The sequence below is a fragment of the Quercus lobata genome, chromosome 3 (genome assembly GCF_001633185.2).
Source record: "Quercus lobata isolate SW786 chromosome 3, ValleyOak3.0 Primary Assembly, whole genome shotgun sequence".
In the NCBI taxonomy this organism is placed as follows: domain Eukaryota; kingdom Viridiplantae; phylum Streptophyta; class Magnoliopsida; order Fagales; family Fagaceae; genus Quercus; species Quercus lobata.
Genome location: NC_044906.1, coordinates 12,621,128 through 12,693,216, shown reverse-complemented (window position 1 = coordinate 12,693,216; position 72,089 = coordinate 12,621,128). Strand labels below are relative to the sequence as shown.

Sequence of the window (72,089 nt, the reverse complement as noted above, 5' to 3'; positions counted from 1 at the left end):
GATCCGAGGAGGCTAGGGTTAGGGCTTCTGAAGACGACGAAGATGAAGAGGAGGAAGCTAGGGTTTTTGATGAGAGAAATGAGAAAGGTAAGGCCTTTGAGTACAATTCATTGTTATCCGAATTCGACGAGTACGTAGCAAATGAGAAGAGTGGGGTTTCAGGAATGTCAAGGGCACTGAGTTTTGGGTTTGAAGTCGGTGACATGGTTTGGGGGAAAGTGAAATCCCACCCATGGTGGCCTGGGCATATATTCAATGAAGCTTTCGCTTCGCCTTCCGTGCGTCGAAGTCGTAGAGAAGGCTACGTATTGGTGGCATTCTTCGGTGATAGTAGTTATGGGTGGTTCGACCCGGCTGAACTCATCCCATTTGATCAATACTTCGCTGAGAAATCGCGGCAAACGAATTCGAGGAACTTCATTAAGGCCGTGGAGGAGGCTGTGGATGAGATGAGTAGACGGCGTGGTCTTGGTGTGGTTTGTAAATGTAGGAGCGCGTTTAATTTCCGGGGCACGGAAGTTCAAGGTTATTTTGAGGTGGATGTGCCGGATTATGAGCCCCGGGGGGTTTATTCGGTGAATCAGATTAAGAAGGCGAGAGATGGTTTTAAGCCGAGCGAGTTTCTTGCCTTTGTAAAGCAGTTAGCTTTGATGCCGAGAGGAGGTGACCCGAAAAACATTATTTTTGTCAAGAATAAGGCTACTGTATTCGCATTGCGGAAGGCTCTGTTTGAGGAGTTTGATGAGACCTATGCTCAGGCATTTGGGGTCCCGGCAGGAGGTGCAGGACGCCCACCCCGTGAACCGGTTAATTTAGACCGGCCTCGAGGTATAAATTTCATGCGTTTTCCCTCATACTTGGTAGTTATTTTGATTATTCGTTGCACCCACATTGCATGCTCTTATATCAAAATCTGTTTATTTTAACATCAATCAGTTTGGTAGAATGTATTACAAAAATAATTTCGAAGTTGCTATCTTTTTTGTTCCTGATAGTTTCTCTCAGTATGCAGTGCTCATTGGATGATGGTAGCTAGTTCAAATATTTTAATTATTAATGATGATTTTTAAACGTCATGTCACATGATTCTCGTTCATCCAACCACTCCAAAAAGATAGAAAATTTAAGATTTACAAAAAGGTGAAACCTTAAATGAATTAGTGATTGAGATAGTGGGCTCTCGTTTTTCTGGTATTTTTGTTAGACTTCACTTATTGCAAATGAATTAGTAAAAAATAAAAAAAATAAAAAAATTGTACGATTAGAGATTGGAAAAAATGAAATTCACAATGGATTTCCTAAGAACAACAGGCAGTTGAATTCCTACAGGAGAAGGAACCAATCCCCCTTTCTTTTGTTTCAGAATTGATAATATGGGTTGTAATGGATTCTTAAGAGCCCAACAAAGTACCGTCTCATAGATGTCATATTTAAATTGGCTTCTTAATGAGTCAATGTGACTACACTGAAAGTTGGAAACAAAACCTTTTTGAATTTCAATCTTGATGGCTTGGAGCAATTGGGTCGCAATTTCCAATTTCCAAGAAGCTGATGAAGGAAAATAACATACACATTGTACTGAATCAGTTTGATAGTACACTGGTATTCCAAGCAGTGTTGGGCATGTGTGAGATCCTTTTTAATAAATAAACTCTCATAAGTTTGACGTGGTAATATATTGACATTCTGTGTTAGTTTGACCCATGCATTGGAGCAAAGCGCTCCTTTTAAAGATTGAGGAGTTGATTTTGGGATTTATTCAAATCATCCATGAGAGCTATTGCTTAATGATTGAGGGTGGTAACTGATTATAAATTTGTTTGAAATTTGGAATGGAGGTTGATTTGGACTACGGATGGTCTTTTTGCAAATAATTACGTAGAAAGCTTTGGTTGCTTTATTAGAATTTCTAAGTCTATGTTAGGTGTCTTCTGTTATTTTTGTGGCATTCAATTGGTGCCTTATGATCTATTTGCTGCTGAAAATGTTAGGTTATGTTTGGTAACAGTTTTTGTTTTCTATTTTCAAAAACTTGTAGTGCCCATGTGCTTTTATTTCATAGAAATGTATGATGGATCACTTTGTAATCTTAGTTTGTTCCCCCTCACTATTCTGTTGTATACTTCTAATTTATGAGAATAGTGTTTTAAAGAATTTTACATTATCCAAAATAAAAAAGAAAATATTAAAAAAGAAATCTTACTGTACAAAGCAAATACTGCAGGTCTTTTTACTTCTGTACTTTTAGCAAATCCCTCATATCAAATTTCCCAATATAATTTTACCCTATTTTTCTTCCAAAATTAGGCCACTGATTCTGATATTTGGTCCATTATGTGTTTAATAACCAAGCATTTTCACTTAATTTGGTTTCCGTTTATACCATTATACATTAATAAAGAATTGATGAGGCCTTTCTGACTTTCTCTTGGCATACCAATTTTACTTGCCAAACTTGTAGATTGTATCCTCATGTTTCTCAAGCCCCTCCCTGTGATTGGCATTCATTTTGCATGAGAGTAATGTCCAATTGCATCCCTGCCATACAAATTAATCACTTCATATGAGCACTTTACATTATTTGTTTTCTGATTGGTTTGTTGCCTTCTCCAGCGCCTTTGAGCGGTCCACTGGTGATTGCTGAAGCTCTTGGTGGTGGGAAGAGCTCTGCAAAAGCTATGAAAATCAAGGACCAGTCAAAGAAAGACAGATACCTTTTCAAGCGGAGAGATGAATCCATTAGCTTGAAGACCCATCCAATTACCCCAGGACAGGCAAGTTCCTCTGCCCCATCTGTTTACATGGATGGTTCTGTAAAGACTGCAGCTGGGGATTTTGTCTTGCAAAAGAGGGTTCCAGCAGTCCCTGTAAAGCAGATTCCTGCAAAAGATGAAGAGGTAGCATTTACCAGCAAGGATGGTGTAACCCCAAGTTTAGATGGACCTGGAAAAGAAGTTGTATCTGTAGACCTGGCTGCAGCATACAGCAGTACTCTTGGCCAGCAAAATATTTCTTTTGATACGAAGCCCGCTCTTGATAAGGGGAAGGGTTCTCTGCAGGAGATGAAAGAGAGGTCAGGACCAGGTGAATCTGCGGGTCCCACAAGCACGGGCTGGTCTGATTTGTCAGGGGAGGGGGCATCCCCACATGTAAAAGATGGTGCATTGCTATCTCTTCATCAGGAAGGTGAGGCAAAAATGTCAAAACCATACGAAAGTTCTCAACCATCTGAGATGACCTTTCCAGCGAGACCCGAAGAGGACCATGGATTGGATCAAGTTAATGATGGTCGTAGTGTTGTAGATTCTGTATCAATTGATGCGAAGCGTTCAAGTGGCATGAGTACTGATGGTGGAGTCAAGAAGAAGGCAAAAATTATTAAAAGAACTACTGGGGACTTAAACTCTGAGAACTCTGTTATGGGGGAGAAGAAGAAGAAAAAGAGGAAAGATGCTGGTACAGAAATGAGCTCTGAACATCAACAGAAACGTTTGGCTACTGGAAAAGTGGGGACCTCAGTGGGGAAATTAGCAGGAAAATCCACCCAGATTGGTTTGGCTCTGAGGGATGATGTTCGGGTAGAACAACAGAAGAAAAATGCTGGTGGAAGTAACTCCTCATTGGAATCTGTTGGGACTCTTCCAACAGTTGGAATGGGAAATGCTGAAATTGAACTTCCACAACTATTGAGTGATCTGCAGGCCCTTGCGCTTGATCCTTTTCATGCTGTGGAAAGAAACAGCCCTGCAATTGTACGACAGTTCTTTTTGAGATTCCGGTCCCTTGTTTACCAGAAAAGCTTGGCAATGTCACCACCAACAGAGACTGAATCTGTTGAAGTTCGTCCCACGAAATATTCATCTGGTGCTGGTGCCTCTGACAATTCTACTGGTGAGCATGTCAGGGATTTGCCATCCTCAAAGCCAGTAAAATCTATAGTCAGACCTGATGATCCAACAAGAGCTGGGCGGAAACGTGGCCCTTCTGATCGTCAAGAAGAAATTGCAGCAAAAAGGGTAAAGAAGATCAATGCTTTGAAATCATTGGCTGCTGAAAAGAAGGCGGGTCAAAAAATGCCTGAAAGTCAGCGGGGAGAGGGAAGAGAATCAGTGGCGCCAGCCCCACCAAAGTCTTCCAGACCAGATCCTGTGAAGAAAGTGGAACCTCCAGCTAAGACAGTTGACCCCACCATGCTGGTGATGAAGTTCCCTCCCTTTACATCCCTTCCATCTGTTGCAGAGTTGAAGGCAAGGTTTGCTCGTTTTGGGCCGATAGATCAGTCAGGTCTCCGTGTCTTTTGGAAGTCCTCCACATGCCGTGTTGTGTTCCTGCACAAGCTTGATGCTGAAGCAGCCTACAAATATGCGGTTGCAAACAATTCCTTATTTGGCAATGTGAATGTGAGGTGCCACATTCGGGAATTGGGAGGTGGCGCACCTGAAGGTACTGAATCTGGCAAGGTCCGAGGAGATGACAATTCCAATGAGACCCCACGGGTGAAGGATCCTGCAGCAGCTGTACAAAGACCAGTATCAGCGCTTGTAAACCAGTCTCCTCTAAAGCCGGCAGTCCAGCTCAAATCATGTTTGAAGAAGGTGTCCGGTGACGAGTCAGGGCAGGTAACTGGTGGTGTTGGTGGTGGTAGTAGTAAAGGTACCCCGCGTGTAAAATTCATGTTGGGTGGGGAAGAAAGTAGTAGGGCAGAGCAATTGATGGTTGGTAATAGAAACAACTTCAACAACAATGCTAGTAATGCAGATGGTGGTGCACCTTCTTCTTCTGTTGCAATGGATTTTAATAGTAAGAACTTTCAAAAGGTCATTCCTCCATCTCCATCGCCTATTCTTCCTCTTCCTCCTCCTCCTCCTCAATATGCTAAAGTCCCACATAATAATATGCATCATTCAGAAACAGCAGCAGCACCACCCAGAAATAGTCACAATCTTATTATTAACACTCCCACTGCACCACCCAATGCAAACACAGTTGACATCTCACAACAGTTCCTTAGCCTTTTGACGAGGTGCAATGACGTTGTCACCAATGTGACGGGCTTGTTAGGCTATGTGCCTTACCACCCTCTTTGATGAAACTGGTATAAAAATATCCCATCATCATCAAAAAATGGATAACATGGATTATAGCATGAAATATGCGGGCAAAAATTTCACGTTGAGAGGGCTGCATTATTACACTCCAAAAGCTACTTACATTATTGATCGCTCATGGCCATGGGAGAGTGCAGCAATTGGTACCAAAAGAAACGTGGGGTCTTATTGAAGAGGCCAAATTCAAGAGCGTATCTTGGGCTTATAGATGATGTAATTCGAATAGTGGATACCCCAAATGTACTGATATTGATAGTGGCATCTTTGTGTTGTCTTTTTTTTTTTTTTCCCCCTTTTTTTTTTCCATATTTATTGTTGACATATGAGGTGTGGGCCTTAGAATATCTGCTCACGGCATTTCAGTTTTTTTTTTTTATTAGCTTTGTTTTAAACTCAAATAGTGATGGAAATTTGCTCATACATTTTGCATGGTGGGCATTGCCTTAACATGGTGCAACAACACTTGCATCTACCTTGCGTTGGGGTTCTGCGAGCAAGCTTTTGAACTTTTTCTTCGTGCCCGTGAGATTTTAGTGCATTATTGGTATAGTAATTGAGGTCATTTCGGAATTTGCACCCAATTGTAGCTCTGAAGATATTGGGTTTTGGAAATCAAATTTGTTTTTCTAAAGAATGAATATTTAATTCTCAAAAAAAAAAAAAAAAGAATGAATATTTTTAAGACAATAAATGCCTACCCACATGTTGGAACTAAGCTTCAATATAGGCTTCACGAGCCCAGTTAAACAAGCCTACTTAGAAAATCACTGACAAAGTTTGGACCCGTAGTTGATACGTAGTGGAATTCTTCCCAAAAAGTATGTTCCAATTTCTAAAGTCTGCCACTGTGTGTCTGTCTATCAATCGCTTTCGCATGTTCTTGGGAGGAATATGTGCGTCAATTCGTCGTCATTATACGTTAAAACTCAACGGCTGAATCAGAGTCCACTGTAACTCCTCGACATTCCATTCCATGAAAGTCCCTTTCCAAAAGCCACTGAAAAAAAATGTCTAATGCTCATTAGCCATGACTTGTTAGTTGAAAACCTAAATGCCTTTTTCCTATACCAACTAGCCCCACGTAACTAACGTTAGATACCACGCTGAATGAGACGTCACATGATTTTTACCTTGACACTCATATAAAAGAGTATACATGAAGCAATGACTTTTTTTTTTTTTTTTTTTGGGGAAAAAATGAAGCAATGACTTTTTAATAGTAAATAATAGTGGAGTGGTGTCTAATTAAACTTTTCCAATCTTTATTTATGAGACATTCGAAAATATATTCTTAAAAACTCTTATGGATCAATAATGTAATAGATTTAACTTAAAATTTCTAGATTTATTTTGCTCCAACCAATGAGCTCACCATCCAAATATTCCTATGAGAGTAAAATAGCAATGTTAATAATACACAATTCTTCATAACTTGATAAATTTTGATTTGAGTAATATCATTTTGCACGAGTTTATTATAAACACATCATGCCAACAATTATTGAAAAAAGATTATGAAATTTAGGTTACATTTTTCAAGGTTTTGCTAAATTTCTACACTATAAGCAAAATAAAATGATTAAAATAAGTTCATCTAAACCCAAACAAAGAACTAAAAAAATGTCTTTTTAACCTCTAATTACTTTAAAAGAAAAAATAAGGGGAAAAGGAGAAGAAGAAAGGGTTTCTATTTACCCACTTAACTTGCACAATGCATATTGTTTTCTTTTAATGATTTTATAGATAATTATTGTGCTTTTTTCAAATATATAATTATTCAATAATGGAGAGATAGAGGTTGAATGATGCCAACTAATTAAATTACACACAAGGCTGTCAACATGGTAAGTGGTAAAAGAAAAAGAATTTTCTTTATTATACATTTATACTGTACAAAAATGCTAAGATTCAAAAGTAAAAGTTAACATTTTTTTTTTTTTTTGGTGGAGAAAAGTAAAATTTAACATTTTACCTAAACCGCTGAGATAAGAAAAGTTATAAATGGTAATGTATCAGGTCAATTTTATGATTTTACTATAGTATATAACTTCCAACGAAATAAAAGGGCCAGTAACACGCAAAAAACACGTCTTCTAACATACACGGCAATAAAGATTACCTCACACCCTAAGGAAAGGAAACATCCCAAAAAGAAAGGGAAAATAATAATAAATAAAAATCATCTTTTCCCACCCCCTAGAAATATCAAGATTTTTCATGAAAAAGAAATCTTTTAAAGCATTAACCAAAAACTCAAATATTTATTGCGACTTAACTCCTAATTCCTTAATAACTCTATCTATAAGTGTCGAAATTGATCCAAACCTCCCGTCTTCCAAATACTATTACACAACTTAATTCAAAACGCGTATATTAAAAAAAGAAGAAGCTAAGATCACAATTCTTTACCCAATTTTTACCTAAATTTATTACGTGACTCATTATAAGTAGTCGAGAAAAAATAATAAATTCATATAAATCCACGACAACACCAATCATAACTCACCACTTAACAAGAATTGCAGTAAAAATTGCCTAAATAGTTGTGGTATTAATATTTTTTTTCACAATTTAATTTTATATATATTATTTAAATTTGGATTCTTATCTAGAACAGAAGAGTAACAGTCTTGTCGTCACCTCCATAAATACCTCTATTCGGTTTTCACACGGTCACGATACCTCCCGAAATTTCACATCTCTTTCCTCACTCGTCTCTCTCTCACCATATATAGCCAATTCTCATACAACCAACAACAACAATTTCTTTATTTTCTTTCGTCACAACAAAAAAAACACTCCTTTTATATTTTTTCATATCCAAATTTTCTTTGTTCTTCATTGATCTGAGAAACTTCAAGAATGGAGTGCAGGCCTTTGGATATCACGTTGAATTCGGCCAAGGACTTGAAGGACTTGAATCTTTTCTCCAAGATGGACCTGTACGCCGTCGTTTCGATCCACGGCGACTACTTCAACAACAATACCAGTCAGCAGAAAACGCACATCGACAAGGACTGCGGCCCGAACCCCAAGTGGAATTTCCCAATGAAATTCACAATAGACATCAACGCGGCGGAGCAAAACCGCCTCGCCCTCGTGGTGAAGATCAAGGCGGAGAAGAAACTCGCCGGCGACAAAGAAGTCGGCGAAGTCCACGTGCCCATCAAAGAGCTCCTCGAGAGCTACGGCGAGGAATCGAAAGACGAGAGGCGCGCGAGCTACAGCGTCAGAACCCCATCTGGAAAAGCCAAAGGGGTGTTGGATTTCACGTACAAGTTTGGCGAGAAGTTCACCGCGACTCAACAGAAGGCAAAGAACGCGGACACGGACACGCCTGTGACAGCGTATCCGGTAGGTTACGGGGCGGCTGGGCCTAGCGGTGGCCCTGCTCCCGCGTACCCTCCGCCGGGAATGCTGGCTGCTGGCACGGTGGCGGCTGCTTATCCGTACGCGCACCAGCCGCCGCCGCACGGTGGGTACCCACCACAAGGCGGGTATCCCCCACCGCCTATGTATGGTGGGTACCCACCTCAACCGGCTTATAACGGTGGTTACCCGCAGTATCCTCATCAACCGGCACCGTATCCGCAAGCCGGGTACGGCGGGTATGGCGCCAAGCCGCCTAAGAAGAGTGGCGGCAGCGGTGGGAAGATGGCGTTGGGACTAGGAGCTGGATTGCTTGGTGGGTTGCTGGTCGGAGATATGATCTCTGATGTGTCTGAGATGGGCGCTTATGATTCTGGATATGATGCTGGGTTTGATGATGCTGGTGGTGATTTCTAAATTCTTAGGGTGGTTTCTTGGGGTTTGATTTTGATTCTTGATTTTTGATGTTTTTTGGGTTCAGTTTCGTTTAGGTAGATATGCTGGCTGTGAAATGTAAATGGCAGTATGAGGATTTGATATCGTACTAAATAAATTGCCGGATTTAAATCTGTATTTTGTTTTTTAGATGATTTGGTTATTGTACATAGATTTTTTTTTTTTCCTTAAATCATGTGTTGCCTATTGAATCCCTGATCTGATTTGTGAAGGGGAACATTATTATCTAGTTCTCACCCTAAATTGTTAACAAATTCATGAAAAACTATTGGAATTTGTAGGGTTTATGATAGTTATTTGAATTTCTCTCAAGCTTTGATGGGGAATATTTAGAGTTTTTTTTTCTCAAATTTAGATTTTAGTTGGATTGGTTTTGCTTTTGCACACTATTCATTCATGTTGCAAATTTTAATGCTTTTTTTTTAATTTAGTGTTTGCTATTGAATCCTTGATCTGGGAAGCATGATTATCTAGTTTCTCACCCTATAAAATGGTAAAAACCTCATGGAGGGGATATTGGATTTTGTTGGTTTTATCATTAATATTGGGTATTTGTTTCTCTTTTCTGGGTGTGATGTGAATTGGGGGTGAGTTGGGGGTTGGGAAACGAAAGGCTTTATCTCAGGACAATTCTATTCAAATTCCGTCACCTTTGCCAATTCAATTCAAGTAGGCATGGCTAATTCTGAATCTTCCTTGTGTTCTGTATCCATAGTCAAGTTTTGATGTGGGAATATCATGAGTTTTTTTTTTTTTTTTTTACCAAATTCCTTGAGTTCTTTTGTCTACTTGAATTCATTCCATGAGTTCTTTTGTCTACTTGAATTCTTGATTGCTTAGGGGTGATTGTCAACTCATTGTGTTTGGAATATTTACTGGCATGCAAAATGGGGAAAGGAGGGGACCTTAAAATTGGTTTTAGAATATCACTCTGGTTGGAGTTGGTGCTAACAATTAGTATTACTATTAAAGGAGTGATTTAGATTTTCACTAAAATTTTTTTAGAAATAAAAAATTGAAGGTATAAAGTATAAACTCCTAATCCTAATAGTACTGTAGTAATTATCAAAAATATTTAAAAAAAAAAAAAGATATGATAGGATTTGAAGGATATACCCATGATGGATAGTTATGGTAGCTAGGGGTGTTCGCGGTGCAGTGCGGTACGGTTTTGGGACATTTTTAGCACCACACTTTGCAGTACGATTTAGCTAAAACCATAACTGCACCGTACCTTGTTTTTGCAGTCACATGTGTAGTGTGGTTTAGAGTTTATCCAAAACCATAACCGTACCGCACCTCATTTCTACCGTCACAGGTGCGATACTATGTATAAGATGCGGTTTGAAGTCAGTATATTTTTCACATTTTGGGCTTTTCCTACTTAACCCAAAACTAATTTTTCCTTTTTTTTGGGCCAAGTTTTTAATTATTGAGCTAGTTTTTCTTTATTTGGGGTTGGCTTTTTAGGTCAACACTTGCTAGGGTTATTAAACTTTTTTTTTTGGGAAAACTAAGGTTATTAAACTATTAATAATATATTTAATATTAAAAATAAATAAATATATTAATATATAGAGAGGATGCGGTGCGGTGTGGTGCGGTTTTCTTATTATAAAACCGCAAACCGCACTGCACCATGCGGTGTGGTGCGGTGCGGAGCACTATTACTAGCGGTGCGGTTATGCCGTTTTACGGGTGGTTTTGGTGCGGTTTTTGCGGTTTATGCGATTTGGTGAACACCCCTAATGATAGCAGTATTTGCGGATCAGGATTGCATTTTTTTTTCTTTTCAAATATATTCAGTTTGTTATTTTCAATTTGTATTCATTTTCAATTTGTATTCAAATCTAGACAGGAGTTGGGTCCTATGTTTTAGGATTAGATTGTGATGAGAATATCTCATCTTAGAATTGGCTATTTATGTACTCAAGAAAAGAGCAATGACGCTAAGCACAGATAATTCCAACTCTGAATTTGCCTCTCAATTCTAGGAGGAGAATGGCCTCCCTTCCACATTACTGCATATTCAGCCCCTCAATTGCTTTAACACCAAATCCACCCACACATCCTAGTTCATAACAATCATATTATAGCCATTAAACCAAGAAAGGGTTGGACAAAGGTGAAAGTCCTCACTACCAATAGTGGATCTTGTTGCCTATATTCCTCAACTGAAGAGTCACCAGTCACCACCATTAGTGGATGTCGCTGCCTATTCCTCTTTTGATCATTTAGGTGTAATGATGCTTAGACAGAACTTTAAGGCTGGTGTGGAGAGCATTTATTCGATTTGGGGTTGTATTTTTATGTGTTTGGCATCCCTTGATGATTGTGTAAACTTCAAATTCGGTTCCACTCTCCACTAAATCATGAAAGATAAAAAGAAAGAGGTAAAATTATTAAGGGTATAGTGTGTGTATTTGTCTTCCTTTATATAAGAGTATACTTTATCTGTGAGTCTAGTATACGAGATACTTTCATTAAAATAAAATAAAATAAAAAAAGTATACGAGACACATTCATATATGAGAGAGAAATGCAACACACTTGGAGTACGGAACCAATAGAAACTTTCAAATTTAAAAAGGAATGATGTTTTAAATCCATTTCCTTTTGACGTTTATCTTTGTGTAAATATTGAAATTTAGCATGGCTACTTGTACATTCCTTCTATTTGAAGATGGATGAATTGCAAACATGAAGGAATGGCATGTTTTCGTAACTTCTTAATTTTTTATTTTTTGATAAATTTGATAATTACTTCTTGAATATTGAATTTAATTAAAAAAAAAAAAAAGAAGGTGCCAAGATTTTCATTCCACACTTCCTAAGTTTGAGCATAATTTGGATGTAAAAATATGCAATAATAAATAAAATCAATTAAAAAGGATAGGAAAATTTTAGGAAGAAAAAGTAACTAGTAATTGTCGTGCTGAGTGATTCATAGTCGACAATTCAAAAGTACTAATATTTTACTTTTACTTTGATGGTCCACAGATGATTCTTGCACAACGGCCATGATTATTTGAGATAGATTTGGTATCATTTGCAAATTACAACTTTTTGCATTAGACTTGGCCGACTTTAGAAAGTTTTGTCTTTGAATTGCTTTTTTCTAGAGCATGCTAGCAATGAGAATCCTCTTTGAAATCTTATTCTCTAGGTAAAATATCATAGTTTAAAAGAAAATGATTGAGAATCATCTTTTAGAGATTATTCTACTGAAATTGAATTTCACTATCGCATTGATATTTATATAAAATTTTACGCGTCATAGAAGAAGGATGAAAAATAGATACTGTAAGTATTCATATGAGTATTTCAAAGGAATCAATATATTAGAATAAAATAACACTATTCATCTGTTTGGTGATGAGTTGACAACGTTTTGATAACATTATAAAACTTTAAAGACTAATCATATTTTAGTCAAATTTTTCTAAAATGTCCTTATTTATAATTTATATCTATACTTTTTTGTGAGTCAAGCTTAGCATCCTATTATATACGTAATTTATATGGAATATAAAAAATTATACCATCTTCTATGAACATTTTCTTTATACGATTTTTATGAACATAAAGTCTAAATTTACCTACATGAATATCATGATGTCATACAAAACGAATTTGAAATTAAAAAAATATATATGTTTTTTTTTTTTTTGGTAGACTAGGTAGAACTAAACTACATTATTTAAAAGGGTTTTTGAAATTAAAACAATCATTGAAACCTATTTTAAGTAAGAAAATCATATGGAATTATTGAAAATAGGAAGAAAAAGTTATCTGTGGAATCCAAAGAAACACTTCTAAGAAAAACACAATCAAACAATATAATAACTATTCATTAGGAATCAAACACAATCAAGTAACAGTTTTGAGAGTTTTTAATCTTTGAAATTTTGAAAGAATCCTTTTAATTCCTAAAGCAGTCAAGTTTTCACTATATTAAGAATTATCGTAACTCTTTTAATATATAGATAAATTTTTTTATTGGGTTTTACGAACCTAACCACTTTTAATAGTGTGAATAAGCATCTTTTTTACTTCACCTTAATTTCATTGATTTTGCGCAACTCAATATCATAAAAAGGGGATTTATCTAATCTACAAGCCCATGTCTTAGCCCAATGGGCAGCTCTTTTGCATTGGACTGGGCATCCAAACTTTTTAAAAGGGATGGACCCAGCAGGCTCCTTCCGTCACGTAACTCATCTTCAACAAAGTGATACGTGTGCATGTGTTCTTTTCTCTAGGAAGAAAAGAAAAATACATTAACTCCAACGAATAGTAATACAATTACAAGATACAAATATTATTTCCCAAAACTAAGTGAAATGAATTTACGAAAAATTAGGGACGGTCTGGTTTTAAAAAGTGTTGCATTCAGTTTTTATATTCTTTAGTGTGCGTTTGGATAAGAATGAAAAATTAAAATTATTTCACTATTCAGTTTATTTTTGTTACTATTCATAAGTTCCACTTCACTTTTTGACACTATTCATGGACCCCACTGTACTATTTCAACTAATTTTTACCTTTATGTACAGTACTTTCAGTAATAATTTGTTAGTTTTAGCAAAATAAGCGGTATCCAAACACACTCTTATTTTATATTCAAATCCTAAATCTGAATAAAAAAAAAAAAAAAACACTTATTTTTATATTTGGTAGTGTTTGGTAAGTTGTTTTGAATATATATTTTGGATATAAAATACATTATACCCGTGTTTGGTCATTGTTTTATGCTAGCATTATGCCCGTGCGATGCACGGCTTAATCAAAATTCATATGTAAATAGTTTTTATTTAATAATTTACTTAAAATTAGATAATAGAGTAGATAATGAAAATAAATGAGTATTTGACTTTTAAGATAATTAATGAATACAAATTGTGTAAATTAAGGTATTATAAAATGTGTGTGTGTGTATTTATTGGGCTTTAAGGCTCAATTAATCACCAATGTATATTTAAATAGAAAAACCTTGAATTTAATAATTAAAAACTATCAAAAACAATAATTGAAATCATATTTAAGTGGAAACCTCAATTCAGTAATTAAGAACAATCTAAAATAATGACAAATTTTGCAAAAAAATGATGGGTATTAATACTGTTGCAATTTAAGATGCATTAGACATTTTTTTTTAGTGTAGTATACGGTTACTGCAATTTAAGATGTATTAGACTCTTTTTTTTTTTTTTTAAGTGTAGTATACGGTTGCTGCAATTTAAGATACATTAGACCATTTTTTTTAGTGGAGTAATTAAAAAATAAGAATAATTAGATTACACTACATTTACATTGCTGCAATTTAAGATGCATTAGATTTTTTAATGTAAATTTTTTCTTTTTAAGATCTAAAAATCTAAAAATATTTCTTCAATTTGGTGCAGCTATTCGGCGTAACTATGGTGTCTAAGCTCAACGCATTCTAAAAGCAAACATATTTATTGCATTCCTTTAATAAGTTATTACTTTTATATATATATATATATATATATAAGTGTCAAAATTGTCGTAGCTCAATTTTCTTCGAAATTTTGAAGGAATCTTTTTAATTCCTAAAGCCCTCAAGTTTTCGCTATATTAAAAATTATCGTAACTCTTTTAATATATAGATAAATTTTTTTATTGGATTTTACGAAACCAGACCACTTTTAATCGTGTGAATAAGCAAAGTAGCAGCTCCTAACTTACGTTTTCTATACGTGAGATCTAAACCTCTCCAATCAATTCACTTTTGATTGTAGTAGGGGACTTTCTCTCCTTATCTTTTCTTCTACATTCTTCTTCTTTTTTTTTTCTTTCTAAATTTAATCCTTCACTGTGTTGATATGGATGCGGAAATGGAGGAACTTTGAAAGAAGTTTAATCTTTCTATAAGATGGATATCAAAAGTTGGGGCATCAGAAGAGCTTTGTATAGAAAGTGGTTTTGCACTTACATAACAGGGATTTCCTTTAATCTTTGACTTTCAAAGCACTATACAAACAACTGAAAGGGAGCAGAGGAATCATGGGAGGATTGCCTAAAATTGCTCAAGTGGATGAACCCAATTCTTCAAATTTTCAGGTATGAGTAATCCCAATTCTTTCTTTTCTTTGGGTCTTTCTACTAAAAGGCATTTGCATTTATATATAAGGAAATAAACCCAGCAGGAAAGGGCACATGCTACTAGTACCACTGCTCTCATATGCAAAAGCAATTGAATCATCGAAAAAGTCCCAATGTTGTACTTTTGCTTGTTTAAAAACTCTTGGGCTCTGAAATTGTGCAAATAGTCAACAACTGGGTTGGTACCTTCTTTTTCCTTTATTTTCTTCTCTCATAAAATTTTTCCTGAAAGTGTTGTACATAAACCTATCTTTTGCTTCTTCATCCAGATAATATCGATTGTATGTCATAAATAAGTTGTTAAGGTGATATACTTGGCTTATTGATTTAGGTGCATAAACAGATTGAAAAGTTCTGATATTGGAGTGATATGTTTTTGAAGATCAACTTAGATAACTAATCCAGTACCAGTATTTAGTTGCTGAAATTTATTTTTATGTATAAGTTTACCATGCCATGTTTTGCTCAAATTTTAAGATATTTTAACACAGAGATCTCTATTCTTTCTTGAATTATTGTTGTGCTACTTGTGTAGTGAGATTGGATTAAAAGCATAGCTTAAAATTTGGAGCGTAGAAATGCACTAGATTTCAAATAGATTCTACTTTATGCATTTTGTTACCCCAAAAAAAAAAATGAATGAAGTGAAATTCTAAATCTTGAATGATTTATTTTTGAAATTGGAGGCCAAAACGCAAGTGATTCAAACAAATAAACAGAAGTTTGTTTGTTTTGTTTTTTTTTTTTTTTCCTGTAAGCCAGCATAAAACATAGTGTTAAAAACTTTCTTGTATTTTCTTCTCCTTACTTGTCAGCTTGATGCTAGGTGGAAAAGGTGGGAACTACTCCAACAATGCTCAATTATCCTTGAGATTGGAATTTAGTTTTGAAGGATCAGACAATCCTCTATTTCTAAAGGTTCATAATCATAAATCTCCTTCAAGATTCAGTCCTTTTTTGTTAATCAAATACCCTGCTTTCTCCTGTTTTCTTTTGTTTAATTTTAGTTAAGGTCCTCAATTATTTGATTCTGTATGCAGGTGTGAGAGAAGGTTGGAATTCTAAACCAGCTAGAGTTGGTTTTTCCTCAAAAAAGGTTGGTACTACTTATGCATCTACAAGCAAAAACTTGATTCTTAATTATCTCATTTTTTATCATGTAATAGCTTTCGTAAAAGTCAGGATTAGGGATCCCTATCTTGTTTTCTTTCCATTGGTAGATTTAGTTAATAAAAATACAAATTTTTTTGAAGATAGCTTCAGTTTTTGGCAACTGCTACTTGGGATGTTCTACCACTACCTAATGGAGCATCAGGTTTTTTATTAAAATCAAAATATTACATAGGTAATCGCTTCAATTTTTCCTCCTTATATTTGTTTTGCTAGTGAAAACTGTGAAACGGGTTGCCTATTTGATGCCTAAGAAAATAACAATATTCATAAAGCTTTTTGAAATTTCCTGTCTTCTCAAGGTGTGATAAGGAATTCCCCTTATTTGATGAAGGATTCATAGGCCCTAGATTGCAAACCATGGTAATGCTGTCAAAAATCACATTTCTGTTTGTTGTCACTGAAAATATTTCCCAAAAAAATAATGATAAGAGTGGAAGTTGATTATCAACTTGTGTATGTGAATTAGTTCTATTCAATACAGAGAATTGGATTTTGAAGAATTTTGTGTGGCTGCCATAAGTTTGCATCAGCTAGAAGGAATGGAGAGCTGGGAACAACATGCAAGGCATGCTTATGAGCTGTTTGAGATGGATGTCTACAAGCCAATTATGTTTGAAGGAACTTGCCTTCGTATTCTCATCAGTTTCAAATGGTAAATTTTGATTCAATTGTTTAGGCACGCATTCACTATTAACTAATAATGGTTCTATGGTTCTACATTCCTCATGGCATATCATGATGACTTGGTTGATATAATAGTTTTTGGAAATTCTTTTGCTAGGATTTTGGGTTAGTCTCCAATTGAGATAGTTGGAAGTACTTTTAGTTTTCCTGGCTTCAAGTAATATGAACAAAAACAAAGGATCTTTTGTGATGTCACTATGTTAGTATAATAAGCGAATTGTGATAACTGTGTCATACCCACTAATCGCAAGATGGTAAAGTTGGCTTGTTGCACTGATTTTTTTTTTTTTTTTTGGGGGGGGGGGGGCAAATTTGTGTCTTTAAAAAAAAGTCCCTTTGTGTATCATGAGTCTCCAGCTAGTTAAGCATAGTCCCAAATCTGCCATAGAAATGATATTTTAATCAGAAATTAATTGTTAAAGTACACAACTCTCTCCTGTATTGTTGAAGTGTTAACCATATAGTGTAAATATTTCCATTCCCTTAAGCATCTTTTTTTTTCCATTTGCTTTTTAATGTCTGAACTCTAAAGATAAATCTTTAACAATAGGTAAGCATTTAAACATAAATTATTTTCAAATTATTGGTATCTGCATTTGAATTCATAGTATCTGGTCAGTCACACACTCGAAATACAAATTCAACATAGACCCACCAAAAGAAGGGTTTGTCTTCTTTAAATCTATCCTGCACTGTCACACTTCAACAATCCCATACATTGACAAACTCCATCTGCCTATACTAATTTATGCAGAACTTCAACTTCTCAATTCTATTATATTCCCTAAATGGAAAAAAGCCTCCTTTCATCTCTGTCAACTGCCCTCCTTAAATTTCTAATCATCACTGCACATAATGTATCTCAAAATCAACTTGGTAAAGTGATATACTTGGTATGTTTATTGATTTAGGTACTTAAACAGTCCGGAAAGTCTCACTTGCTGATATTGGAGTAACCCTGTGTTGTGAGATCATTTAAAAAGTAATCAGGTAATTCATTGGTAAATTATTATTATTTTTATTTATTTACATATATTTTTTGTATGAGTATCTACCATGTTTTGCTTGGTTTGTATCAACTTTCTTGAATGATTGCTCTGTAGCTTCCCTGGATTAAAAGAACAGCTTGAAAAATTGAGTTTAGAAAAGCACTTGATTTTAGATGGATTACACAGTATGCATATAATTATATAAAATGGATGAATTGAAATGTATACTTTTAAATAACTGGAATTGTAGATACCAAAATTAATGAGTTTTTTTTTTTTTTTTTTTTTTTTTTTTTTTTTTTTTTTTTTCTATAAACCTCCTTATAACATGGCATTGGAAACTTTGTAGTTTGTTCAGTTCCTTACTCTTTAACATGATGCCAGGTAGAAATAGGTTGGGGCTGCTCTAATCCTTGAGATTTGAATTGATTTTTGAAGGATCAAACGGTCCAGGATTTTGAAAGGTTCATACAACTCCTTTAAGATTCAACCCTTTTCTATTGAGAAAATACACAACTTTCTCTTGTTTTCTTTTGCTTAAATTTGGTTAAGTTTCTCAATGATTTGATTTTGTATGCAGAAATGAGACAAGGTCAGAATTCTAAATCAGACAAAAGCGATGTTTCTTCAGGAAAAAAAAAAAATCTGGTACTACTTATGCATCTACAAGGAAAAAATTGACTTAATTCTCTCAATCCTTATATTGTCAGATTAAGAATCCTTTTTGTTCTTTCTCCATTGGCAGATTTTGTTTATTACAAGAAATATTCAATTTGCATGCAAGAATATGCTACGAATGGAACAAGTTTCATCATCTTCCAGTACCTTTTTGAGGATATATAAAAAGCTTTTTTTTTTCTTTTTTGAGAATGAAAAAAGAAAAAGCTTTTTAGAAATTTCTAAAAAGCTTAGTGGTTAATTTTTCAAAGATGTTTATCAGTTTTTTTTTTTTTTTGGAGAATATGTTTGAATATTTGATTTTGATATATAAATTGATACATATTATGTGTGGTTATTTATTTCCTTGAAACTATGGTACATACCTTTTGTAAGGACACGATTTGTAACGAACCGTAACAGTGTTGGGTTCGCACGTAAAAAGGCCCAAACAATATGATTTGTAGAGCGTGGGTGTAAAGAACTAGGTTAACTGTGGTCTCTCTTAAGAAGATTCACTCTCAAGTACGCTAAGGGTTTAAAGTTGGTACAACGAACGTTTTCTTTAGCGATCAGTGCAATTCTTTTTCTTTGCTCTTGCTTTCTTCTTTTTTGTTTATGTCTTTTTTCTCTCTTCTTTTTCTCTTCCGATCTCCCTCCCTAATGCTCTTCTTTTAGTTTATATACCCCCCTTTGTCTTCCATCCTCACCGCACACTTGTAGGTTGGGTCCGGAGAATTTCTTTCTGTCCCATCTAGCATCTTCTGGAACTTCCCATGGGCAGCTGTAAGGCTGCTTCCTTACTGTTCAGGTATCACCTACACATTAATGCGGCCAGAGAGTTGGTTGAAAGGTCATTAATGCGGAGGCAGCTGTAGATATAGATATTTGTTTGTCTTATCTCTTTCATCCTTGGTCGGTTATTCTATCTTTGGCGGTGACCTAATTCTGAGATCTAGTCGCAATAAGACCACGTCCCGATCGTCCTCGGACGCATACTGCCGAGGAGTATGGTGTCCTCGGACGGATACAGAACCCTTCTCTCGTGAGGTTGACTACCATCCCCTTCAGTAACTGCCTTATGTCTTGACTTGACTTCCTCGGATGGATACACATCCTCGGATGGGCCCCGGGCCCAATAATCCTGAATCAGTTCTGAATTCTATGGGCCTATTAATCGAACGGTCCCCACAATAGTCCCTCAAAATCCTACTTTTCGACTCCTCGGGAGAGAAGGTGGATTTTGACGTCATAAGCCTGCACCTGTGCGCATTTTGGGGCATGCCCCTGACGCTTCAGCACCCCGATTTTGGCAGCATTAAATTTTGACAACTCCCTTGTCTCCCACGTTCGACGGTGAGATCTAAATCAAACGACCAGGGGCTTCCCTTGTTTTGTGAGCGGGAATTTCACCGCTCACAACCCTCACATGACTATAAAGGCGCTCCCTAATTAAACCTGTACCTTACCTTTGATGATTACGTGGTTCGAGAGCTTATACATTGAATCTGCCTTCTTCTAGTCTTCGTTACTCTCCTGGCGACTACAAATAATCGTACGTTGTCCGAGGTCCTTCCTTTGAACCTGTAAGTCCTCTTGAAGTTTTTACCACTTTTGTTTCAAGCCAAAAAGTCTTTTCTACTAAGTTTTTAGAAAAATGGGGAAACAGAAGTATCCATTTCGATATCTCGTTGAATCCGAGGAGGGTATTAGAAACTTTCGCTCTAAGTACAAGATCCCCCCAACGGTAGGGATGAGGTACGCAGCCCAAGGGGAGTGGGTTGATGCCAGGCAAACTGGGGAAGTAGTCATCCCCATGATCGCCTTTATTGAGGGTGGGATGACCATCCCCATGGGTAGTATCACTAGGAGTTACCTCAACTTCTTTAGGCTATCCCCCACCCAGTGCGCTCCCAATATGTTTAGGGTTTTGGGATGCATAGACGCTCTGAATAAGAGAATGGATCTAAAGCTAACCCATCATGACGTGAATTGGGTGTACAACCTTCACCGCCTAGCTGACCAGGGCTATTATCTCAAGTCGAGATATCCTGAAGTAAGACTAATTCAGTGCCTCCCCAGTTCAAATAAGAATCTAAAAGAGGATTTCCTTATTTTTTCTGGGGAATGGCATGATGGTCAACCTTGCCCGACAGTAGAGGGAACACCAGGTGGGTGCGAAGTTATAGACCTATACTATTTAACTCGTGAACATATTTTACTCACCTTTATTATTTTTGTGTCCTACAACTTTAACTTTAGAATCAATGGTTTTGCAGATAGGCGCTACACGAAGCCCAATCTCAGATTAGTCAATAAGGCGAGCCTAGACAGGTTACTGAAAGCTGAAATATACATGAACGAGGCTGATGGTCAGCTCCGGGCAGCACATTTAATTCTTGGCTATACCTCCCTTTCCTTTGGCTTTCAGGCGCCGAAGTGCGTGATTAGAGCACGTGATCCTCGGCTTCACCGTATCAGTGTTGCCTACGAAGGATTTATCGTTCCAAAGGGTATTCCACTTCCTCAATACACACCTCGCACAGAGCCTCTTTTCGTGGCCAGCGTCTCGGCGGGACCTTCTTCACCCTTACCTTCCTTCAAGAAAAAGGGAACCAAGAGGAGAAGGAAAAAGGGAAAAGACGAGGAAACCGTTGTAACAGTATCTGAATCCTCAGACGATTTCGGGATTTTTGATCAGCCCACAAGCCCCAAAGAAAACCCTGACGAGATGGGGATACAAAGGAAACCCCAGAAAAGCTTGCTGGAGCTGATGGAAGGTCAGCCGGAAAAGTCTGCACCTGCCAAAACAATACCATCCCAGGCCTCATCTCTTTCAGCCAGGTCTCCTCCTTCAGCTCCTCGCCACCCTCCTTGATCATCTCCACAACCAACGCTGCCCAGCGCTGCCAAGTAGAAAAAACGCAGGGAACAAAAGGGCAAGGAGGTGGCAGATGCGAGCAAGTCTCGTCCCACTCGAGAGGAGGATGTCCAGCGAGCTGCAAAGCAACAGAAAACTATGCACCCCGCTACGCAGGGCCAAGAGAAATCTGATTCCTCACATCCTCAGCCACAAGCGTGGCTTCCAGCTCCTATGCTCAGTGGAGAGTCCCTGCGAGACGATGCCTCTATAAGGGACTTTAACGACGGCATTGGTTGTCATGTAGCCTCAGCCATAGAGGAGGCCTTATTGCTCCCAAAAGATATGGCTGAGATAAAGAATATGAGGAAGAATCAAATCATCCTTGACAACAAACGATACTTGGGCATGGTGAGAAGCTGTCTTTTACACTGTCTCGTTATATGACTGTTACTCACTAATACGCACTTTTCATTGACTATAATGTTAACTCCCCCCCCCCCCATTTTTTACAGATCATCCAAAATACTTTCAAGCTAGATAAGATGCTCAATGCTTGTTCCAATCAGTTAGATGGTGAAAGGAAAAAAAGGGTAATGGCTGTACAGACCTTATCCAAGTCTGAACAGGATTTAGTCGACGTAAGGAAAAAACTACAGGTCGAAGAAGAAACTCGCAAGAGTGCTGAATCGACATCAGAAGGCTACCAGAAGCAGGCCGAGGAACAAGCAAGGCTTCTGCGCGAGGCGAATGCCGAGCTGAAGAAGACTCAAGAGCAAGTTCTTGTTCTTAAGAAGCATCTAGAGGAAACTCAGAAGCTAAGGGAGCAAGCTGAAAAGCTCAAAGAATAAGCCGAGAAAGCAAGAATTAACTCCGAACAGGCAATGAATGAAGCCGAGCAGAGGGGCTACGAAATTGGGATAACTGAAACTGAGAAGGCTTTAAGAGCCGAGGTTCCAGAGGTGTGCCGCATCTACTGCGCGAGAACCTAGAGCGAGGCTCTTAACCGTGCTGGGGTTGAAGCCTTATCTGAGCTACGTAGGCCGGAGAACGTATATTACCCCGAAGCGATACGCCCCTCAGCTCCTCAACCCTATCAGGCTGATACTCCTTCTCTAGTTATTAACCTTAACGAGGAGGTTTTGCCTCGCAATTCCCCCCCTCGCGGCCAACCAGGATCGACTGAGACGGGGCTAGCCCTTCCAGGAGCTTCCCCAGACAAACCCGCCACTGCTTCGGAGGCAGAGACGGCCTCACAGGGTTTCCAACAGGAATTGGACTCCACAGTTCAATCAACTGGGGGCATTGCCAAAGCCAAAGATGGAATCGCAACCTCGAAGGCTGACTTACCCACCAGCCAGACCCCGCAGATCCAATTGAAAGTAAAAAAGTAGACACTGTTTTGTGACTTTAAATAGACACTTAATAGAGGACTTTTTCGCTCACTTTCTTATCGTTCTAACGGCTCCATGTTATCTTTGCACTCATTTACTTTGTCGTCGTAATTTTGTATGGGTTCATTTTAACCACCTTTTTCATTGTACGCCAATCTTGCGTCCGAAGCTCCCTCTTTCTGACTCCTTAATGAATGTTCATAGGGCATTATTTTCGTCAAGTTTATGATTTAGAAAGCTTATCACAACTCTATTATCATTTAATAATTCAATACACAACCTAGAAGGTCAATTTCTACCGAGTTTGCGATCCAAAGACCTGGCATAACTTAACTTCTGTTTAACAATTCAGCATGAATGATAGGATGTTAATTTCCACTAAGTTTGCGATCCGAGAACCTGGCATAACTTAGTTTCTGTTTAACAATTCAGCATGAATGATAGGATGTTAATTTCCACTAAGTTTGCGATCCGAGGACCTGGCATAACTTAGTTTCTGTTTAACAATTCAGCATGAATGATAGGATGTTAATTTCCACTAAGTTTGCGATCCGAGGACCTGACATAACTTAGTTTCTGTTTAACAATTCAGTATGAATGATAGGATGTTAATTTCCACTAAGTTTGCGATCCGAGGACCTGGCATAACTTAGTTTCTGTTTAACAATTCAGTATGAATGATAGGATGCAAGATTTACAGGATGCATAATTGACGGAAGTTAAAAGAGAATATTTGAATTGAAACTCCTTTACTAATAATAATACCTCTTGAGATTATTTACATTCCAAGGATGAAGTACAGGTTTTTCATCTAAGTCCTCTAGATAGTAAACTCCTATTCCTGCTATAGAGGTAATCCGATATGGCCCTTCCCAATTAGGTCCAAATTTTCCCCAATTTGGATTCTTAGTGGCCCCCAGGACTTTCCTCAGCACCAGATCTCCTATGACTAACGGCCTCATCCTCACATTACTATCGTAGCCCTGCTTGAGTTTATGCTGGTAATAAGCTAATCGAACCATCGCGCTCTCCCTTCGTTCTTCAATCAGGTCTAAACTTTTTTCCAATACCGCATCATTGTTAACCGAAGAGAATGTATTGGTCCTTAACGTTGGGAATCCAGTTTCCAGGGGAATGACGGCTTCAGCCCCATAGGTCATGGAGAAAGGAGTTTCTCCCGTCGAACGTCGGGGTGTTGTTCGATACGTCCAAAGCACATGTGGCAATTCTTCCACCCATTTTCCTTTAGCATCATCCAGTCTCTTCTTAAGCCTATTGACTATTACTTTGTTAACAGCTTCAGCCTGCCCGTTGCCTTGTGGATAAGCTAGAGTGGAATATCTGTTTCTTATTCCCAGCTCCGAACAATATTCCCTAAAGGCATTGCTATCGAATTGGAGTCCGTTATCCGAGACAAGAGTTCGGGGAATTCCAAATCGGGTAACGATGTTCCTCCAGACAAACCTCTTCACGTCCACGTCTCTAATGTTAGCCAAAGGCTCAGCTTCAACCCATTTTGTGAAGTAGTCCGTGCCGACCAGCAGATATTTCTTGTTTCCTATGGCTTTAGGAAAAGGGCCGACAATGTCCAGCCCCCATTGCGCAAAAGGCCACGGGCTTGAGAGAGGGTTAAGAACTCCTCCTGGTTGGTGGATATTCGGGGCATACCTCTGACACTGATCGTATTTCTTAACATACTCCTGCGCTTCTCTCTGCATATTGGGCCACCAATAACCTTGCGTGAGGGCTCGGCAGGATAGAGACCTTCCTCCTGTATGGCTTCCACAAATGCCCTCATGCAGTTCTTCCAAGATTGATTATGCCGTCTCAGGAGGCACACAGAGCAAGTATGGCCCAGATAAGGATCGTCTGTATAACTTTTTATCCTCGGATAACCAGTACCGAGGAGCTCTCCTTCGTATTTTCTCAGCTTCCAGCTTATCTTCGGGCAACGAGTCACTTTCAAGAAATTTTATTATGGGATCCATCCAGCTTGTCGACGAACTAACTTGATGGATGTGGCAAACCTCCGTTTCTGGTGAAGTGGGAGTACATAAGTCTTCGACAATAATCACCCGAGGGAAATTTCGTACCAAGGAGGTGGCAAGGGTCGCCAAGGAATCAGCGTGGGTATTTTCACCACGTGGAATATGTAATACATCGAAGGACTCGAACTCCATTCGCATACGCCTAACCCGATCCAGATACCCTTGCATCCTTGGTTCTCTGGCCTCCAGCTCTCCGGTCACCTGGCCAACTACCAACCTCGAGTCTGAGAAATAGTTTCACTGCCTTTCCGCCCATCTTATGGACCATGCTCATTCCCATTATCAAGGTTTCGTACTCTGATTCATTGTTAATAGCCGAGAACCCTAGTCTTAACGATTTCTCGATGATGACCTCTTCGGGGGATATCAGTACCAACCCCAATCCAGCTCCCCGTTGGTTCGCGGCCCCATCCACATACACTTTCCACATAGACTCCCCTTGTGCGGATATCTGGCTAACCGATTTTTCATCCATGTGATCTTGATTCCTACTAATTTCCTCAGGGCACTCAGCGAATTCAGCTACCAGATCGGCGAGAACTTGACATTTTACAGAAGTGCGGGGCATGTATTTGATGTCAAAAGCACCCAGAATCGTGCCCCACTTGGCAATTCTACCGGTGTAGTCAGCGCTTCTGAGTATGGACTTAAGAGGCAGTTGGGTAAAAATAACCACAGTGTGAGCTTGAAAATAATGCGGAAGTTTACGTGTTGCATGGACTACCACCTGTATGGCCTTTTCTAATGACAGGTACCTCACCTCGGCTTCATGGAGGGATTTACTTACATAGTAAACTGGCCTTTGGATGCCATTGTCTTCTCGTATCAAGACGAAACTAACTGCGTGGGGAGCTATCGCCAAATAGGCATACAACACCTCATCCATTTCAGGGCTAGACATAATAGGTGGCCTGGATAAGTAATCTTTCAACTGCTGGAACGCTTCAGCACACTCCTCTGTCCATTCGAATCCTCGCCACTTATGTAACAAGCGGAAAAAAGGACGACACCTCTCAGCCGACCTGGAGATGAACCGGTTCAATGCAGCAGTCATCCCAGTCAGTTTTTGCACTTCTTTTGGGTTTCGAGGTGCTTGCAAGTCGTTAATGGCGCTAATCTAGTCTAGATTCACCTCAATTCCTCTATGGGTCACCATGTACCCCAAGAACTTCCCGGAACCTACACCAAAGGAGCACTTCGAAGCATTCAAGCGCAACTTATGTTCTCTCAGTATCCCGAAGATACTAGTGAGGTCCTTCACATGTTCGGACACTACTTTACTTTTTACAACCATATCATCAATATAAACTTCAATATTTCTGCCCAGTTGTGGCTCAAACATTTTCGTCATCATGCGTTGGTAGGTAGATCCAGCGTTTTTCAAACCGAAAGACATCACCTTGTAATGGTAGTTTTCAATCGGGGTCACGAAAGCAGTCTTTTCTTGATCGTCGGCGGCCAACGGTATTTGGTGATACCCTTGAAAGGCATCCAAGAAACTCATCCTAGGGTGACCCACGGTCGCATCCACCAACTGGTCAATCTTCGGCATAGGAAATGGATCCTTGGGGCAGGCCTTATTAAGATCCGTGAAGTCCACGCACACCCGTCATTTACCAGTCTTCTTTTTCACTACCACCGTATTGGCCAACCATTGAGGGTAAAAAATTTCCTTGATAGCCCCAGCCTGTTTGAGCTTGGCAACTTCGCTTCTAACTGCCTCGGCATGCTCCTTTGATGGTCGCCGAGGAGGTTGCCTCTTTGGGACAACGACAGGGTTCACGTTGAGTCGGTGACAAATGAAATTCGGGTCCACCCCTGGGGCCTCGTATGGGTCCCATGCAAAAACGTCCACATTGGCTCGGAGGAACTTCAACAAATTCGCTTTCTCTTGTGAAGGCAACTTGGCCCCAACCCGAAAGAATTTTTCTGGATCATCGGCGATAACTGCCTTTTCCAGATCTTCACACTCTACCCCATTGCTTGGCACTTCTAAGCCTGATGCTGGGAGCTTTAATTGCTATAACTCATTGTCGGCGGTAGCCGAGGTTTCTGCTTCTGGCCGATGCTGTATAGCCGCTACTTGGCATTGCCGAGCAGCCGCCTGGCTCCCTACGATCTCCAGCACTTGGTCCTCGAATGGGTACTTCACATTCTGATGTAGGGTGGACGAAACCGCTTTAAGGGTGTGAAGCTAAGGTCTACCCACAATAGCCGTGTAGGGAGAAAAAACATCTACAACAATAAAATCCACCTCCACCACATCCGTGCCTGTCTGCACGGGCAGTCTGATTAGCCCCATAAGAGTGACCAATCTTCCCTCAAAACTCACTAGAGGGGAGTTGTAAGTTGTTAAGTCCTCTGGTTTCAAACCTAGCCCTTTGTACAAATCTGGATACATCACATCCACAGCGCTTCCCTGATCAACCATCACTCTTCGGACATCGTATCCGCTAATCCTCAATGTTACCACCAAGGCATCCTCATGGGGCTGTATGGTCCCAATCAGGTCCTCATCTGAAAAACCCAAAATCAAGGGGACGCACCTCTTGGCTCTCTTCAACACCTGAAAATGATCCTCGGCCGGGGATCGGGACACCGACAATACTCTCGAGGGGCAAGATCCAGTCCTTCCCGGGGCCGCAAAGATGACGTTAATCGTACCTAGGGGGAGCCTTGATGAAGCATCCCCACGCACCTCAGAGCCTGCTTGGCTCGCCCTTCCGCTGGAGGGATGCAAGAGTTGCTTTAATTTCCCTTCACGGACCAACTGCTTCAAGTGGTCCCATAAATTCCTACAGTTGTCTGTCGTGTGCCCATGGTCCTGATGGTAATGGCAATACAAATTCGGGTTGCGTTTTCTAGGCTCTCCCGCCATCTTGTTCGGCCACTTGAAGAATGGCTCGTTCTTTATCTTCTCCAAAACCTGCTGAATAGGCTCCCGAAAGACTGCGTTAACAACCTGGGCGTCCGCCGAGCCCGACTGCCCAGCAAAGTCCCTCCTCGGTCGGCTGGTATTATGACGATCCGACCTGAAATCCCTCCTCTCCTGAGGGATCATCTTGGCCTTTCCTTTCCCCTGAAGTTGATTTTCCTCTACCCTTTTGTACTTCTCTATTCTGTCCATCAGCTGGCGCACACTGGTGACAGGTTTATCCGTCAAGGATTTCCTCAAGTCGTGATCAGCTGGGAGACCGGCTTTGAAAGTGGTTATAGCCACAGAATCATTCTTCCCCTCTATCTCGTTAAACATTTCCCAGTACCTATCTGAATAGCTCTTAAGAGTCTCGCCCTCTCGTATAGACAATGTCAACAAGGATCCCAAAGGCATGGGAGTCCGGTTGCATGTAATAAAGCGAGCACCGAAAGCCTGAGTCAGTGCTTTGAAAGATCCAACAGAATTGGCCCTTAAACCATTGAACCACCTCATCGCCGTTGGGCCCAAACTCGATGGAAAAATCTTGCACATCAAAGCGTCATTCCTAGAGTGAATAGCCATCTTCTAGCTGTAATAGCTCACATGTTCCACCGGATCTGAATGGGCATCATACAGAGAGAACGCAGGTTGGTGGAACCGCCGAGGATAGGTAGCATCGTCTATTTTTCTTGTAAAGGGTGACTTGGAAATTTGACTCAGGGCTTTGTTCATAGCATCGTTTCCCAAGCCCCTGCTAGTCGGACTTCTACGCCTACGCCTATGGCGATGTTCCTCTTCATAGGAGAAAGTCTCGCTTTGCGGAGTTCTCGACCTCCGCCTGTAGCTAGTTCCATCCGACTCCCTAGATGATAGTTCAGAGCAAGGTGGGGAACGTTCCCGCTGTGCATGGCGCAACTCTCTCTTCAAGTCTGCGATTTCACGTTGCAGATTCCCACCATGCTTCGCGTGGGAGACGTGACTCTTCCCGCGTGAATGGCTTCTGGTGGTATGAGTTGTATGTACACTCCCCTCCCGGAATTCCCTCCGTTCGGGACTCCTTCGAGGACCACCATGCTGAGAGCCCCTTAACTCCGCCTGATGCAGGTTGACATCATCCTGATGCAGTCCCGCTGCGGGATGAGGTAATTCCACTCCTTCCATCGGAAACGTTGTACCAGAAGTTGTACAAGCTAACACAAGCTCTTCCCACAGACGGCGCCAATTGTAAGGACACGATTTGTAACGAACCGTAACAGTGTTGGGTTCGCACGTAAAAAGGCCCAAACAAAATGATTTGTAGAGCGTGGGTGTAAAGAACTAGGTTAACTGTGGTCTCTCTTAAGAAGATTCACTCTCAAGTATGCTAAGGGTTTAAAGTTGGTACAACGAACGTTTTCTTTAGCGATCAATGCAATTCTTTTTCTTTGCTCTTGCTTTCTTCTTTTTTGTTTATGTCTTTTTTCTCTCTTCTTTTTCTCTTCCGATCTCCCTCCCTCATGCTCTTCTTTTAGTTTATATACCCCCATTTGTCTTCCATCCTCACCGCACACGTGTAGGTTGGGTCTGGAGGATTTCTTTCTGTCCCATCTAGCATCTTCTGGAACTTCCCATGGGCAGCTGTAAGGCTGCTTCCATACTGTTCAGGTATCACCTCCACATTAATGCGGCCAGAGAGTTGGTTGAGAGGTCATTAATGCGGAGGCAGCTGTAAATATAGATATTTGTTTGCCTTATCTCTTTCATCTTTGGTCGGTTATTCTATATTTGATGGTGACCTAATTTTAAGATCTGGTCACAATAAGACCACGTCCCGATCGTCCTCGGACGCATACTGCCGAGGAGTATGGTGTCCTCGGACGGATACAGAACCCTTCTCTCGTGAGGTTGACTACCATCCCCTTCAGTAACTGCCTTATGTCTTGACTTGACTTCCTCGGATGGATACACATCCTCGGATGGGCCCCGGACCCAACAATCCTGAATCAGTTCTGAACTCTATGGGCCTATTGATCGAATGGTCCCCACGCCTTTCCTAGCTACTGAAACTTTCAAAGTGCACACATATTCTCTAAAAACTTGAACCCTGGTTTGTATATGGTAGTCTTGTCATTAAAATTTTTTAATGTAGAAAGAAAATGAATTACAATTAGTGGCGGAGCCGATAATTTTTTCTAGGAGAGTGAACTAGATATATAAAAAAATTCTTAAGTAAAAAACTCCCTCAGCCAAAAAAAAAAAAAAAAAAAAAAAAACCTTTATTTCACAAATTAACTTTCATAATTCTAAGGAAGTAATATTTATTTCTTTATGTTTATATCTTTTTTCAAAATTTGAAAAAAAAAAATTGAGGAGTAGTCTTGAACATTTTGTGTCTTAAAATATTTACCAATTGTGAATAGTTTCCGTATAAATTACTAACACACTTTGAAAGTGAATTTTTCTTATCCCAATACCTACATGCTAGTACTATAAAATATAATAAATAATATTTAAAGATTACTTAATTTTTGTCAAATATAAATGAGAAAGCGTAGGGACATTACTTTTGTACCATAATTTTTGTTCAAAATTCTAACATAGTTAACAGTGGGTGTTAGCGATAAAAAAGTAGGGTTTCAACTTCAACATGACAAAAATTGTAAAGGTTGAAGAACTTAATATAAATATCAAATAAATAAAACAAATAAGGAATCACTGTTTTCAAAACTAATTAATAAATATAAAATAAAATAATAAAGATTAAATTTAAAGATGAAACTTTTTAAGCAAATATCATTTTACACAATATTTACTAAAGCAAAATAAACAACAGTGATACATCCTACACATAAAATGCAAGCTGTGCAACACTATACACACTTATCAAAACATTACACAGTTTAGTCCTTTATTTTTGTTTCACATATACCCAGACCCACAAGTAGCCATAGCCCATGGCCCATAGGCTTATTCACAAAACAAACTTGTAATCTCAAACACTATAAACAGTTTCTCAAAAAAAAAAAAAAACACTATAAATAGAGAGAGCGAGAGAGATATTAGTAAATGTCTGGCTACGGCTTGGGCAACAATTTGGATATTTCAGCGGGGTAAAAGGCAGAGATTTGTGTCACTGCAAACTGTAAAGTACTCGAGGGTTTGGATACTTCAGCGATGTAAGGGAATTTTTTTTTTTTTTTCACATTTGAGTTTTTTGTGTAGTAAACGGCAGAGATTTGTGCTCTTTTTATTTTTAATTTTTTTTATTTTAATGAAAAAATGGATATTACTCATTTGAGGATTTGTTAAGTCTAGTTTGGTTATTTGTATTTAGAGGAATTATGGGCTTAGGAATGAACCAAAGTTGTTTTGTTCTTCTGTTAATTTTTTTTTTTTGGGCTTTAATGAATGAACTCTAAAATTTGAGGAGGCCCAAATAAGAGAGGATTAACAAATTTTTCAATGGATTTTACGGTACCTTCAATATAGGGATAAGCATCTCTTATTTTTAAAGTATAATAAATACATTTGTATCTTTCTTTTAATTGATGTTGCTCAACTTAATATCATAAAGGAGATGATTAGACAGTTCTATTAACCTAAACTATAACTAAAATAACCAAAAATATTATAGCTCAACTGATTATTGCCCTAAGTTGCTCCATTTATCAATTTCATCTTGGCAAACCTAGGCTTCTTAGCATGTGATAAAAATATTTGATTACAGAATTTGTCCATATCATCTAAACAATTAATGAGGCTCTGCTAGCCACTCAATGTATCCAACATATGGGAAGAACAGAAAGATTTTAAAAGAAAATTTCTTAGTCCTTGGCCATTAGCAAACTTTGCTATTGGGGGTAAATAATTCAATTCTAAGCAAAATTGAATCCTTAAAATGATTCTTGGGAATTGAAATAATTTTTTTTGCCATAGGTGATTCTTTGAAGCAACAAAAAGGAACAAAGCAAAGTCACTCATAGTAGTTTTATCTAAATCTGATTCGTAACCGCAACTTCTATTCTAGTTGATCAATGCCAATGGTAGGCAGGCAGCATTCCAGAATTACTTCTATTCCAGCCTTTTTCACTTTTGGGTGTTTTATGATCAACCTTTGTTAGCAAAAAATAAACTGAGTGATGTGGAAGTTGATACATAAATCTTATTTGTATCATATACTATTTTCATGGCTCAGATATCTGTATCTTCATTCTATTTGATCCATCAGTGTAACAAGCTTTTAAACGCTAATCCTCACTGATCTGACAGTATTGATTGTTTTAAGCATGTGAATGTGGAGGTCAGCATTTGGGGGTTGGATTGGTTATCTTTTGGTTCGGTTTTGAACACGTTGTACGGAGCAGTTCTTCCAGCTCTTTTTAATGGTCGGTGAGATATAATCCATATGATAACATTCCAAGTTTTAAGTTTGTTTTCACTATCCATTTAGAGAGACCAGAGAAAAAAGAAAATGAAAGTGAAAAAGAAATGTATTTCCTCACTCTTTTCTATTTCCTTTTTTCCCATTTAGCTGAACTGATGAGTATTTGACTTGAAACTTTTCATCGAAAGTTCTCTCCTTAACTAGGCAATAGGTTTTTATTTACTTGAAAATAGAATGGCAAAATAGCAATTCTTACTTTCTTAGTGTTGATTGGAATAATATTTCATCAACGTTGTGCTAACATTTGTACAGGGAAAGAGGAGCTAAAGTAAACCTAAGAATGGCAATTTTTAGGTGGAGATGGAGAGAAAACAATCAAAGCATGTCCTGTAAGCTGTTTGAGAGAAATGGGAACAAAACTGATTATTATAAGATCTTGCCTTGATTTATATTCTCATCACTTTCAAATGCAAATTTTGATGCCATTTCTTGGGTGGGCATCCACAATTAAGTAATGGCGGTTCAGTGATTATTTGTTATTAGATTTACATCCTATAAAGTATGGTAGCATATGGTTACATCATCTGCACCATGATTTTCTGCAATTCTAAATGTTTCATTATGAGAAAAGGTTGAATCTCTATATCATCACCTCATTCCTTTCCAAACATATCCTGATTGGATTGATTTTGAACTTGTGTGGATTATTTATGAGATTGCAGGAAATTACATATCAGATTATAGGATTCAAGTCGAATTTCATTCTTCCCAACCAATGAATTTTTTTTTTTTTTTTTTTTGCTAAACTACCATTGAATTTTCTTAGCAACACAGACCCCCTTCCATTCCAGATTTTTTTTTTAAAAGTAAAAAAACAAAACCAAGAAAAGACAATGGAAGAAATAAAACTTTATGTCAACATTTCACATGCATATGTCGCTGAAAGTGTGGACATGTTCTTTATAGTCTTCACGCGGAATCTAATTATTGCAGCCGGGAAGCTTTTTCTCAAGTGGAATCATTATTGATCAGTGGGGGGCCCTTTTTCCAACTTTGGTAAAGCCCAACCTCCTTTCGGAGCTTTATCAACAAATGCATTTTTGAAAGCAACAAATATTTTCAAGGACATGTTCTATTCCATTGTTTGAGCCTCACAAACATGATTGATTATTAAGTTGTACTTGTACATACCAAAATTTTGAAATTTCGAGAATGGGAGTACCAAAATAACCCATAAAAGTAATAAATCAGAAACACGCTATCATAGACCTATTTGAGAAGTAGACACTGTATCCAAAACTTGGACCAAAGTTTTATCAGCAGATTAACGAGAAGAATTGGGTCTTAGCTCGAAGAAAGAGCACCAATGGGAAAGAAAAAGAGTCTCACACATCTTACTGGCAGTGATATATTCAAGGCACTAAAAACATGGCTTTTTAATCTATCAAATTGGCAGGTCTTAGTGCAACAACATGGAAGTTTAAGGGTAATGTGCAATTTTGCTCATTCTCTTTATTTGTTAATGCAGGAACGGAATCTGGATTGTTATTTATTAGGGGCCCAAACTAAAAAAATAACAATAATAAACACTAAAATTAAAAAATTAAGTTAATATAAATAAAAAATAAAACTAGCATTTATTTAATATTGACAAAATACCTATCAAATTTATATATATATATATATATATTGACAAAATATAAGCAAAAGAATATATATAAAATAATTGTTTCTTAACATATTTCTACTCAATCATTTGTGATCTATTAAAATGTAAATTGCTACAATCATCTATAATTAATTCATTCCGTAATTTTCCATTTTATGTATAAAATTAAAAAATTCATTATAAAATCATATTTTATTTTTTTGCAATGTCTAGTCTTTGATTTTTGACACTATTAATTATTGAAAATATTTTTTTTGTAATTACAATAAAAATTATAAAAGTAAATAGAAGTAAATATATATATATTTATATATATATTGTGGGGGTAAAATTCGCCAATCAACGGTGGGCCATGGTACTCGTACGAAGCCCAACCATAATAGGAAGCAAAGACACGGGCAGAGGACCCCCCAGCCCAATCATGTTGGGCCGGGCTTGCTTGGGGGCGTCCGAGGAGGAGTGCCTCCTCGGACGCACCAAACGGGAGTCCGATTCACACCCTTTACATGGTAAAAGGTCATCCAAAATCAAAGGAAAATGCTAGACGTTCAGGGGCCAACCACAACTGCCGCATTAAATGCAAGAAAGCTACTTTTCCAGCTGCATTAATGTGGAGAGGACAGGAGAACAGTATTATCTTGGCCAGTGCAACTCACAGAAAAGGAGGAGGATGTCATATGGGACAGGCACTCAAGTAGAGGCCCAGATGATTAACAAGTGTAGGGTCATTATCATTCGAAGGATGCTATATAAGAGAAGAAAACCCCCATGACCAAGGGGGTGGAAGAAGGAAGGAGAAAAGAAAAAAGGAAGAGAGAGAGAGAGAGAGAGAGAGAGAGAGAGAGAGAGAGAGAGAGAGAGAGAGAGAGAAGAAAGAAAGGAATTCTGTAAACATAACATTAGATAAGGCGCCAAGAACTGTTATCCCAGGAAATTCAATGAAGTATCCCCACGTTCAAGTGGTTGCATGGCCTACTAACAATTCCGTTTACTCTGTCAAGACCTAGTTCTACGTCACACTCTCTACAAATTCATTGCTGAGGGTCTTTTGGGCCAGAATCGCCTGCTTATTGGGCCTGGGCCCCAAAATTCGCCCTTACAATTGGCGTCGTCCGTGGGAAGAATTGGTGTCTCGACAAGCGAACAATAAGAAATGGAAGGATCAGGCCCGCGCCAAACCGGACGTGCAGATTCTCAACGGCAGGACAATTTTTTAAATATCGAACATGGGAAAGACCAAGATAATCAGCGAGAGGGAAACGCGAACACCTTTTACACGAGTAAAAAACGTTCAAAGGGGAAGGACCATGCATCCTATGAGCGAAACGATCGAAAGGCTTTACGGTAAGAAATTGATGATTTGAAGAAAAAGCTGCGCCGAGCACAGCAGAAACATCCTTCACCCAGCTCGAGCTCTAGCAGTGACGAGGATAATGAATACCGGCGCAGATCAAGGACCCCTCCAAGCGAGACCTTTTCCTACGAGGAAGAAAGGCCTCGTAAATGCAGCCACAAAAGCCCATCTTACCAAGGCCTGGCCAACGATGCCATGAGTAAGGCCCTGGATCGCATCTCCCAATCACCGTTTACACGTAGAATAGAGAGGGCAGCGCTCCCTCGGCGGTTCCATCAACCAACGTTTGCTATATACAATGGTCGAACAGACCCAGTGGAGCACGTGAGCCAATTCAATCAGAGGATGGCCGTCCACACCAGGGATGAGGCGTTAATGTGTAGGATATTCCCATCTAGCTTGGGACCCATGGCGATAAGATGGTTCGATTCCCTCCAGTCAAATTCCATAGATTCCTTTAAACAGCTGATGCAGGCTTTTGGTTCCCGTTTCATCACCAGCACTAGAGTCCCTCGGCCTGTCGATTCCCTCTTATCCTTGTCCATGCGGGAATGAGAGACGCTGAAGGCCTACTCGGACAGATACTGGAAAATGTATAACGAGATAGAAGGGAAATATGATGACGTCGCCATCAGTACGTTCAAGAGGGGCTTGCCAGCAGAACATGGCTTAAGAAAGTCCCTCACTGGAAAGCCAGTCACCAGCGTGTGCCAACTCATGGACCGAATTGACAAGTACAAAAGGGTCGAAGAAGACCAGCAGATGGGGAAGGGTAAAGCGAAGGTCGTCCCTCAGGAGAGGAGGGACTTCAGGTCGGAACGGTTTAACAACAGTGGCAGACCGAGAAGAGACTATACGGAGCAGCCCGGATCCACTGGGGCTCAGGCAGTTTGTGCTGTATTCCGAGAACCGCTTCACAAAATCCTTGTGAAGGTGAAATATGAACCTTTCTTTCAGTGGCCGAACAAGATGGCTAGCGATCCTTCGAAGCGCAATCAGAACCTGTATTGCGCATACCATCAGGAGCCAGGTCACACCACTGATGAGTGCAGGAACTTAAAGAACTATCTAGATCGGCTCGTCCGAGAAGGGAAGCTGAGACACCTGCTGCATCGCCCTGAAGGATCGCAGGAACCGTCGAACAATGAAACCAGGCAAAATACGTTGAGGCCACCCATTGGCACAATTAATGTCATTCTCGCCGCACCTGGGAGGACAGGCTCTGTCCCCTTCAGAGTAATGTCAGTGAGCAGTTTCCCAATTGAGCCAGACGGCTATAACCCCTAAGAGGCAGGCTCCTCGACGACCGTCGAAAGAACATACCGATGCCGTAAGAGAAGAGGTCGCAAGATTGAAGAAAGCTGGGGCTATCAAAGAGGTCTTCTATCCCGAGTGGTTAGCCAACACGGTAGTGGTCAAGAAGAAGAGCGGGAAATGGCGGGTCTGCGTAGACTTCACAGACCTAAACAAGGCGTGTCCAAAAGATCCCTTCCCAATGCCCAGAATAGACCGGTTGGTAGATTCAACTGTCGGACACCCAAGGATGAGTTTTCTAGACGCCTTTCAGGGCTACCACCAGATATCCTTAGCCGCCGGAGACCAGGAGAAGACGGCTTTTGTCACCCCAGTTGGAAATTATCATTATAAGGTGATGCCCTTTGGCCTGAAAAATGCCGGCTCAACCTATCAAAGGATGATAACCAAGATGTTTGAACAGGAGATCGGTAAAAGCGTTGAAGTGTACATAGACGACATGGTGGTTAAAAGCAAAGTAGTTCCCGACCATCTTGCAGACCTCGACAATGTTTTTCAAATACTGAGAAAGTACAAGTTACGACTGAACGCAGCCAAGTGTTCGTTTGGAGTGGGATCAGGAAAATTCCTAGGTTATATGGTGACTCACAGAGGTATAGAAGTTAACCCTGACCAGATAAAAGCCATCCATAGCTTGCAGCCTCCTCGGAACCCTAAAGAGGTCCAGAAGCTTACTAGCATGATAGCTACTTAAACTGCTTCATCTCGCGTTCAGCAGACAGATGCAGGCCATTTTTTCTCCTATTACATAAGTGGAAGGGATTTTAGTGGAATGAAGATTGCGCTGTAGCTTTCCAACAGTTAAAGGAGTACCTCGCCCGACCGCCAATTATGTCCAGTCCAGATTCCGACGAGGTTTTGTTTGCCTACATCGCGGTAGCCCCACATGCAGTAAGCTTGGTGCTAATCCGAGAAGACAACGGCACACAGCGACCAGTCTATTACGTTAGCAAATCACTGTAGGAGGCAAAAACCTGCTATCTTCCCCTCGAAAAGGCTATCTTGGCCGTCCTGCAGGCCACGCGAAAGCTTCCCCACTACTTTCAAGCCCACACTGTGGTGGTGCTAACACAACTCCTCATAAAGTCTGTCCTACGCAGCGCCGATTACACAAGTAGAATTGTAAAGTGGGGAACGATCCTGGGTGCTTTCGATATTAGGTACATGCCTCGTACCGCTGTAAAGGGCCAGGTCCTTGCCGACCTAATAGCAGAGTTTGCGGAGCCCATGCTAGAAGAACAAAAGATGGCGGGATCACTAGGGGCTGATGAGAAGATGATCAGCGCAGTCTCTCAGCATGAAAACACTTAGTGGAAAGCGCACGTCGATGGCGCAGCGAATCAAAGGGGCTCGGGGGTAGGGCTCGTTCTGCTCTCACCCGAAGGGATAACCATAGAAAAGTCACTGAGACTCGGGTTTTCAGCCACGAATAATGAAGCTGAGTACGAGGCGTTATTGGAGGGAATGTCGATGATTCGGAAAATGGGTGGGAAATCCGTAGACGTGTTCTCGGACTCAAGACTCGTTGTGGGACAAGTAAACGGAGTCTTGGAGGCTAAAGACGAAAGAATGCAAGGGTATTTGGTTCGGGCAAAGCACCTACAGACCCATTTCCACCACTTCCGCTTGACGCACGTACCCAGGAGTGGGAACACTCACGCTAATTCTCTCGCGACTCTGGCCACCTCCTCGGCTCAGCCCCTTCCTCGGGTTATTTTGGTAAAAGATCTCATCCGTCCATTAACGGACAAGGCCAACGGGATTCGAGCACATAATATCAGGACGGGACCGAGCTGGATGGACCCTATCATGCTGTACTTAAAGCACGACACCTTGCCAGATGATAAGATTGAGGCTGGCAAAATTAGGAGAAAAGCTACTCGATTCTGGTTGTCGGATGATTCCAAGCTTTACAGACACTCGTTCTCGGGGCCGTATTTGCTGTGTGTGCACCCAGAGGCTACTGAACTCATTCTGGAAGAGTTACACGAAGGAATTTGCGGAAGTCACACGGGGGGTAGATCTTTATCTCACAGAGCCTTAACGCTGGGTTATTGGTGGCCGAGCATGCATAAAGAAGCCCTGGATTATGTGAAGAAATGCGACCAATGCCAGAGATTCGCTCCGAGCATACACCAGCCTGGTAGTGAGCTAAACCCAATGTCCAGTTCATGGCCATTTGCACAATGGGGCCTAGATATACTTGGTCCATTCCCCAAGGCAACAGGGAACAGGAAATTTCTTCTCGTCGGCACTGACTACTTCACCAAATGGGTAGAGGCTGAGGCGCTGGCAAACATTAGAGACGTTGATGTCAAGAAGTTTCTCTGGAAAAATATAGTCACCAGGTTCGGCACCCCGCACACCCTGGTGTCGGACAACGAGCTCCAGTTTGACAGCAAAGCCTTCAGAAGGTACTGCAGTGAGCTAGGAATTGTTAACCGGTACTCCACGCCAGCTTACCCCCAGAGTAATGGACAAGCAGAAGCCGTCAATAAAACCATAATGAACGGACTGAAAAAGAGACTAGATGATGCGAAAGGAAGATGGGTAGAGGAGCTAGCCCATGTCTTGTGGACATACCATACTAAGCCTCGTAGGTCCACAGGGGAGACCCCTTTTTCAATGACCTATGGGGCCGAGGCTGTCATTCCACTGGAGGTGAACTTCTCAACCCAGAGGACTACCACCTTCTGCCCCGTTACCAATAACAAACTTCTGGAAAGAAACTTGGACCTCATCGACGAAAGAAGGGAAGCCGCGATGGTCCACCTAGCTAACTATCAGCAGAAGCTCAAGCAAGGTTACGATGCCAAGGTGAAGTCCAGACCATTGGCGCCTGGGGATCTAGTACTGAGGAAGGTCTTAGGCACTACGAGGAACCCCGCATGGGGAAAGCTCGGACCAAACTGGGAGGGACCGTACCGCATCACTTCCGTAGCCGACGTAGGAGCTTACTTTTTGGAAGACTTGGACGAGCGTGTAGTGCCACGCCCTTGGAATGTAAACAACCTGAAAATGTACCATTATTAATGAAGGATATAATCTTTGATGCCGTATTGCTGTGTAGTTACCTATTTAAGTATTAAACAGAACCCAAGTCCTGTATGGCTCCTCAACCACAGACTTGGGGGAAATTAACCACGATACGAATCTTTGTAAGTGTTAAACAGAATCCAAGTCTTGCATGGCTCCTCAGCCATAGTCTTGGGGGAAATTAACCACGATACGATTCTTTGTAAGTGTTAAACAGAACTCAAGTCCTGCATGGCTCCTCAACCACAGACTTGGGGGAAATTAACCACGATACGAATCTTTGTAAGTGTTAAACAGAACCCAAATCTTGCATGGCTCCTCAACCACAGACTTGGGGGAAATTAACCACGATATGAATCTTTGTAAGTGTTAAACAGAACCCAAGTCCTGCATGGCTCCTCGGCCACAGACTTTGGGGAAATTAACTGCGACACGATTCTTTCTAAGTGTTAAACAGAACCCAAGTCCTGCATGGCTCCTCGGCCACAGTCTTGGGGGAAATTAACCATTAAGCCGTTCTCCCTAAATGTTAAATAGAACCCAAGTCCTGGCTGGCTCTTCGGACCAAGGACTTGGGGAAGATTGGGTTCGCAACCATTTCACCTAATTATTGACTACCGTTCTTTTCACGTATTCATTCACTTACGCTTTGTTTCTCAACAAGTTAGTAACGGAATAGACGTCCATTCATGATGAAAACAAAAGAGAAGAAAACAATGATATTTGAAGGGAAATAACCTTTATCATTAAAAACCAAAAGCAGTTCTGTTTACAAACACTAACAAGACAAAACAAAACAAAATACAAAAGATAAGACGAATAAATTCTACACTAGTCTCCTAAGAACCCTGAGCAGGAGCGTGCTGATCATCAGCTGCTTGGGTCCCCGGGGCAACCTCCTTGGCCTGTGCAACGATCTCGTTGATGGAAAGGCTGTCCTCGGGTAACTTGCCCTGCGCGGCCTGCTCATTGCCCCCAGCCTCGGCCAGGGAGGAGTCCGTTGGAAGAGGCTCTGCAGAGGCAACTTCGTCAGGAATTTCACGCACGTCCTCCGGGAAAAAGATGTTTTCAGTCTTCCTAAGATCGGAGTCCGCCGGGACAGCAGCGCAATCCATGGCTACACCCCAAGACGTGGTGATATACTCCCTGCAGACGGTGGCCACTTCCTCGGCCAGCCTGACCTCAGTATCGTTGACCCCACGATCATACGAGGCCGCCACAGCCTTCTCGGCAGCCTTCCTGGCCAAGCGGGCCTCCTCTCTGGTTCTTGCAAGCTCAGCCCTGAGCGTTGAAATCGCCTGCTGCTCAGCTGTGAGTTTCTCCTCAGATTTGCGGAGCTGTATGCGCAGATCGTTAGCCTGCTTTGTGGCATTATTAAGGCCAGCTTTCGCGCTTGCGTGAGCTTTCTTCACCTCCTTCATTTCATTATTCAGGCGATTAAAGTCCTGTTTGAGATCGCCAGCCATCTTCTCGACAGCAGAGCGGGATTAGGCCTCCCTGTGCAAGTCCTCACGAGCCTTCTTGGCTCATTCCTCGGCAACAAAAATCTGTTGAGTGACCTGCGCCCAGAAGGAAATAAAGACCCTGTTAGAACCTGGCCAGAAAAGGGTACCTAATATGAGAACGAGATAGGAGATTTCCCCTTACCATGGCCACGTCCCTCCTCAAGGACATGAAAAGGTCTGGTTGCCGAGTCCTTCTGAGGCCCTCCATGTCACGAGGCAAGAGCAAAGGCTGCTGCAGGGCTTCAGCCAGGAACGATGCCTGCCCTCGTTGAGATTCCCACAGGGTCGCGTCCCGTGGGATCGGAGCGCCGTCTAATTCGATCCGAGGCGACCATGTTCGCTGATCCCTCCGAATGGCCGCCTCATCTCGGCTATCGACAGACCTAGTTCTTTTCTCTCGGGGCTCTTTCGTCTTCTTGCCCTTCTTCTGAGGCCTGGCCTTTTCACGGCCAATCTCTCCCTCCTCCGTTTCTTCTACAGGCCTTTTTCGCCTTAAGTTAGGCATAGGCTGCATCGCCGCGTCCGACGTGGGGGGGAGAGGAGGAGCAGGATCCTTAGGAGCAGTTTGTTCCTTCGAGACGTCCTTAGAGGACTGCCCCTTGCCCCTGTTAGATAGAAGGCCCCTGAGGCCAGCCCTTGGCTTCAAATCCATTCCTTCTTCTTCAGTCTCTTCGCTGATATCAACTTGTGCGATGACTAAGCCAGTATCAGGAGCCGCTGAGGCACGGTCTAAATCGTCGTCGGAGTCCAAGAGCTCTACTGCCCTGGCCGACACCTCTCCTTCCTCGGTAAATTGGAACTGGTCTATTTGTTCCTCTAAGGATGAATGCGAAGAGCCAGCCTCCTCTTCCGGGATAACCACTGCGAGAAAGGCGCCTTGGGGAGGCAGCTGAATAGGAGGTAAGTCTGCTGAAGCAATGAACCGTGGTACGGATACGTCAATACGTGCCAATCTTGGACTTCCAGCCCTTATAGCCTGGCCAGCGTCTACCAAGGATCATGTGAGGGGAACATAGTCCAAAATCAAAGGAGCCGACCGTAATTGTCCGTCCTCACTTACGAAAATCTCAGATCTCAGCAGGTAATTTAGAACTGGGACGTTGACTAAGCTCAGCCGAGGGGATGTTAGCTCCTTGTCTGCAAAGGCCGTTAAAGGGTTTACGTTAGTCCGAGGAGGCATGCAACCAAACCAACAAGTTTAAAATAAGAAGAAAAAGAAAGAAAGAAAGAAAAAAGGGGGGGAGAGCTCAAAACTAAGGTCCTCCCCACGGAATCTAGTTCTATGACACCCCACCTGGCGTTCCCGCCCTAGTCGGACAGTGAATGCCATCATGCCATGGTCTGGAGACGATCAAATGGTCGTCCTTCAAGCCTTTGCTGGACTTGGGAAGGCAGGATATCAACCTCACTTCGTCAGACCTGGACTTTAGGTAGTATGAGTCGCCGAGCTTATGGCATTCATAAAGATGAACCACGTCGTGCCATGTAAGGCCGAGGTTCATCTGGTCGTTTAAGGCGTCGGCGCACCCCAGGATCTGGAACAGGTTCGCGGTGCACTGGTAGGGGGCCAATCTATGACCACATAGGTAGTCCCTAGTTATTCTCCCTATTGGAATCGTCATTCCTCCTTCCACGAAGGCTATCATTGGAATTGCGACTTCCCCCGTTCTTCTTTTGAACAAAATTTCCTCCTGGTGGCAATACTATAAACCTACCTCCGGTGGAATACAATACTTCGCCCTGAAGCCCGCCATACCGGCCGGAGAGTCTACCATTTTTTCAAGCCTACCCATCCCCTCTAATCCTAGACAACGTGAAGGCAGTTCGTCTAATGAAGAATAACGAAGAAGAAGCGCGCACTTATGGGTAAAAAACTCGATGGAATTTTCAAGAGAATGGCGGCGAAGGTAAGAACAGGCTGAAGGAGAAGGCTCTGAGATGTTCTGAATACTGGAGTTTTCATCAAAATTGAGGAATGAACGCCTTCAAAACCTTATATACTCAGAGGGAGTTGGACAGAAACACTCCCGCCTAGAGCAAATGAAACGTTGTCCACCGTTGATCCGATCTCCAACCGTTGGATCGAAAGAGCGTAAAACTCCAGAAAGCTGCAATCACTTTCCCCAGGGTCATTAAACGCCTTCAGCATTAATGAGGCGCGTGAGGGCACGCCCCCGCACGTGTGAAGCAGGAATCCACAACGAACTGTCCAGTGGGCATCAAAATCCCGCCTTTCCTCCTCGGACCAAGAAGGAAGAGCCGGAGTTTTGAAGGGCTATTGTGGGGGTAAAATTCGCCAGTCAACGGTGGGCCATGGTATTCGTACGAAGCCCAACCATAATAGGAAGCGAAGACACGGGCAGAGGACCCCCCAGCCCAATCATGTTGGGCCGGGCTTGCTTGGGGGCGTCCGAGGAGGAGTACCTCCTCGGACGCACCAAACGGGAGTCCGATTCACACCCTTTACATGGTAAAAGATCATCCAAAATTAAAGGAAAATGCTAGACGTTCAGGGGGCAACCACAACTGCCGCATTAAATGCAAGGAAGCTACTTTTTCAGCCGCATTAATGTGGAGAGGACAGGAGAACAGTATTATCTTGGCCAGTGCAACTCACAGAAAAAGAGGAGGATGTCCTATGGGACAGGCACTCAAGTAGAGGCCCAGATGATTAACAAGTGTAGGGTCATTATCATTCGAAGGATACTATATAAGAGAAGAAAACCCCCATGACCAAGGGGGTGGAAGAAGGAAGGAGAAAAGAAAAAAGAAAGAAAAGAGAGAGAGAGAGAGAGAGAGAGAGAGAGAGAGAGAGAGAGAGAGAGAGAGAGAGAAAGAGGAATTCTGTAAACATAACATTAGATAAGGCGCCAAGAACTGTTATCCCAGGAAATTCAATGAAGTATCCCCACGTTCAAGTGGTTGCATGGCCTACTAACAATTCCGTTTACTCTGTCAAGACCTAGTTCTACGTCCCACTCTCTACAAATTCATTGCTGAGGGTCTTTTGGGCCAGAATCATCTGCTTGTTGGGCCTGGACCCCAAAATTCGCCCTTACATATATATATATATATATAGATATTCAATATAATTATATATCCTATATTATTCTTATTAAGAATATTATTCTTGTATGGAGCGATTCTTCCAGCTCTTTTTAATGGTCAATGAGATATAATCCATTTAGAGAGAACGGAGAAAAAAAAAATGAAAATGGAAAAGGAATGAATTCCCTCAATTTTTTTTTTTTTTCATTTAGCTGAGCTGATGAGTATTTGACTTGAAACTTTTCGCCGAAAGTTCTCTCCTTAACTAGGCAATAGGTTTATTTATTTATATATTTATTTGAAAATAGAACAGCAAAATAGCAATTCTTAGTGTTGATTGGAATATTATTTCATCAAGTTACTTAGGTTTAGTTTAGCTCCTCATACCCTGTACAAATGTTAGCACAAAGTTACATCATTTGCAATCCTAATTCCTAAACGTGTTGTATATAGTTATGTTTCTTCCTTTATTCTTAAAATATATTCTTATATTTCAAATTCTGGAAACAAAAGGTTCAAACCTCTGATATTCACATTATTCTTTTCCAAGATATTTTGACTGCATTGACTTAAAGCAATGCAATTTTTTTAATTAGGTCACAATAAATTATATATCAGATGATAGGAACCTTATAAGGACCATAGGATTTTAGCATATTCTAAAAAAGATTCCCATCACTTTTCTCATGGTTTGATTTTCCCTTCTTAAACTCTCTTTTCTTTTGCTTGTCATTCTCAATCTCTCTTCTAATATCTTTTTGAGTGGATGAGTTTCTTGTTTCATGATGATTTATCAAGATTAACCTAGAATGAGCTTGCCAGCATATAAAAAGTAAGTATTATTTGATTGGTAGGCCCAACCAATTAATTTTCTGAGCAGTACAGACCCCTTAATTCCCATTCAATTTGTTTTTAAAAAAGATAATGAAGAAAAAAAAATCTCTTGAGAATTCCTAGCAAAATAGAATAAATTTAAGAAATCGAAGTTTTTTTTAATAGGTAAGAGAAGAAAGTAAAATTGAGTAGAAATCATCTAGAATTTGTCATTAAATTCTAATACTTAACTTTATTAGAGCCGTGAATAGAGTTATTATTTGTTTATACAATATCCTTGATCTGAAACATTGGATATAATGGGAGGAATAAACATGTGATTTTGTGCCATCGTGATAGGCTTTTGCAAAGATATTAATTGTAGCTCAGTTAAGTGTCTCTGCAGGAACAATTCACACTATTAAGGCCTAGCATGAGTGATTTCACCTCTTTATTACAAACCTTTAAGATGTTCAGATGTTTTTCTAATCTTGTCTTCTCTTATTTTAATACTCTTGAGCCATTAGTAATAGTGGTAGATATAGCAGCAGGCTGTGATAAAGAACTCTAACAATGCAATGAATGATTCACAGGATCTAGATTATGCCAACATGGTAATACTGTCAAAATTTGTATCTCTGTTTGTTAAAACTGATTGCCTTAATAAAAATTTACTTCCTAAAATAACACTATAATGACAAGAGTGGCTGCTGATTGTCTACTTGTGTATGTTGCATATTAGTTCTATTCAATACAGAATATTGGATTTTGAACAATTTTGTGTGGCGGCCATAAGTCACCTGATGGAAGGAAATGGAGAATTGGGAACAACATTCAAGGCATGGCCTATAAGCTGTTTGAGAGAAATGGGAACAAAACTGATTATTACAGAGGAACATGCCTTGATATTCTCATCACTTTCAAATGAAATTTTTGATGCCATATCTTAGGTAGGCATCCACAATTAACTAATGATGATTCTGTGATTATAAAGTATGGTAGCGTCTGGTTACATCATCTGCCGCATGATTTTCTGCAATTCTAAATGTTTCATTATGAGAAAAAGTTGAATCTATATCATCTCCTCATTCCTTTCCAAACATATCCCGATTGGATTGATTTTTGAACCTGTGTGGATTATTTATGAGATTGCCGGAAATTACATATCAGATTATAGGATGCAAGTCGAATTTCATTCTTCCCAACCAATGAATTTTCTTAGCAACACAGAACCCCCTCCCATTCCAGATTTTTTTTTTTTTAAGTAAAAAACAAAACCAAGAAAAGACAATGGAAAAAATAAAACTTTATGTCAACGTTTCACATGCATATGTCGCTGAATGTGTGGACATGTTCTTTATAGTCTTCACGCGGAGTCAAATTATTGCAGCTGTGAAGCTTTTTTCTCAAGTGGAATCATTATTGATCAGTGGGGGGCCCTTTTTCAACTTTGGTACAGCCCAGCCTTCTTTCGGAGCAACTTCAGATTATAACTAAACAACAATTTAACATATTTCTACTCAAATCATTGTTTCTATTAAAAGAATATATATAAAATAATTGTTTCTTAACCTATTTCTACCCAATCATTTGAGATCGATCTATTAAAATGTAACTAAACAATAATTTAAATTGCTACAATCATCTATAATTAATTCTGTAATTTTTCATTTTATGTATAAAATTAAAAATATCATTATAAAATCATATTTTATTTTGTTGCAATGTCTAGTCTTTGAATTTTGACACTATTAATTATTGAAAATATTTGTTTTGTAATTACAGTAAAAATTAGAAAAGTAAATAGAAGTAAAAAAATATATAGATATTCAATATAATTATATATCCAATATTATTCTTATTAAAATAAATAAATTAGTGTCGATTAAATAATTTTTAAAACTGTTAGGAACCATAATTTGATCCCTTTCAATTACTCTAAAAATAAACTTGTGAGGTATGATGTTAAGAAAGTGTGTTTTCCTGTAACTAATTGATTTTTACATAGAAGGACACAACTTACGGTGGAGATGCTATCAGAGTCAATTTCAACAATCTTAAAAAAAAAAAAAAAAAAATACACAGACAGAAAAGTAAAATGAACTTGAACAAAATGACAAGAAGGAAAAAGTGACACTGCCACGTTCACGCGGAGTTGAATGGTGAAGCTTTTTCTCAGCTAGAATCATTATTAAGCTTTGTAGTGGGGTCCCTTTTATGAATATTTGTGAACCTGAGCAACTTCAAACCTTTTATTCCTTCTCACACATTTGGTATTTCAACTTCAACCACTACTGCTTTCTGCTCTCTTGTGATCTAATCTATCTTTCACTGTTTTCTCTCGCTTACCAAGAAGAAATGGCCGAAGCAATCCTGTATGGCGTTGCGCAGACGATCATTGAAAATTTGGGCTCTATGGTCTTCGCAGAGATTGGATCCATGTTGGGTGTCGAAGATGAGTTCGAAAAATTGAAGGATACTGTTTCCGCTGTTCAAGCTGTACTTCTGGATGCTGAGGAGCAGCAGGTCAAGAACCGTCTAGTCAAGCACTGGCTCATGAGGCTCAGGGACGCAGTCTATGATGCGGATGACTTGCTGACCGAATTCTACACTGAAGATATGCGTCAAAGGGTGATGGGTGGTGATCAAATGGCAAAGAGGGTACGTACTTCTCTTACTACTTTCTTTTCGAGTTCAAACCAACTTGCTTTTCGTGATACTATGGCTAAAAAAATAACATCGATGAGGGAGAGATTTGATGCAATAGCAAATGATATGAATAAGTTTCAGTTTGTAGTACATCCATCAGAAACAAGGGTTGTGACTAGGGTGAGGGATCAAACTTACTCATTTGTATGTGAAGAAGAAGTTATAGGGAGAGAAGAGGATAAGAAGGCCATTATAGATCTATTATTGGCCTATGATGTGCAAGAGAATGTTTCGTTTATATCCATAGTGGGGATTGGGGGGCTGGGGAAGACCACACTTGCTCAATATGTATACAACGATGAGAAAGTGAAGAATTATTTTGAGTTGCGCATGTGGGTGTGTGTCTCTGATGTCTTTGACGTAAAAACAATTGCTGAAAAGATAATTAGATGTGCAGATGTTTCGAAACATGAAAACCTTGACATGGAGCAAGTACAAAATAAACTTCGCGAAACACTCAACCAAAAGAAGTATTTACTTGTGTTGGATGATGTGTGGAATGAGGATGAGGAAAGGTGGTATAACTTGAAAAGACTTTTGATAGGTGGCTCAAAGGGAAGTAAGGTAGTGATAACAACACGGACTAAATTGGTTGCAGAGATTACTAGCACAATCTCACCGTATCATCTAAAAGGCCTCTCGGAAAACCAATCTTGGTCTCTATTTAAGCAAATGGCGTTTAGAAAAGTGCAAGAGATGATTAATCCTAATCTTGAAGCAATTGGAAGGGATATTGTACAAAAATGTTGTGGAGTGCCTCTTGCTATTAAGGCAATAGGCAGAATATTATTCTTCAAAAAGACAGAGGATGAATGGTTATATATCAAGAATAAAGAACTTACAAATGTAACTCAAGAAGAAAATAATAGTGGTATTTTACCGATTCTAAAATTGAGTTATGATCATCTCCCATCACATTTAAAGTGTTGTTTCGCTTATTGTTCATTATTTCCTAAAGATCATGAGATTTCAAAGTTGTCATTGATAAATCTATGGATAGCACAAGGATTTATCCAATCATCAAACGAAGAGCTACGTATGGAGGATGTTGCTAATGATTACTGTATGGATCTACTTTGGAGGTCCTTCTTCCAAGAAGCTACAGAAGATAGTTTTGGGAATGTAATTAGTTTTAAAATGCATGATTTAATCCATGATCTTGCACAATCAATCTCAAGAGTTGAGTGCACATATATTGATTCAAATATAGAAAATGTCGAAAAGAATGTTCGTCACCTATCAACTGCATCTCACAATGTGCTTAAGAAGGATTTAAGCTCATTATTCAAAGCAAAGAAGATACGTACGTTGATTTTAATAACTGGTCCTGTGGCTTTTAACATGTATCAAGCTAGAGATCAAGGTGAGGGAGAATCAAGTTGTCAAAAACCACCTCTTGAAATACTTTTTTCTAGTTTAAGATGCTTGCGTGCATTAAGCCTACGTCGCTCAGATATTATTAACGTGCCAAATTCCATAGAAGAGTTGACATATTTAAAGTACCTTGATCTTTCTAGGAATAAAATTGAAGTTCTCCCTATTTCTATTACTAGATTGTTGAATTTGCAAACATTAAACCTTAGTTATTGTGATAAGCTTAAAGAACTACCGGGAAACATTCAAAATTTGTTCAACCTCCGGAATCTTGAGTTAGAAGGTTGTGACAGTTTGACTTACATGCCACCTGGATTAGGGCAGTTGACTTCTCTTCAAGTATTACCGTTGTTTATTGTAAACGAGGGACTTACTTGTGGTGGTCTTCCGGAATTGAACAAGCTAAATAGCTTGAGAGGAGAACTAAGAATAGAAATTAAGGTACGGGTGAAAGATGCCACCTCTAAAGCCAAGGCTGCGAATTTGAAGGGAAAGCAGCATCTTAGAAAATTGGAATTAATATGGCGGGGTAAGCTGGGTAACGATGTCGCAGGTGTTTGTGAAGATGAAAATTTAATGGAAGGCCTCCAGCCACACCGGAATTTAAAAAAGTTGAAGGTGGAAGGGTACCAGGGTGTGAGATTTCCGAGTTGGCTTCCTTCTCTGACTGGTCTTGTGATGTTAGAAATATCAAAATCGATGTGCCAACATCTATCGCCAATGTATCAACTCCCAAATCTCCGAAATCTATCTCTAGAATATATGTATGGTCTGGAATACATATCAGACCGGGAAATCACTGAAGAGATCTCTGCTTCATCAACATTTTTCCCATCCCTAGAGTCACTCAAATTGCAGAATTGCCCTAATCTAAAGGGATGGTGGAGGAGGGCTACAGTGGGTGTGGCAACATCAAGTCAACAATACCAGCCGCATGTATCTTTTCCTCGTCTTTTACAGTTGGAAATTAGGGGTTGCAAAAACCTGACTTGCATGCCGTTGTTTCCAAATCTTGAAAAACGGCTACGACTGAGAGAATGCAGTTGCAATCCATTGCAACAAACAATGAATATGAAAGCAATCTCTTCGGTTCCCTCTGATTCGAACTCCTCCCCTCCTCTCTCCAAATTAAAGTCTCTATCTTTGTCTTGGAGTGAGGATTTAGAGTTTCTGCCAGAGCAATGGTTGCAAAACCTGGCTTCTCTCGAGGAGCTAGAGATAGAAGGATGCAATAGACTAAAATCTCTATCTCTGTCTCTATTTATGCAACATCTCACCTCCCTCAATACGCTGTTTATTATCGAGTGCAAGGAGGTTGATCTATTCTGTGATGAAGACACACAATCTGTTGGTGTCAGTCCTCAAATTACAGTTCTTGAAAACCTTAAAATTTTTAGTTGCTTCAATCTCGTATCACTCCCCGAAGGGATTGGCAACCTTACTGCACTTCAGAATCTGTATATTTCCAATTTGCCCTGTCTGGTATCACTCCCCGAAGGGATTGGCAACCTTACTGCACTTCAGAATCTGTATATTTACAATTTTCCCTGTCTGGTATCACTCCCCGAAGGGATTGGCAACCTTACTGCACTTCAGAATCTTGAAATTTCAGATTTGCCCTGTCCGGTATCACTCCCCGAAGGGATTGGCAACCTTACTGCACTTCAGAATCTTGAAATTTCAGATTTACCCTGTCTGGTATCACTCCCCGAAGGGATTGGCAACCTTACTGCACTTCAGAATCTTAAAATTTCAGATTTGCCCTGTCTGGTATCACTCCCCGAAGGATTGGCAACCTTACTGCACTTCAGAATCTTGAAATTTCAGATTTGCCCTGTCCGGTGATCTTACACTTCAGAATCTTGGAATTTCCAATTTGCCCTGTCTGATATCACTCCCCGAAGGGATTGGCAACCTTACTGCACTTCAGAATCTTTTTGCATCACTCCCCGAAGGATTGGCAACCTTACTGCACTTCTTCAGATTTGCCCTGTCTGGTATCACTCCCCGAAGGGATTGGCAACCTTACTGCACTTCAGAATCTTGAAATTTCAATTTGAGCCGAAGGGAGGCAACTTACTGCACTTCAGAATCCAATTTGCCCTGTCTGGTATCACTCCCCGAAGGGATTGGCAACCTTACTGCACTTCAGAATCTTGAAATTTCAGATTTGCCCTGTCGGTATCACTCCCCGAAGGGATTGGCAACCTTACTGCACTTCGGAATCTTAAAATTTCCAATTTGCCCTGTCTGGTATCACTCCCCGAAGGGATTGGCAACCTTACTGCACTTCAGAATCTTAAAATTTCCAATTTGCCCTGTCTGGTATCACTCCCCGAAGGGATTGGCAACCTTACTGCACTTCAGAATCTTGAAATTTCAGATTTGCCCTGTCTGGTATCACTCCCCGAAGGGATTGGCAACCTTACTGCACTTCAGAATCTTGAAATTTCAGATTTGCCCTGTCTGGTATCACTCCCCGAAGGGATTGGCAACCTTACTGCACTTCGGAATCTTAAAATTTCCAATTTGCCCTTTCGGGTATCACTCCCCGAAGGGATTGGCAACCTTACTGCACTTCAGAATCTTAAAATTTCCAATTTGCCCTGTCTGGTATCACTCCCCGAAGGGATTGGCAACCTTACTGCACTTCAGAATCTTGAAATTTCCAATTTGCCCTGTCTGGTATCACTCCCCGAAGGGATTGGCAACCTTACTGCACTTCAGAAACTTCAAATTTACAATTTGCCCTGTCTGGTATCACTCACCGAAGGATTGCAACCTTACTGCACTTCAGAATCTTGAAATTTCAGATTTGCCCTGTCCGGTATCACTCCCCGAAGGGATTGGCAACCTTACTGCACTTCAGAATCTTAAAATTTCCAATTTGCCCTGTCCGGTATCACTCCCCGAAGGGATTGGCAACCTTACTGCACTTCAGAATCTTGAAATTTCCAATTTGCCCTGTCCGGTATCACTCCCCGAAGGGATTGGCAACCTTATTGCACTTCAGAATCTTGAAATTTCCAATTTGCCCTGTCTGATATCACTCCCCGAAGGGATTGGCAACCTTACTGCACTTCAGAAACTTGAAATTACCAATTTGCCCCGTCTGATATCACTTCCCGAAGGGATTGGCAACCTTACTGCACTTCAGGATCTTAGAATTTCCAACTTGCCCTGTCTGGTATCACTCCCCGAAGGGATTGGCAACCTTACTGCACTTCAGAATCTTGAAATTTCAGATTTGCCCTGTCTGGTATCACTCCCCGAAGGGATTGGCAACCTTACTGCACTTCAGAATCTTCGAATTTACAATTTGCCCTGTCTGGTATCACTCCCCGAAGGGATTGGCAACCTTACTGCACTTCAGAATCTTGAAATTTCAATTTGCCCCGTCTGGTATCACTCCCCGAAGGGATTGGCAACCTTACTGCACTTCAGAATCTTGAATTTCAATTTGCCCCGTCTGGTGTCACTCCCCGAAGGGATTGGCAACCTTACTGCACTTCAGAAACTTGAAATTACCAATTTGCCCCGTCTGATATCACTTCCCGAAGGGATTGGCAACCTTACTGCACTTCAGGATCTTAGAATTTCCAACTTGCCCTGTCTGGTATCACTCCCCGAAGGGATTGGCAACCTTACTGCACTTTGGAATCTTGAAATTTCAGATTTGCCCTGTCTGGTATCACTCCCCGAAGGGATTGGCAACCTTACTGCACTTTGGAATCTTGATATTTACAATTTGCCCTGTCTGGTATCACTCCCCGAAGGGATTGGCAACCTTACTGCACTTTGGAATCTTGAAATTTACAATTTGCCCTGTCTGGTATCACTCCCCGAAGGGATTGGCAACCTTACTGCACTTCAGAATCTTGGAATTTCAAATTTGCCCTGTCTGGTATCACTCCCCGAAGGGATTGGCAACCTTACTGCACTTCAGAAACTTGAAATTACCAATTTGCCCCGTCTGATATCACTTCCCGAAGGGATTGGCAACCTTACTGCACTTCAGGATCTTAGAATTTCCAACTTGCCCTGTCTGGTATCACTCCCCGAAGGGATTGGCAACCTTACTGCACTTCAGAAACTTGAAATTACCAATTTGCGCTGCCTGATATCACTTCCCGAAGGGATTGGCAACCTTACTGCACTTCAGAATCTTGGAATTTACAATTTGCCCTGTCTGGTATCACTCCCCGAAGGGATTGGCAACCTTACTGCACTTCAGAATCTTCGAATTTACAATTTGCCCTGTCTGGTATCACTCCCCGAAGGGATTGGCAACCTTACTGCACTTCAGAATCTTCGAATTTCAAATTTGCCCTGTCTGATATCACTCCCCGAAGGGATTAGAAGTCTCACATCACTCAAAAGATTTGACGTCCGTTCATGCGCCAATCTGACATCACTTCCATCAGGAATGCATCGGCTCTCCTCTTTACAAACCCTGATAATCAGAAAGTGTCCCCACTTGAAAGAAAGATACCAGAAGGGAATTGGCGAGATTGCTCATGTCCCAGATTTTCAATATTATGATTAAATTCTTGTTCGGCAACCAATATCCTTCGGCTTCTTCGGGTAAGAACTACAACTTGTGATATTTCTTTTCTTTTTGTGCCAACTTCTTTGTCTTCTTCCAATTTATTTGCAATTTAATATGCAGATTTATTCAAAGCACTGTACAAACAACTGAAAGGATGCAAAGGAAACATGGGACGATAGCCTAAAATTGCTCACTGATGAACCCAATTCTTGGTATGCCTAAAAACATTTGCATTTATTTCATATGTTGATTTTTTTTGTTTTTTTGGCTATGTGAACTATGAAGTATAAGGATTAATTAAACCCACCAGGAAGGGTGTGGATGCCACGGGTACCACTGCTCTCATATGCAAAAGCAATTGAATCATAGAAAAAGTCCCAATGTTGTACTTTTTTTTGTTTAAAAACTTTTGGGCACTGCAATTGTGCGGAAAGTCAACAACTAGGATGTGAGTACCTTCTTTTTCTTTTGTTTTCTTCTCTCACAAAATTCGTCATTTGAGATAATGACCTCTTGCCATACCAGTAGGGGAAAAGAAGAAATTAAGGCAGATATATAAACCCAAGTAATTTTTATTGTATCTCAAAATATATGTTGTTAACGTGATATACTTGATTTGTTTTTATTGATTTAGGTGCATAAAAAGATTGGAAAGTCCCACTTATTGGATTGATATTGTTCGGGAAGATCAACTTGTATAGCTAAACAGATATTTAGATGCTGAAATTCATTTTTATGTATAAGCTTCTACCATGCTATTTTTTGCTCAAATTTTAAGATATTTTAACACATAAATCTCTATGCTTTCTTGAATTATAGTTGTGTAGCATGATTGGATTAAAAGCACAGCTTGAAATTTTTAGCTTAGAAAAGCACTAGATTTTTTATGGATTCCACTTTAACTGAAATATTAAATTTTGAATAAATTACTCTTTGGAATTGGGGGAAACTGAAACCCAAGTGAATTCTAGCAAAAAAATCAATGTTTTTCTATAAACCAGCATAAAACATAGAGTTGGAAACTTTCTAGTATTTTATTCGCCTTACTTGACAGCTTCATGCTAGGTGGAAATAGGTGTGGACTACTCCAATACTGCTCAATTATCCATGAGATTTGAATTGATTTTTGAAGGATCATACACTCCACTATTTCTAAAGGTTCATACATCTCCTTTAAGATTCAATCCTTTTGTGTTAATCAAATACCCAACTTTCTCTTGTTTTCTTTTGTTTAAATTCAGTTAAGATTCTCAATAATTTGATTCTGTATCCAGATATGAGACAAGGTTTGAATTCTAAATTAGCTAGAGTTGGTGTTTCTTCAAAAAAGGCTGGTACTACTTTTGCATCTACAAGCAAAACAATGAGTCTTAATTATCTCAATCCTTATCTTGTAATAGCTTTCGTAAAAGTCAAATTAAGAATCCTTATCTTGTTTTCTTTCCATTGGCAGATTTAGTTAATCAAAATACAAATCCTCAATTTGCACGCAAGATGCTACGGATGTTAGTCTACCAATACCTTTTTGAGGATAGCTTCAGTTTTTGGCAATTGCTAGTTGCTACGTGGGATGTTCTATGCCTACCCTTGGAGCATCAATTTTTTTGTTCATATCAGAATATTACAGAGGTAATCACTTCACTTTTTACTTCCTATATTTGTTTTGCAAGTGAAAACTGTAAAATGTGTTGCCTATGAGAGTCAATATGATGCATTACTTCTATAATTCTCTTCCACCTACACAAATAACAATATTCATAAAGCCTATGTTGGAATTTCTTAGTTACAACAACTATTGAGAAAAAATATTTTATCCTAGTTAAACAGGTGACTTATAATATTAACAAGTTGTGAAGTTGATTTATATTTTCTGTACCTTTATATTTTGGCATATTCTATAAAAATATGGGTACATATTAGTTTGTAAACAAAGCCATCAAAAGCATAATTACCAAGCTTGTACCTTCGGATTAAAAGCATAATTCATTAATTCAACAAACTAGGAAGAATAGATGGATTATTACCAATCTTATGTTTCATAGACTGAGTAGCTGTTGTCCTGCACAAATATTCCGTTAAGATGAATATCAAAAGTTGAGACATCATAAGAGCTTTGTATAGAATATGGTTTTCACTTACATAACATGAATTTCCTTTCACTTTTGATGTAGTCTTGAATTCTTAGGGCTGCTTAACTAACCATAAAAGCATAAAGTTATAATCCAGCCTTTGTTTTACATCTAAAAAAAAACATATAAATTGGAATCTTGAATGTGCTATGTCTAGGAAATCATTTTTACCAAAAAAAAAAAAAATAATTAAGTTGAATGCTTAATAGAAACAAATAAAATAACAAACAGATAGCAGTCAAGGAAAAAACATATAGTTGTAAAGAAATGTGAACCCTGAGTGCAATTCTAGTGTAACCAAGTTCCTTGTTTTATACTAATTTCTTATTTTTGATATCTGTTATTCCTAGGAAATTTGGAGTGCCCTAGAAAGAAATGTTGTTGCATTGGGGAAATAATTTGGCAAGGAAAAACTGAAAACCAATGCTTTCTCATAACCTGGCTTCTCTTCAGAATCTCTGGATTCAGAAATGCTGTAAACTAAAATCCTTGTCTATGTCTCTATCCATACAACATCTCACCTCCCTTAAGTCGCTAGAGATTAGGGGCTGCAAGGAGATTGATCTATTCAGTGATGATGGCACGCAATGTGTTAGTGTTATCACTCTGCAAAGCCTCATAATTTCAAAAGTTCCTTGCTTGATTACATTACATCACTTCAAATACAACCAATATGCTTCTGCTTCTTTGGATAGGTACTACAACTCTTCTTGTACTTTCTATGCAATAAAAAATACAATCTTCTTTTCCCTTGTATGCCGACTTCTTTGTCTTCAATTTTGATGTTTGTGGTGGATTTAATTTGCAGATATTTTCAAAGCACTATACAAACAACTGAAAGGGTGCAAAGGAGTCATGGGAGGTTTGCCTAAAATTGCTCACGTGGATGAACCCGATTCTTTAAATTTTCAGGTAAGAGTAGTCCCAATTCTTTCTTTTCTTTGGGTCTTTCTACCAAAATACGTTTGCATTTATATATAAGGAATTAAACCCAACAGGAAAGGGGGCATGCCACTGGTACCACTGCTCTCAATGCAAAAGCAATTGAATCATAGAAAAAGTCCCAATGCTGTACTTTTGCTTGCTTAAAAATTTTTGGGCGGCAATTGTTTGAATAGTCAACAACTAGGTGGGTTGATACCTTCTTTTTCCTTTATTTTCTTCTCTCTAAAAATTTGTCCTGAAAGTGTTGTACATAAACCTATCTTTTCCTTCTTCATCCAAATAATTTCTATTGTATCTCATAAATAAGTTGTTAAGGTGATACACTTGGCTTATTGATTTAGGTGCATAAACAGATTGAAAAGTGCTGATATTGGAGTGATATTGTTGTTGAAGATCAACTTAGATAACTAATCCAATACCAGTATTTAGTTGCTGAGATTCATTTTTATGTATAAGCTTCTACCATGCCATGTTTTGCTCAAATTTTAAGATATTTTTACACAAAGATCTATATGCTTTCTTGAATTATTGTTGTTACTTGTGTAGTGTGATTGGATTAAAAGCATAGCTTGATTTAGCGCGTAGAAATGCACTAAATTTCGGATAGATTCCACTTTATGCATTTAATTACCACAAAAAAAGGATGACATGAAATGCTAAATTTTGAATGATTTATTCTTGGAAATTGGAGAGAACAAAACCCAAGTGATTCAAACAAATAATTAGTAGTGCTTTTCTGTAAACCGGCATAAAACATAGCGTTAAAAACTTTCTAGTATTTTCTTCTCCTTGTCAGCTTGATGCTAGGTGGAAAAGGTGGGAACTTCTCCAACAATGCTCAATTAACCTTGAGATTGGAATTGGTTTTCGAAGGATCATACACTCCACTATTTCTAAAGGTTCATACTCATACATCTCCTTCATAAAAGTCAGGATTAAGAATCCTTATCTTGTTTTCTTTCCTTTGGCAGATTTAGTTAATCAAAATACAAATCTTTTTGAGGATAGCTTCAATTTTAGGCAATTGCTACTTGGGATGTTCTACCACTACCTAATGGACCATCGGGTTTTTTTAGGAATCAGAATATTACAAAGGTAATCACTTCAATTTTTCCTCCTTATGTTTGTTTTGTGTGAAAACTGTGAAATGGGTTGCCTATGAGAGTCAATTTGATACATTTTTCTATTTCACTCTCTTCTACATAAGAAAATAACAATATTCATAAAGCCTTTTGAATTTCTTGTCCTCACAGGGTGTGATAAGGAATTCCCCCAATTCGATGAAGGATTCATAGGCCCTAGATTATGCAAACTGTGGTAATGCTGTCAAAAATCACATTTCTGTTTGTTGTCACTGAAAAGTTTTCCCAAAATATATAATGATAAGAGTGGAAGCTGATTGTCAACTTGTGTATATGAATTAGTTCTATTCAATACAGAAAATTGGATTTTGAAGAATTTTGTGCGGCTGCCTTAAGTTTGCATTAGCTGGAAGGAATGGAGTGCTGGGAACAACACACAAGGCATGCCTATGAGCTGTTTGAGAAGGATGTCAACAAGCCAATTATGTTTGAAGGAACTTGCCTTTGTATTCTCGTCAGTTTCAAATGGAAAATTGATTTCAGTTTCTTTTTAATGTCTGAAGATAAAGTTTAATGATATGTGCACGTTTAAACTTTAATGTTTTCATATTATTGTTATTTGCAGTCAAAGTCGTATTATCCAGTCAGTCTTTTCTTTTTTGATAGGTAACGAAAAATTTTTAATAAGAAATAACTAGCCAACCCAAGTACATTGGGGATGTACTGTAGGGGCAAAAATCAAGATCCAAAATTACAATGATCAAGTCAGTCATACACTCATACTACAAATTCAATGTAAACTCCATCAAAAGAAGGGTTTGTCTTCCTTAACTCTGTCCTGCTGTGCTTCTTTTAAACGATCCCACCCATTGACAAACTCCATCTGCCTATACTAATAGTTGTAGAACTTCAAGTTCTCAACTTTATTTTCTTCCCTAATTGTAAACCAACCTCCTCTCATCTCTATTAACTACCCTCCTTATAATTCTAATCATCACTGCACATAAAGTATCTCAAAATCAAGTTGGTTAGGTGATATACTTGGTTTGTTTATTGGTTAGGTGCATGAACAAATTCGAAAGTCACACTTGCTGATATTGAAGTAACACTGTGTTCTTACGTTATTTCAAAAAGTAATCAGGTATTTTGTTGCTTAAATTATTTCTATTTGTGTAGGGCTTTTACCAAGTTTTGTTATATTTGTAGATTTTAATGCAGAAATCACTATGCTTTCTTAAATGGTCGTTCTTTAGCTTCATTGATTAAAAGCATAGCTTGAAATATAGAGTTTAGAAATGCAATCAATTTCAGATGGTTTATGCATTATGCATTTAATTATAAAAAATGGATGAATTGAAATATAAAATTTTCAACAATTGGAATTGGGGATACCAAAATTAATCAGGAGTGTCCTTTTGTAAAGTGGCATAAAACATGGAATTGGAAACTTTGTAGTATGTTCTTTCCCTTACTCTTTAACATGATGCCTGGTGGAAATAGTTTGGGATTGCTCTAATCCTTGAGATTTGAATTGATTTTTAAAGGATCATACAGTCCATGATTTTGAAAGTTTCTCACAACTCGTTTAAGATTCAATCTTTTTCTGTTAAGCAAATACCCAAGTTTCTCTTGTTTTCTTTTGTTTATTTATTATGTTTAATTTGGTTAAGTTTCTCAATGATTTGATTCTGTATGTAGGTATGAGACAAGGTCAGAATTCTAAACTAGACAAGAGCGGTGTTTTCTACCAAAAAAAAAAAACTGGTACTACTTTTGCATCTACAAGAAAGAAATTTGAGTCTTATTTCTCTCAATCCTTATATTGTAATAGCCTTCCTAAAAATGAGATTAAGAATCCTTTCTATTATCTCTCCATTGGCAAATTTTGTTTAATACAAGAAATATTCAATTTGCATTCAAGATGCTACAAATGTCACAAGTTTCATCTTCTACCAGTGCCTTCTTGAGGATATCTTCAACTTTAGGGTAGCTGGTCTACTGCTACTTGGGATGTTCTACCAGTATTTCGTTCATACCAGAATATTGAAAGGTAGTAACTTCACACTTCCCTATAGTTGCTATGCTAGTGAAACAGATTGCCTATGAGAATCAGTTTTATGCATTTTCTCTATAATTCTTTTACCTATAAAAATAACAATATTCGTAAAGCTTATATATGTTTGGAGTTTCTTATTCACAACAACAATTAAGAAAAATATTTATCCAGTAGGTGATTTATTGTACTAACAGGTTGTAAAGTAAATTTATATTTTCTGTAACTTCAGCTTTTTGTATATTCCAGAAAAGTATGGATGCATATTTGTATACAAAAGCATAGTTTGTTTATTCAATATACTAGGAATAATAAATGGATTATTACCAATTTTATGTTTCATATTTTGAGTGGCTATAGTCCTGGGAAAAATTTTGGTTGTTTCATTAGGATGGATCTTTAGAGTTAAGAGTTAAGACATCATTAAAGCCATGTATGGAAACTGGTTTTGAACTATGAATTTCCTTTCATCTTTGATGTAGTCTTGGAATTATTATGGTGCTTAACATACCATAAAGACATAGAGGTATAATCCAGTCTTTGTTTGAGATCTATAAAAATCATATAAATTTGGAATTTTGTAAGTGCTGGTCTAGGACTTAATATTAATAAAAAAAAAAAAAAAAAAAAATTGAATTGAATGCTTGTTGGTAACAGATAAAATAACATTGGCTAGCAGTCAAGCAAGAAACAAATGGTTAAGAAATACAAGCCATTAGTTTATTTCTATTGAAATCAAGTTCCTTGGTTTCTACTAATGTCTTATTTTGATATCTGCTATTGCTAGGAGCAAGTGCCCCTTGTAGAAAATATTGTTACATTGAGGAAATAATTTGGCAAGGAAGAATTGCAAACCAAAGCTTTCTCACAACAATGTTCTCTAGAAGAAGTCATTCAGAACTCAGCAAAAGATGACATTTCCATATTGCCCTCAAAATTTGAAATCAGTCTTCATTGATTAACTAGAGCATTGGAGAAAGGTTCAATGTTCTCAAACCACTCCCCGAAGGGATTGGCAACCTTTCTACACTTCAAATACTTGAAATTCGTGACTGCAACTTTCTCAGATCACTCCCCAACAGGATTGGCAACCTTACTGCACTTCAAATACTTGAAATTTGCAAATGCCCCTCTCTCAGATCACTCCCTGAAAGGATTGGCAACCTTACTGCACTTCAAAAACTTGAAATTTTCTATTGGCCCAATCTGATATCACTCCCCGAAGGGATTGGAAGTCTCACATCACTTGAAAGATTTGAAGTCCGTTCATGCCACAATCTGACATCACTTCCATCAGGAATGCATCAGCTCTCCTCTTTACAAACCCTGACAATCACTGACTGTCCCCACCTGAAAGAAAGATACCAGAAGGGAATTGGCAAGATTGCTCATGTCTCAGATTTTCAATATCGTGATTCTTATTATTTTTAAGGATTAAATTCTTGTTCGGCAACCAATATCCTTCGGCTTCTTTGGGTCAGAACTACAACTTGTACTATTTCTTTTCTTTTTGTGCCGACTTCTTTATCTTCTTCCAATTTATTTGCAATTTAATATGCAGATTTATTCAAAGCACTGTACAGACAACTGAAAGGATGCCAAGGAAACATGGGACAATTGCCTAAAATTGCTCACTGATGAACCCAATGGGTAACCCAATTCTTGGTATGTCCAAAAACATTCGTATTTATTTCATATGTCAAATTTTTTTTGTTTTTTTGGCTATGTGAACTATGAAGTATAAGGATTAATTAAACCCACCAGGAAGGGTGTGGATGCCACGGGTACCACTGCTCTCATATGCAAAAGCAATTGAATCATAGAAAAAGCCCCAATGTTGTACTTTTTCTTGTTTAAAAACTTTTGGGCACTGCAATCATGTGAAAAGTCAACAACTTGGAAGTGAGTACCTTCTTTTTCTTTTGTTTTCTTCACTCACAAAATTTGTCATTCAAGATATGACCTCTTGCCATACCAGTACGGGAAAAAAAGAAATTAAGGCATATACATAAACCCAAGTAATTTCTATTGTATCTCAAAATATAAGTTGTTAAGGTGATATACTTGATTTATTTATTGATTTAGGTGCATAAATTGATTGGAAAGTCCCCCTTGTTGATATTGGATTGATATTGTTGGGGAAGATCAACTTGGATAACTATGCAAAAGCAGGTATTTAGACGCTGAAATCATTTTTATGTATAAGCTTCTACAATGCCATGTTTTAATCAAATTTTAAGTTATTTTAACACATAAATCTCTATGCTTTCTTGGAATATATTGTAGCATGATTGGATTAAAAATTTAAAAGCACAGCTTGAAATTTTGAGCTTAGAAATGCACTAGATTTCTGATGCATTCCACTTTAACTGAAATATTAAATTTTGAATAAATTATTCTTTGGAATTGGGGAAACCAAAACCCAAGTGAATTCAAGCAAAAAATCAGAGTGCTTTTTTGTAAACCAGCATAAAACAGAGTGTTGGAAACTTTCTAGTGTTTTCTTCTCCTTACTTGACAGCTTGGTGCCAAGTGGAAATAGGTGTGGACTATTCCAACACAGCTCAATTATCCATGAGATTTAAATTAATCCACTATTTCTATAGGTTCATACATCTCCTTAAGGATTCGATCCTTTTGTGTTAATCAAATACCCAACTTTCTCTTGTTTTCTTTTGTTCAAATTCAGTTAAGGTTCTCAATAATTTGATTCTGTATCCAGATATGAGACTTGGTCAAAATTCTAAATCAACTAAAGTCGGTGTTTCTTCGAAAAAGGCTGGTACTACTTTTGCATCTACAAGCAAAACATTGAGTCTTAATTATCTCAATCTTTATCTTGTAATAGCTTTCGTAAAAGTCAGATTAAGAATCATTATCTTGTTTTCTTTCCGTTGTCAAATTTAGTTAATGAAAATACAAATCCTCAATTTGCACGCAAAATGCTATGGATGTTAGTTTCATCTTCTACCAATACCTTTTTTGAGGATAGCCTCAGTTTTAGGCAATTACTACTTGGGATATTCTATACCTATCCTATGGAGCATCATTTTTTTTTCTTCATATCAGAATATTACAAGGGTAATCACTTCACTTTTTCCTTCCTATATTTGTTTTGGTAATGAAAGCTGTAAAATGTGTTTGCTATGAGAGTCAATATGATGCATTACTTCTATAACTCTCTTCTACCTACACAAATAAACAATATTCATAAAGCCTATGTTTGAATTTCTTAATTACAACAGCTATTGAGAAAAAATATTTTATCTAGGTTAAACAGGTGACTCATAATATTAAAAGGTTGTGAAGTTAATTTATATTTCTGTACCTTTCGATTTTTGTATATTCTATAAAAATATGGTTGCATATTAGTTTGTAAAAAAGGCTATCATCTTGTATAGCTAAACAGGTATTTAGATGTTGAAATTCATTTTTATGTATAAGCTTCTACCATGCTCTTTTTTGCTCAAATTTTAAGATATTTAAACACATAAATCTCGATGCTTTCTTGAATTATAGTTGTGTAGCACGATTGGATTAAAAGCATAGCTTGAAATTTTGAGCTTAGAAATGCACTAGATTTTTGATGGATTCCACTTTAACTGAAATATTAAATTTTGAATATCACTTTAACTGAAATATTAAATTTTGAATAAATTATTCTTTGGAATTGGGGAAACTAAAACCCAAGTGAATTCAAGCAAAAAAATCAGAGTGTTTTTCTGTAAACCAGCATAAAATATAGAGTTGGAAACTTTCTAGTGTTTTATTCTCCTTACTTGACAGCTTCATGCCAGGTGGAAATAAGTGTGGACTACTCCAATATTGCTCAATTATCCATGAGATTTGAATTGATTTTTGAAGGATCATACACTCCACTATTTCTAAAGGTTTATACATCTCCTTTATGATTCAATCCTTTTGTGTTAATCAAATACCCAACTTTCTCTTGTTTTCTTTTGTTTAAATTTAGTCAAGGTTCTCAACAATTTGATTTTGTATCCAAATATGAGACAAGGCCAGAATTCTAAATCAGCTAGAGTTGGTGTTTCCTCAAAAAAGGCTGGTACTACTTTTGCATCTACAAGCAAAACATTGAGTCTTAATTATCTCAATCCTTATCTTGTAAATTTGTAATAGCTTTTGTAAAAGTCAGATTAAGAATCATTATCTCAATCCTCAATTTGCACGCAAGATGCTACGGATGTTAGTTTCATCTTCTACTAATACCTTTTTAAGGATAGCTTCAGTTTTAGGCAATTGCTAGTTGCTACTTGGGATGTTCTACACCTACCCTATGTAGCATCAGTTTTTTTTGTTCATTCAGAATTTTACAAGGTTAATCACTTCACTTTTTCCTTCCTATATTTTTTTTTACTAGTGAAAACTGTAAAATGTGTTGCCTATGAGAGTCAGTATGATGGATTACTTCTATAAATCTCTTCTACCTACGCAAATAACAATATTCATAAAGTCTATGTTTGAATTTCTTAATTACAACAACTATTGAGAAAACAAAATTTTTTCTAGGTTAAACAAGTGTCTTTATAATATTAACAGATTGTGAAGTTGATTTATATTTTCTATACATTTGGACTTTTTGTATATTCTATAAAAATATGGGTGCATATTAGTTTGTAAACAAACCCTCAGGTTGATGGATTAAAAGCATAATTCGTTGATTCAACAAACTAGGAAGAATAAATGAATTATTACCAATCTTATGTTTCATAGACTAAGTAGTTGTTGTCCTGCACAAATATTCCATTAAGATGGATATCAAAAGTTGAGACATCATAAGAGCTTTGTATAGAAAGTGGTTTTGCACTTACATAACATGAATTTCCTTTCATCTTTGATTTTCAAAGCACTATACAAACAGCTGAAAGGGAGCAAAGGAATCATGGGAGGATTGCCTAAAATTGCTCACGTGGATGAACCCAATTCTTCAAATTTTCAGGTATGAGTAGTCCCAATTCTTTCTTTTCTTTGGGTCTTTCTACTAAAAGACATTTGCATTTATATATAAGGAATTAAACCCAATAGGAAAGGGGGCATGCTACTAGTACCACTGTTCTCATATGCAAAAGCAATTGAATCATCCAAAAAGTCCCAATGTTGTACTTTTGCTTGTTTAAAAACTTTTGGGCTCTGCAATTGTGCAAATAGTCAACAACTAGGTGGGTTGGTACCTTCCTTTTCCTGAAAGTGTTGTACATAAACCTATCTTTTGCTTCTTCATCCAAATAATTTCTATTGTATGTTATAAATAAGTTGTTAACGTGATATACTTGGCTTATTGATTTAGGTGCATAAACAAATTGAAAAGTTCTGATATTGGAGTGATGTGTTGTTGAAGATCAATTTAGATAACTAATCCAGTACCAGTATTTAGTTGCTGAAATTCATTTTTATGTATAAGTTTCTAACATGCCATGTTTTGTTCAAATTTTAAGATATTTTAACACACAGATCTCTATGCTTTCTTAAATTATTGTTGTGTTACTTGTGTAGTGAGATTGGATTAAATGCACAGCTTGAAATTTAGAGCGTAGAAATGCACTAGATTTTGGATAGATTCTATTTTATGCATTTTGTTACCCCAAAAAAAAAAATGAATGAAGTGAAATACTAAATTTTGAATGATTTATTTTTGAGATTGGAGGGTAAAACGCAAGTGATTCAAACAAATAAACAGGAGTGTTTTTTCTGTAAGCCAGCATAAAACATAGTGTTAAAAACTTTCTAGTATTTTCTTCTCCTTACTTGTCAGCTTGATGCTAGGCGGAAAAGGTGGGAACTGCTCCAACAATGCTCAATTATCCTTGAGATTGGAATTGAGTTTTGGAGGATCATACAATCCACTGTTTCTAAAGGTTCATAATCATACATCTCCTTCAAGATTCAATCCTTTTGTGTTAATCAAATACCCAACTTTCTCTTGTTTTCTTTTGTTTAATTTCAGTTAAGGTCCTCAATTATTTGATTCTGTATGCAGATGTGAGACAAGATTGGAATTCTAAAATAGCTGGAGTTGGTTTTTCCTCAAAAAAGGCTGGTACTACTTATGCATCTACAAACAAAAACTTGAGTCTTAATTATCTCAATCCTTATCTTGTAATAGCTTTCATGAAAGTATTAGGAATCCTTATCTTGTTTTCTTTTCATTGGCAGATTTAGTTGATAAAAATAAAAAATTTTTTTGAGGATAGCTTCAGTTTTAGGCAACTTCTACTTGGGATGTTCTACACTACCTAATGGAGCATCAGGTTTTTTATTAAAATCAGAATACTACATGGGTAATCACTTCAATTTTTCCTCCTTATATTTGTTTTGCTAGTGAAAACTGTGAAACGGGCTGCCTATTTGATGCCTAAGAAAATATTATATTCATAAAGCCTTTTGAAATTTCCTGTTTTCTCAAGGTGTGATAAGGAATTCCCCTTAATTGATGAAGGATTCACAGGCCCTAGATTATGCAAACCATGGTAATGCTGTCAAAAATCACATTTTTGTATGTTGTCACTGAAAATTTTTCCCAAAAAAGTAATGATAAGAGTGAAAGCTGATTGTCAACTTGTGTATGTGAATTAGTTCTATTCAACACAGAAAATAGGATTTTGAAGAATTTTGTGCGGCTGCCATAAGTTTGCATCAATTGGAAGGAATGGAGAGCTGGGAACAACATCCAAGGCATGCCTATGAGCTGTTTGAGATGGATGTCAACAAGCCAATTATGTTTGAAGGAACTTGCCTTTGTATTCTTGTCAGTTTCAAATGGTAAATTTTGATTCAACTGTTTAGGCATGCTTTCACTATTAACTAATAATGGTTCTATGGTTATGTATTCCTCATGGCATCTCATGATGACTTGGTTGATATGATGGTTTTTGGAAATTCTTTTGCTAGGATTTTGGGTTAGTCTCCAATTGAGATACTTGGAAGTACTTTTAGTTTTCCTGGCCTCAAGTAATATGAACAAAAATGAAGGATCTTTTGTGATGTCACTATGTCAGTATGATACATGAATCGTGATAAAATGTGTCATACCCACTAATCGCAAGATGGTAAAGTTGGCTTGTTGAACTGATTTTTTTTTTATATTTTATTTTGGGGCAAATTTGTGTCTTTAAAAAAAAAAAAAAAAAAATAGTCCCTTTGTGTATCATGAGTCTTCAGCTAGTTAAGCATAGTCTCAAATCTGCCACAGAAATGGTATTTTAATCAGAAATTAATTGTTAAAGTACACAACTCTCTCCTGTATTGTTGAAGTGTTAAACATATAGTTTAAATATTACCATTCCCTTAAGTATATATTTGTTTCTATTTTTCATTTGCTTTTTAATGTTTGAACTCTGAAGATAAATCTTTAACAATAGGTAAGCATTTAAACATAATTATTTTCAAATTATCTGCATTCTAATTCATAGTATCCGGTTAGTCATACACTCAAAATACAAATTCAACATAAACCCCACCAAAAGAAGGGTTTGGCTTCTTTAAATCTATCCTGCAGTGTCACACTTCAACAATCCCACACATTGACAAACTCCATCTGCCTATATTAATTTATGCAGAACTTTAACTTCTCATTTCTATTATATTCCCTAAATGGGAAAAAGCCTCCTCTCATCTGGGTCAACTGCCCTCCTTAAATTTCTAATCATCACTGCACATAAAGTATCTCAAAATCAAGTTGGTAAAGTGATATACTTGGTATGTTTATCGATTTAGGTACTTAAACAGATCGGAAAGTCTCACTTGCTAATATTGGAGTAACTCTATGTTGTGAGATCATTTAAAAAGTAATCAGGTAATTTGTTGATAAATCATTTATTAGTCTTATTTATTTATATATATTTTTTGTATAAGTTTCTACCATCTTTTGCTTGGTTTGTATCAACTTTCTTGAATGATTGTTTTGTAGCTTCATTAGATTAAAAGCACTACTTGAAAAATATAGTTTAGAAAAGCACTCGATTTTAGATGGATTACACAGTATGCATATAATAATATAAAATGGATGAATTGAAATATATACTTTTAAATAACTGGAATTGTAGATACCAAAATTAATGAGTTTTTTTTTTTTTTTTTTTTTTCTTCTATAAACCGCCTTATAACATTGAAACTTTGTAGTATGTTCTTTCCTTACTCTTTAACATGATGCTAGGTGGAAATAGGTTGGGATTGCTCTAATCCATGAGATTTGAATTGATTTTTGAAAGATCATACAATCCAGGATTTTGAAAGGTTCATACAACCCCTTTAAGATTCTCAATCCTTTTCTATTAAGCAAATACCCAACTTTCTCTTGTGTTCCTATTTGTTTAAATTTGGTTAAGTTTCTCAATGGTTTGACTCTGTATGCAGAAATGAGACAATGTCAGAATTCTAAATCAGACAGGAGCGGTGTTTCTTCGGAAAAAAAATCTGGTACTACTTATGCACCTACAAGGAAAAAATCGACTCACTTCTCTCAATCCTTATATTGTAATAGTCTTCCTAAAAGTCAGATTAAGAATCCTTTTTGTTCTTTCTCTGTTGGCAGATTTTGTTTAATACAAGAAATATTCAATTTGCATTCAAGAATTTGCTATGAATGGAACAAGTTTCATCATCTACCAGTACCTTTTTGAGGATATCTTCAGCTTTAGGGCAACTGGACAATAGCTACTTGGGATGTTCTACCAGTATCTTCTGGTGCATCAGTATTTTGTTTATATCAGAATTTTGAAAGGTAGTAACTTCACACTTCCCTCCCTAAAGTTGCTTTGCTAGTGAAACAGATTGCCTATGAGAATTCAGTTTGATACATTTTCTCTATGATTCTTTTATATATGAAAATAACAATATTCATACAGCCTATATACGTTTGGAATTTCTTATTCTTGATAACTATTAAGAAAAATGTTTATCCAGTAGGTGACTTATTGTATAACAGGTTGTAAAGTAAATTATATTTTCTGTTGCTTTGGCTTTCTTTATATTCAAGAAAAATATGGATGCATATTTGTATACGGAAGCATAGGTTGTTGATTCAACATACTAGAATAATAAATGGATTACTACCAGTTTTATGTTTCATATACTGAGTAGCTGTAGTCCTGGACAAAATTTTGGTTGTTTTATTATGATGGATCTTTAAATTTAAGACATCATTAAAGCCTTGTATGGAAATTGGAAAGTGGTTTTGAACTTACATAACATGAATTTCCTTTCATCTTTGATGTGGTCTTGGAATTGCCATGGTGCTTAACATACCATAAAGACATAGAGGTACAATCCAGCCTTTGTTTGAGATCTATAAAAATCATTTAAATTTGGATTTTTGTAGGTGCTGGTCCAGAAATTCATTTTAATGATAAAAAAGGTTTTTGAATTGAATGCTTGTTGGTAACAAATTAGATAACAATGGCTAGCAGTCAAGCAAGAAACAAATGGTTATAAGGAAATATGAGGCATTAGTTCATTTCTATTGAAATCATGTTCCTTTGGTTTCTAATATTGTCTTGTTTTGATATCTGCTATTGCTAGGATCAAGTGTGCCTAGTAGAAAATATTGTTACATTGAGGAAATAATTTGGCAAGGAAGATGATACAAACCCATGGGTAGAACTCACCCTTGAGAACTGGCTTGCAAGTGGAGGCTGCCCAAGAGTTTAGATACACATTTATAAGTTTACACTTCATCCATATTAGACACTAGGATCATAATAGAAGAACTACACACCAAAGCTTTCTCACAACAATGTTCTCTAGAAGAAGTCATCTAGACTCAGCAAAAGATGAGCTTTTGTGTTCAAACAGATTGTGACATTTCCATTTTGTTATCAGGATTTGAAATCGGTCTCCATTGGTTAATTACACCATCGGTAAAAAGCTTCAGTTTTATTCTTTTTCTTAAGTGTGTTCCATTGATCAACCAGCTTAATTTGTATAATTAAAATCTTTGATTCAGTTTTTGTACTCACTTCTCATTGGGTCTTGAAATCAAAGTTCATATGGATGTTTGAGAATATTTATGTTCACCCATCTGAATTTTGAATTGTATCTTAAGTAAATTATGGTGAACATTATGTCAAAATTCTATTTGATGTGGTATTAATGTTGCTTCAGTCCTTGTTTCTTTATTTTGGATGCCCCTTAATCCCCTTGCTTATTGTTTCTTTTCTACAAATGATGAAATATGTGATTATTTTGAAGAATATCTTCAGCAGTACACACACCTATTGGCTGGTTATGAATTTTTCAATAGGTCTAGGCAAGGACAAAGCAAATTCTTTAATTTCACAACTGGAAATGCTTTTGTTTATTTGGTATTCAGTCTCTGAAGGCAAATGCCAAAATGAAAATGAATTGATTGATTCCTTTAAATGGACTTGTTTATCTCGTTGCCCAAGTCAATGAGCTTTGGGGTCGATTTCATCAAAGTGTGGGCCAGTTTAATGGCCTTTGAAATTGAATCTGTGGGCCCATCTTAAATTGCTCCCAAATGTTTTTTGGGTCAGCCACATAGAAAATTTCAAGTGCTAATTCGAAACCATGTGGACCAAGTCTATCTGAGTGTTTTCGATGGGCTACGGCCTTAAATGACATTTGTGGGCCTTGCGGATTACTTGTGATTTGCCGCCCAAAAATATTGCGATTCTTGTGAACATCAACGAAATAGGGCTTGGTTTGATGTTATGCTCTGATCATGGCACTAAAAAAATACATGGCTTTTGAAGGCCAAAAGTTTAGGTTGAAGTGAATCGCGTATTACCTCCGTTAATAATAATAAATAGACTAAATATTGACTTGGGTCTATTAGTAATAGAACAAAGTTGCTGTATCAAATTGAAAATATTTTCTTTTTCTTTTTTGGTCTTTGTGGGCCAACAAAAGATTTCCCTACTTGTTGGAAGATAATTATTTCAGTTTTTTTTTTTAATTACTGAATGAAGTTGAAATTACTAATTACCCATTATAAATTATAGGTTATTTGCAATGTCCATGGTAAATGATAAATTTTACTATTACAATTAATATTTTACTTTGAGTTGTGGGTTTCAATTAGCTTAATTGTTAAAGTTTGTTGTTATCAAATGAAAAATTAGATGTTCAAATCCCACCTATTTAAGTAGAAATTCTACCTTTACCACCAAAAAAGAAAAAAGAAAAAAGAAGAAGATATTTTACTTCAGTTTAGACTTTAAATTATAAATTGTAATATCCATATCACCATTTTAAATCAATATAAAAAAATTATCAAAGTAGTGAACTAATTAGAATGGTTGTTACAAATTAATAGGAATTAATCTATTAATTTTGAAATACTAATACATCTTCTCATGGAACCAATCTAATAATTTCTTAATCATGACACTAATTTTTTGTTAATTTAAAAGACCTTGCGGAAAGGTAATATTAATTGTATTGTATTGGATATATATATATTTTTTGGTTGCTTGGTAAAAAGTGGGGAAATTAAGGGAGAGAATGGATTTCAAATCCCAAACACAAGGTTCCAATCAAGGGTGCCAATTGTAGGAATTTTACTTAAAAATTAATTCAATTAACAACTATATCACGTGCATATATGTGATAAAAATTAACAATAAGATATGAGAAATTTACATACTAAATTATATAATTCAAGAACCTCAAAAGCAATCAGGATGCTCTTTTCAACTAGTCAGGATTAACAAGAGTTTTCTTTTTTCTCTTTTTACACTCCTGACAAGTGTGGCCTTGACAATATTTAGAAAGGACATGACCAGCCATAAAATCATTTATATCATAATAACAATTCATGTAATAAATATATTACATTCATTAATAAACAACTTTATTAATTAGATTCATTAATGAAGAAGTTCATTAATTTGTCATTACTTTTATAACTCCATACTAATGCATGGATTCATCTATCGTTCATATCCAGAATCACTATAATGACAACACCTCTTATAGAAGGCCAAGTTACTAGCAATGACACGATAGATTTATTAAGGCCAATGCTCAACGTGCATGAATCTCATTACGGAAGGACTGTTGAGATTATTATGCACTAACCAATGAATGACTAGCCCTTAATATTTTCCATAATCTGAGCAATTTTAACTTGCACCTCCTTTCTATCATGGTCCAACAATATACCTATAAGAACAGACTACATCATGATGGATATGGTCAAGTCAAGGACTATAATGAATGTATTCATAATCTTAGTCAATTAAATCAAGTAGATATATTTCAATATACCAATATTTTACATCATAAAAATATTGCAAAATTTCACAAGAAATTGTGAGTAATTATTTATTGATAATAGAGTCATCATAAAATATCATGTTGGGCCACATTATTCTAACACCAATACA

General features: G+C 38.1%; 3 protein-coding genes across 3 annotated transcripts in view; all 3 read left to right on the top strand.

Moving 5' to 3' along the window:
* Positions 1-5,555, top strand: part of LOC115979511 — a 6,006-nt gene extending 451 nt beyond the window's left edge. Inside the window, exons 1-2 of the mRNA XM_031101565.1 lie at positions 1-828; positions 2,614-5,555. The exon at positions 1-828 is cut by the window's left edge and continues 451 nt beyond it. Coding sequence (XP_030957425.1) covers positions 1-828; positions 2,614-5,087 — 3,302 coding nt within the window. The 3' untranslated portion in view covers positions 5,088-5,555. The remainder of the gene's footprint in view (positions 829-2,613) is intronic.
* A 2,302-nt stretch (positions 5,556-7,857) lies between these two features.
* Positions 7,858-9,095, top strand: LOC115978650 (protein SRC2 homolog). The gene has a single exon (XM_031100483.1). It carries the CDS (start codon positions 7,971-7,973, stop codon positions 8,892-8,894), a length of 924 nt encoding a protein of 307 aa, XP_030956343.1. The 5' UTR covers positions 7,858-7,970; the 3' UTR covers positions 8,895-9,095.
* Positions 9,096-47,023: 37,928 nt separating this feature from the next.
* On the top strand, positions 47,024-69,842 carry LOC115982875 (putative disease resistance protein RGA1). Its single transcript, XM_031105611.1, has 29 exons — positions 47,024-50,578; positions 50,950-51,008; positions 52,628-53,550; positions 53,636-53,727; positions 54,570-54,673; positions 54,790-54,849; positions 54,969-55,144; positions 55,995-56,339; positions 56,453-56,556; positions 57,386-57,488; positions 57,561-57,684; positions 57,843-57,906; positions 58,014-58,812; positions 59,370-59,721; positions 60,512-61,200; positions 61,286-61,389; positions 61,810-61,896; positions 63,511-63,614; positions 63,698-63,790; positions 64,593-64,684; positions 64,771-64,904; positions 65,509-65,600; positions 65,723-66,212; positions 66,319-66,504; positions 67,459-67,537; positions 67,898-67,977; positions 68,098-68,160; positions 68,276-68,464; positions 69,262-69,842. Exons 1-3 carry the CDS (start codon positions 47,101-47,103, stop codon positions 53,510-53,512), a joined length of 4,422 nt encoding a protein of 1,473 aa, XP_030961471.1. The 5' UTR covers positions 47,024-47,100; the 3' UTR covers positions 53,513-53,550; positions 53,636-53,727; positions 54,570-54,673; positions 54,790-54,849; positions 54,969-55,144; positions 55,995-56,339; positions 56,453-56,556; positions 57,386-57,488; positions 57,561-57,684; positions 57,843-57,906; positions 58,014-58,812; positions 59,370-59,721; positions 60,512-61,200; positions 61,286-61,389; positions 61,810-61,896; positions 63,511-63,614; positions 63,698-63,790; positions 64,593-64,684; positions 64,771-64,904; positions 65,509-65,600; positions 65,723-66,212; positions 66,319-66,504; positions 67,459-67,537; positions 67,898-67,977; positions 68,098-68,160; positions 68,276-68,464; positions 69,262-69,842.
* Positions 69,843-72,089: the final 2,247 nt, after the last annotated feature.

What these genes read in the sequence shown, in the direction of transcription:
- LOC115978650 (XM_031100483.1), top strand. Translation starts at nt 7,971, where the DNA reads ATGGAGTGCAGGCCTTTGGATATCACGTTGAATTCGGCCAAGGACTTG.
- LOC115982875 (XM_031105611.1), top strand. Translation starts at nt 47,101, where the DNA reads ATGAATATTTGTGAACCTGAGCAACTTCAAACCTTTTATTCCTTCTCA. An exon ending in TCAGAATCTTGAAATTTCAG is followed by an intron (nt 50,579 to 50,949) that starts ATTTGCCCTGTC and finishes GCACTTCTTCAG; the next exon opens with ATTTGCCCTGTCTGGTATCA. An exon ending in ACCTTACTGCACTTCAGAAT is followed by an intron (nt 51,009 to 52,627) that starts CTTGAAATTTCA and finishes GCACTTTGGAAT; the next exon opens with CTTGAAATTTCAGATTTGCC.